A 72,089-nucleotide genomic window follows, 5' to 3' on the forward strand; every position below is an offset into this window, starting at 1 on the left:
TGGCGGCAGAAATACCAAGACAAAATGTCAAGCCGGTGAGGCCGCCCGTCCGCAGACGGCGGGCCTCTCCAGCTTCGGGGACTACTGTCGGGGGGATAACCCCGGGGTATGCTCATCAAGCCTGCTACTTCATTTCCTTCCCAAAGGATATGAACAAATACAGTTTCCTAAGGCCCAAGTCTTCTGGACGGCCAGGCTGCGCCTGCCGGCTGGAGGACGAGGCGGCCAACTCTCTGGCCAGCTAGGAAACCCCTGCCGGCTAGAGGCGAGACGGCAACCTCTTCCTGACCGTCTTGGCCAAGCAAGCCGGCTAGGAACGAGGCGGCCGTGCCCGAGCCGGCTAGCCAAGCAGGCTAGCCGGTCGGGGATCTCAAGTCACATCAGATCATAGATCAGGATGAGACCTTACGATTAAAGGTGGCTACGAGTCAGCAAAGGTACTGGATCGGAGTGTCCGGCAGGTACGAGCGTCGGCGGCCACGCCGCTGACCTACCCCGGCTCTGATCCATCACCTAGCATCGTGTCAGACCGTCACACTCCCACTCCATTACTGCACTCGGCGTGGGGAACAGTGGAGGCGGTCGTACTATCCGCCCATGAAGAATCTCGTTGGACGACGCTCGACGTACAGCGCGTGCTCGGCGTCAACCTTACACGAGAGTTTCATTGGCCAGCCGGTGGGTCCCACTGGCAGACGAGACCATGCAGCCCGCGGACCCCTCAAGCGACAAGACAAGACCCTCGTGGGCCCCTGGTCAGCCGGCGAGGCAGCCAGCCGGGTCCTGCTCTTGTACCTTTTATCCATATTGTAGACCGGCGGGTTCGTCTATAAAACCCCCGGTCACCCTCCATGCAGGGGGTCGATCGAACAACACTTCACATCCACAAACCACATAGAGAGAGGTAGAGACGAGCCAGCAGCTCCCCTCTTCGTCCTCCCAACACAGCTCCAGGAGCAACCTTGTAATCCATCCATACATATCAAACACTCTGACAGGACTAGGGGTCTTATCTCTATGGAGAGCCCTCAACCTGGGTACATCGTGCATTCCATGCATGTACCAACCTCGTTCCCAACGCCCTCCTTTGTCCCTTCGGTTCTCACCGACTTTAGCCTACCCGTGGCATATGTTGTGAGTATTCACCGACAACGGGAGAGATCCACGAAAATACTTTTCCACCGCCGCAAGCTTCTGTCTCCGCAAGATCCCATCTGGGGCACGTTCTGGTGCCCTGCCGGAGGGGGGATTCGGATAGGGAGGGCTTCTTCATCAACACCATTGCCTGTCCGATGATGCGTGAGTTGTTCACCATAGACCTTGAGGTCCATAGCTAGTAGCTAGATGGCTTCTTCTCTCTATTGGATCTTCAATACAAAGTTCTCCATGATCTTCATGGAGATCTATCAGATGTAATCTTCTTTTGCGGTGTGTTTGTCGAGATCCGATGAATTGTGGATTTATGATGAGATTATCTATGAATCTTATTTGAGTTTCTTCTGATCTCTTATATGCATGATTTCATATCGTTGTAATTCTCTTCGAGTTGTGGGTTTTGTTTGGCCAACTTGATCTATGATTCTTGCAATAGGATAAGTGCTTGGTTTTCGGTTCATACCGTGCGGTGACCTCACCCAGTAACAGAAGGGGTAGCGAGGCACGCATCGTGTTGTTGCCATCAAGGGTAAAAAGATGGGGTTTAAATCTATTGCATGAATTTATCCCTCTACATCATGTCATCTTGCTTAAGGCGTTACTCTGTTCGTCATGAACTCAATACACTAGATGCATGCTGGATAGCGGTCGATGTGTGGAGTAATAGTAGTAGATGCAGAAAGTATCGGTCTACTTGTCTCGAACATGATGCCTATATGTATGATCATTGCCTTAGATATCGTCATGAATTTGCGCGGTTCTATCAATTGCTCGACAGTAATTCGTTCACCCACCGTAATATTTGCTATCTTGAGAGAAGCCTCTAGTGGACACTATGGCCTCCGGGTCTACTTCACATCATACTTTCAGCCCTACACTTTTATTTTGTTGAACTTTCCGCCTTCATATCTCACCTTGCAATCAATCGTGAAGGGATTGACAACCCCTTTGTAGCGTTGGGTGCAAGTTTGCTATTTTTGCGCATGTACATCGGTGCTTCGTCTTGATACTCCTACTGGATTGAAACCTTGGTTCTCAAACTGAGGGAAATACTTACTGCTACTGTGCTGCATCACCCTTTCCTCTTCAAGGGAAAAATCCGACGCAAGCTAAAGAGGTAGCAAGAAGAATTTCTAGCGCCGTTGCCGGGGAGGAGGATCAAGTCAAGAATAGTCTCCCGTCAACGTGCCAATTTCTGGCGCCGTTGCCGGGGAGCATCAAGTGAAGCTTATCCAAGTAAATGTCGCAAACTCACCTCTTGCATTTACTTTTTTGCCTCTCGTTTTCCTCTCCCCCACTTCTGAAAAACAAAAAATTACATTTTTTTGCCTTTTTTGTTTGCCTTTCCTTTGCTTGTGTGCTATGTGCCTTCAATATGCTTGCATCTTTGCTTGCTGAAAATCTATTGATATGGATCCTCATCCACTTGCTAATCTCTTTAAGAGATCCACTTATGTTGATCCAATTGCTAGTGAGTTGAGTGCACTTGACATTCTCTATGGAGTTTTGCTTGAGATGCATGAATCTGAAAATCTGATGAAGAAATTTATGAAGTGATTCACGAGGGCTCCTTGAATGTAAAGCATGATTGCAATGGTTTCACTATAAATCCTATTAGTGTCAATCATGCTAAAAATATGCAAAACCCTAAGCTTGGGGATGCTAGTTTTGCTATGTCCACTACTTGTTGCAATGATCATGATTGGGGTAATGATTTTTCTTATGATCTTGAAAATTTGTTTAAGCCTCATGATGATTATGATGTTTGCAATAAGATTGAAAGTGGGATTGGAGAAGTCATGACTTTAGTTGATGATAATCCCACTATTTTTGAAGAGAGTCAACTTTGCATGCCTGTGGATCATGAAAAGAATATCCTTTGTGATAGCTATATTGTTGAATTTGAATATGATCCCACATGTAATTGTTATGAGAGAGGAAATTATTGTGGTAGAAACTTTCAAATCACTAAATCACCTCTCGTTATGTGGAGATTGCTATTGTCTCTTTCTTCTTCCTTGCATATGGTAACTATTGGTTGTCTTGACAATCTGTTTTCCTATAAAATGCCTATGCATAGGAAGTATGTTAGACTTAGATGTGATTTTCACATGTTTCATGATCCTCTCTACATGTCCGATTGCTATCTTTTATGTGAGCATCATCGAATTATCAATGCCTAGCTAAGGGCGTTAAACAATAGCGCTTGTTGGGAGGAAACCCAATGAATTTATCTTTGCTTTTTTGCTTTCTGTTTTGTTGCGTCCACACCATCATAATTCTGTTATGATTGTGTCTTTTTTGTTTCTTTTTGTGTTTGAGCCAAGTAAAACCTTTATGACTAGTTTGGTGATGGTTGTTTGATCCTGCTGGAAAAAGACAGAAACTTTTCGCTCACGAAATTATTTTTCGCTTTTATCGAGAAAGAGCTTTTGAGTTGATTCTTTTTATGCTGGTTTATATGCCAATTTCCCAAACTGTCGTAATTTTTCAAAATGTTTGAGGTACCAGAAGTATACGAAGTATACAGATTGCTACAGACTGGTCTGTTTTTGACATTTTCTATTTTTGTTGTGTTGATTGCTTATTTTGATGAAACTATGGATATTATCGGGGGGGTATTAGCCATGGGAAAGTGAGAATACAGTAATCGAACACCAATATAAATAGAAATCAAGTTTTCTACAATACCTAAAGAGGTGGTAGTTTGTTTTCTTGTGCTAATGATATCACAAGTTTCTGTTTAAGTTTTGTGTTGTGAAGTTTTCAAGTTTTGGGTGATGTTCTCATGGACAAAGGGATAAAGAGTGGAAAGAGCTCAAGCTTGGGGATGCCCAAGGCATCCCGAGACAAATTCAAGGACACCAAAAAGCCTAAGCTTGGGAATGCCCCGGGAAGGCATCCCCTCTTTCGTCTTCAATCCATTGGTAACATTACTTGGAGCTATATTTTTATTCACCACATGATATGTGTTTTGCTTGGAGTGTCGTGTATTATAGGAGTCTTTTATTTTTGTTGTGTCACAATCATCCTTGCTGCACACCTTTTGAGAGAGACATGCACTCATCGTGAATTTGCTAGAATACTCATTGAGCTTCGCTTATATCTTTTGAGTTAGGCAATTTAGCTCATTGTGCTTAACTTATATCTTTTGAGCTAGATAACTTTGCTCATAAGTGCTTGACTTAGATCTTTTAGAGCACGATGGTGTCATATTTTGGAGAAATAAGAACTCTTGATCTTCACTTATATCTTTTTGAGAGTGCTCTCTCTGACTAACTTGGTAGTTGGCTTGTGCTATGAAAGTAGTCCCAAAGGTGATAGGTACCCAAAGAGGATACAATAAAACTTCCATCTTCATGAGCATTGATTATAAAGAGAAGTTTGATTCCTCTCAAATAGTTTTGAGACATGGATTTGGTAATATTAAGAGTTATGTTAGTAGGGTGTTGTGAATCTATAAATACTTGTGTTGAAGTTAGTGATTCCCGTAACATGCACGTATGGTGAACCACTATGTTAGGAAGTCGGAGGATATTTCATTTATTGATTGTCATCCCTTGTGTTGTTGTCGGGATCACGCGATGGTTAACACCTACCAACCCTTCCCCTAGCAGTATGCGTTTAGCAATTTCTTTTGATTACTAATAAAAACTTTCGCAATAAGTATGTGAGTTCTTCATGACTAATGTGAGTCCATGGTATAGATGCACTTCCACCTTCCACCATTGCTAGCCTCTCTAGTGCCGCACAACTTTTCGCCGGTGCACAAACCCACCATATGCCTTCCTCAAAACAGCCACCATACCTACCTACTATAGCATTTTCATAGCCATTCCGAGATATATTGCCATGCAATTCCCACCGTTCCGTCTCATGACTTGTGTCGTCACTCTCATATTGCCATTGCATGATTGTAAGATAGCTAGCAAGATGTTTCAACGTCATACGCCATGCTAGATCATTGCACATCCCGGTACACTGCCGGAGGCATTTCCTATAGAGTCATCATCATTTTGAGCTTTGAGTTGTGAGTAAATAAAAGTGTGATGATCATCATTCTTAGAGCATTGTCCCATGTGAGGAAATAAAAAAAAGAGGCCAAAGTTGCCCACGAAAAAGAATGGAAAGAGGCCAAAGTGACCAAACAAAAAAAAGAGAGAAAAAGAGAGAAGGGACAATGCTACTATCTTTTCCACACTTGTGCTTCATAATAGCACCATGTTCTTCATGATTGAGAGTCTCTTGTTTTGTCACCACCATATGCTAGTGGGAATCTTCATTATATAACTTGGCTTGTATATTCCAATGATGGGCTTCCTCAAAATTGCCCTAGGTCTTCGTGGGCAAGCAAGTTGGATGCACACCCACTAGTTCTCCTTTTGAGCTTTCACATACTTATAGCTCTAAGTGCATCCATTGCATGGTAATCCCTACTCTTTCACATTGATATCTATTGATGGGCATCTCCATAGCCCCTTGATACGCCGAGTCGATGTGACCATCTCCTCCTTTTTGTCTCACAACCTCCACCACACTCTATTCCACCTATAGTGCTATATCCATGGCTCATGCTCATGTATTGTGTGATAGTTGTAAAAGGTTTGAGAAAGTAAGAGATTCACGAAAATACTTTTCCGCCGCCGCAAGCTTCTGTCTCCGCAAGATCCCATCCGGGGCACGTTCTGGTGCCCTGCCGGAGGGGGGATTCAGATACGGAGGGCTTCTTCATCAACACCATTGCCTCTTCGATGATGCGTGAGTAGTTCACCATAGACCTTCGGGTCCATAGCTAGTAGCTAGATGGCTTCTTCTCTCTCTTGGATCTTCAATACAAAGTTCTCCATGATCTTCATGGAGATCTATCAGATGTAATCTTCTTTTGCGGTGTGTTTGTCGAGATCTCATGAATTGTGGATTTATGATCAGATTATCTATGAATCTTATTTGAGTTTCTTCTGATCTCTTATATGAATGATTTCATATCCTTGTAATTCTCTTCGAGTTGTGGGTTTTGTTTGGCCAACTTGATCTATGATTCTTGCAATAGGAGAAGTGCTTGGTTTTGGGTTCATACCGTGTGGTGACCTCACCCAGTGATAGAAGGGGTAGCGAGGCACGCATCATGTTGTTGCCATTAAGGGTAAAAAGATGGGGTTTATATCTATTGCATGAATTTATCCCTCTACATCATGTCATCTTGCTTAAGGTGTTATTCTGTTCGTCATGAAATCAATACACTAGATGCATGCTGGATAGCAGTCGATGTGTGGAGTAATAGTAGTAGATGCAGAAAGTATCGGTCTACCTGTCTCAGACGTGATGCCTATATGTATGATCATTGCCTTAGATATCGTCATGACTTTGCGCGGTTCTATCAATTGATCGACAGTAATTTGTTCACCCACCGTAATATTTGCTATCTTGAGAGAAGCCTCTAGTGATCACTATGGCCCCCGGGTCTACTTCATGTTGGGGAACGTCGCATGGGAAACAAAAATTTTCCTACGCGCACGGAGACCTATCATGGTGATGTCCATCTACGAGAGGGGATGAGTGATCTACGTACCCTTGTAGACCGTACAGCAGAAGCGTTAGTGAACGCGGTTGATGTAGTGGAACGTCCTCACGTCCCTCGATCCACCCCGCGAACAATCCCGCGATCAGTCCCACGATCTAGTACCGAACGGACGGCACCTCCGCGTTCAGCACACGTACAACTCAACGATGATCTCGGGCTTCTTGATCCAGCAAGAGAGACGGAGAGGTAGAAGAGTTCTCCGGCAGCGTGACGGCGCTCCGGAGGTTGGTGATGATCTTGTCTCAGCAGGGCTCCGCCCGAGCTCCGCAGAAACGCGATCTAGAGGAAAAACCGTGGAGGTATGTGGTCGGGCTGCCGTGGAAAAGTCGTCTCAAATCAGCCCTAAAACCTCCGTATATATAGGTGGGAGAGGGGGGCCTTGCCTTGGGGCTCAAGGAGCCCCAAGGGGGTCGGCCGAGCCAAGGGGGAAGGTCTCCCCCCCCAAACCGAGTTGGACTTGGTTTGGTGGGTGGGAGTCCTTCCTTCCCTTCCCACCTCCTTTTTTTTTTCTTTCTCTTTGATTTTTCTTCCAATGCGCATAGGGCCCTTCCGGTAATCAAATGAGGTCATCCTATATATCAATCTTCGTTTCCGGACCATTCCAGAAACCCTCGTGACGTCCGTGATCTCATCCGGGACTCCGAACAACATTCGGTAACCAACCATATAACTCAAATACGCATAAAACAACGTCGAAGCTTAAGTGTGCAGACCCTGCGGGTTCGAGAACTATGTAGACATGACCCGAGAGACTTCTCGGTCAATATCCAATAGCGGGACCTGGGTGCCCATATTGGATCCTACATATTCTACGAAGATCTTATCGTTTGAACCTCAGTGCCAAGGATTCATATAATGCCGTATGTCATTCCCTTTGTCCTTCGGTATGTTACTTGCCTGAGATATGATCGTCAGTATCCACATACCTATTTCAATCTCGTTTACCGGCAAGTCTCTTTACTCGTTCTATAATACAAGATCCCGCAACTTACACTAAGTCACATTGCTTGCAAGGCTTGTGTGTGATGTTGTATTACCGAGTGGGTCCCGAGATACCTCTCCGTCACACGGGGTGACAAATCCCAGTCTTGATCCATACTAACTCAACTAACACCTTCGGAGATACCTGTAGAGCATCTTTATAGTCACCCAGTTACGTTGCGACATTTGATACACACAAAGTATTCCTCCAGTGTCAGTGAGTTATATGATCTCATGGTCATAGGAACAAATACTTGACACGCAGAAAACAGTAGCAACAAAATGACACGATCAACATGCTACGTCTATTAGTTTGGGTCTAGTCCATCACGTGATTCTCCTAATGACGTGATCCAGTCATCAAGCAACAACACCTTGTTCATAATCAGAAGACACTGACTATCTTTGATCAACTGGCTAGCCAACTAGAGGCTTGCTAGGGACAGTGTTTTGTCTATGTATCCACACATGTAAATGAGTCTTCATTCAATAGAATTATAGCATGGATAATAAACGATTATCTTGATACATGAATTATAATAATAACTATATTTATTATTGCCTCTAGGGCATAATTCCAACAGTCTCCCACTTGCACTAGAGTCAATAATCTAGCCCTCACATCATCATGCGAATTACATTGTAATAAATCTAACACCCATACAGTTCTAGTGTTGATCATGCTTTGGCCGTGGAAGAGGTTTAGTCAGCGGGTCTGCTACATTCAGATCCGTGTGCACTTTGCATATATTTACGTCCTCCCCTTCGACGTAGTCGCGGATGAGGTTGAAGCGTCATTTGATGTGTCTGGACTTCTTGTGAAACCGTGGTTCCTTTGCTAAGGCAATGGCACCCGTGTTGTCACAGAACAAGGTTATTGGATTCAGTGTGCTTGGCACCACTCCAAGATCCGTCATGAACTGCTTCATCCAGACACCCTCCTTAGCCGCCTCCGAGGCAGCCATGTACTCCGCTTCACATGTAGAATCTGCTACGACGCTTTGCTTGGAACTGCACCAGCTTACCGCACCCCCATTAAGAATAAATACGTATCCGGTTTGCGACTTAGAGTCGTCCGGATCTGTGTCAAAGCTTGCATCGACGTAACCTTTTACGGCGAGCTCTTCGTCACCTCCATACACGAGAAACATCTCCTTAGTCCTTTTCAGGTACTTCAGGATATTCTTGACCGCTGTCCAGTGATCCACTCCTGGATTACTCTGGAACCTACCTGCCATACTTATGGCCAGGCTAACGTCCGGTCTAGTGCACAGCATTGCATACATGATAGAGCCTATGGCTGAAGCATAGGGGAAGGAGCGCATATGCTCTCTATCCTCATCAGTTGCTGGGCATTGAGTCTTACTCAATCTCGTACCTTGTAAAACTGGCAAGAACCCCTTCTTTGACTGTTCCATTTTGAACCTCTTCAAAATTTTATCAAGGTATGTGCTTTGTGAAAGTCCTATCAGGCGTTTTGATCTATCCCTATAGATCTTAATGCCTAGAATGTAAGCAGCTTCTCCTAGGTCCTTCATAGAGAAACTTTTATTCAAGTAATCCTTTATGCTCTCCAAAAACTCCACGTTGTTTCCAATCAGCAATATGTCATCCACATACAATATTAGAAACGCCACAGAGCTCCCACTCACTTTCTTGTAAATACAAGATTCTCCAACCACTTGTATAAACCCAAATGCTTTGATCACCTCATCAAAGCGTTTGTTTCAACTCCGAGATGCTTGCACCAGTCCATAAATGGATCGCTGGAGCTTGCACACCTTGTTAGCATTCTTAGGATCGACAAAACCTTCGGGTTGTATCATATACAATTCTTTCTTAAGGAAACCGTTAAGGAACACCATTTTGACATCCATCTGCCAGATTTCATAATTGAAAAATGCAGCTATTGCTAACATGATTCTGACGGACTTAAGCATCGCTACGGGTGAGAATGTCTCATCGTAGTCAACTCCTTGAACTTGTGAAAAACCCTTTGCCACAAGTCGAGCTTTATAAACGGTCACATTGCCGTCAGCGTCTGTCTTCCTCTTAAAGATCCACTTGTTTTGAATAGCCTTGCGGCCCTCAGGCAGTACCTCCAAAGTCCACACTTTGTTCTCATACATGGATCCTATCTCGGACTTCATGGCTTCTAGCCATTTGTTGGAATCTGAGCCCACCATTGCTTCTTCATAATTTGTAGGTTCATTGTTGTCCAACAACATGATTGACAAGACGGGATTACCGTACCACTCTGGAGCAGCACATGGTCTCGTCGACCTGCGTGGTTCAACAGAAACTTGAACCGGAGTTTCATGATCATCATCATTAACTTCCTCCTCAACCGGCGTCGCAACGACAGAGGTTTCCCCTTGCCCTGCGCCACCATCCAGAGGGATGAGAGGTTCGACAACCTCGTCAAGTTCTATCTTCCTCCCACTCAATTCTCTTGAGAGAAACTCCTTCTTTAGAAAAGCTCCATTTTTAGCAACAAACACTTTTCCCTCGGATTTGAGATAGAAGGTGTACCCAACTGTCTCTTTTGGGTAACCTATGAAGACGCACTTTTCCGCTTTGGGTTCCAGCTTTTCAGGCTGAAGCTTTTTGACATAAGCTTCACATCCCCAAACTTTAAGAAACGACAACTTTGGCCTTTTGCCATACCACAGTTCGTATGGTGTCGTCTCAACGGATTTTGATGGTGCCCTATTTAAAGTGAATGCAGCTGTTTCTAATGCATAACCCCAAAACGATAATGGCAAATCGGTAAGAGACATCATAGATCGCACAATCTCTAATAAAGTACGATTACGACGTTTGGACACACCATTACGCTATGGTGTTCCAGGCGGTGTCAACTGTGAAACAATTCCACATTGTCTTAAGTGAGCACCAAACTCGAAACTCAGTTATTCACCCCCACGATCAGACCATAGGAACGTGATCTTCTTGTTACGATGATTTTCAACTTCACTCTGAAATTGCTTGAACTTTTCAAATGTTTCAGACTTGTGCTTCATCAAGTAGATATAACCATATCTACTCAAATCGTCAGTGAAGGTGAGAAAATAACGATATCCGCCGCGTGCCTCCACGCTCATCGGACCACACACATCGTTATGTATGATTTCCAACAAGTCACTTGCACGCTCCATTGTTCCGGAGAACGGAGCCATAGTCATCTTGCCCATGAGGCATGGTTCGCACGTGTCAAGTGACTCCAAAAGTCCATCAGCATGGAGTTTCTTCATGCGCGTTACACCAATATGACCTAAGCGGCAGTGCCACAAAAATATGGCGCTATCATTGTTAACTCTAACTCTTTTGGTCTCAATGTTATGTATGTGTGTATCGCTATCAAGATTCAATATGAAGAATCCTCTCACATTGGGTGCATGACCATAAAAGATGTTACTCATAGAAATAGAACAACCATTATTCTCTGACTTAAAAGAGTAACCGTCTCGCAATAAACAAGATCCAGATATAATGTTCATGCTCAACGCAGGCACTAAATAACAATGATTTAAGTTCATAACGAATCCTGATGGTAACTGAAGTGAAACTGTTCCGACGGCGATTGCATCAACCTTGGAACCATTTCCTACGCGCATCGTCACTTCATCTTTCGCCAGCCTTCGTCTATTCCGCAGTTCCTGTTTCGAGTTGCAAATATGAGCAACAGAACCGGTATCGAATACCCAGGCACTACTAGAGAGCCGGTCAAGTACACATCAATAACATGTATATCAAATATACCTGATTTTTCTTTGGCCGCCTTCTTATCTGCCAGATACTTGGGGCAATTTCGCTTCCAGTGACCCATACCCTTGCAATAGTAACACTCCGTTTCAGGCTTAGGTCCAGCTTTGGGTTTCTTCGTCGGATTGGCAACAGGCTTGCCGCTCTTCTTTGAATTACCCTTCTTGCCTTTGCCGTTTCTCTTGAAACTAGTGGTCTTATTCACCATCAACACTTGATCCTCTTTACGGAGTTCAGACTCTACGACTTTCAGCATCGCAAACAACTCGCCGGGAGACTTGTTCATCCCGTGCATGTTGTAGTTCAACACAAAGCCTTTATAGCTTGGCGGCAGTGATTGAAGGATTCTGTCAGTGATAGCCTCTTGCGGGAGTTCAATCCCCAGCTCAGCTAGACGGTTTGAGTACCCAGACATTTTGAGCACATGTTCACTGACACACGAGTTTTCCTCCATCTTGCAAGCATAGAATTTATCGGAGGTCTCATACCTCTCGATCCGGGCGTTCTTCTGAAAGATAAACTTCAACTCCTGAAACATCTCAAATGCTCCATGACGCTCAAAGCGACGTTGAAGTCCCGGTTCTAAGCCATACAAGACTGCACATTGAACTACTGAGTTTTCCTCCTTACGTGCTAACCAAGCGTTCTTAACATCCTGATCAGCCGTAGCGGGTGGTTCATCTCCTAGCGCAGCATTAAGGACATAATCCTTCTTCCCAGCTTGTAAGATTAGCTTAAGATTACGAGCCCAGTCTACAAAGTTGCTTCCATCATCTTTCAACTTAGCTTTCTCTAGGAACGTATTAAAATTCAGGGTGACTGTCGCGTGAGCCATGATCTACAACACAAATATATTCAAAGTGGACTTAGACTATGTTCAAGATAATTAGAGTTTAACTTAATCAAATTATTCGCTAAACTCCCACTCAAAAAGTACATCTCTCTAGTCATTTGAGTGGTTCATGATCCACTTACACTAGCTCAAGTCCGATCATCACGTGAGTTGAGTATAGTTTCAGTGGTAAGCATCCCTATGCTAATCATATCACCTATATGATTCATGATCGACCTTTCAGTCTCATGTGTTCCGAGGCCATGTCGGCACATGCTAGGCTCGTCAAGCTTAACCCGAGTGTTCCGCGTGCGCAACTGTTTTGCACCCGTTGTATGTGAACGTTGAGTCTATCACACCCGATCATCACGTGGTGTCTCGAAAACGACGAACTGTAGCAACGGTGCACAGTCGGGGAGAACACAATTTTGTCTTCAAATTTTAGTGAGAGATCACCTCATAATGCTACCGTCGTTCTAAGCAAAATAAGGTGCATAAAAGGATTAACATCACATGCAATTCATAAGTGACATGATATGGCCATCATCACGTGCTTCTTGATCTCCATCACCAAAGCACCGGCACGATCTTATTGTCACCGGCACCACACCATGATCTCCATCAACGTGTCGCCATCGGGGTTGTCGTGCTACTCATGCTATTACTACTAAAGCTACATCCTAGCAAAATAGTAAACGCATCTGCAAGCACAAACGTTAGTATAAAGACAACCCTATGGCTCGTGCCGGTTGCCGTACCATCGACGTGCAAGTCGATATTATCTATTACAACATGATCATCTCATACATCCAATATATCACATCACATCATTGGCCATATCACATCACAAGCATACCCTACAAAAACAAGTTAGACGTCCTCTAATTTTGTTGTTGCATGTTTTACGTGGTGACCATGGGTATCTAGTAGGATCGCATCTTACTTACGCAAACACCACAACAGAGATATATGAGTTGCTATTTAACCTCATCCAAGGACCTCCTCGGTAAAATCCGATTCAACTAAAGTTGGAGAAACCGACACTTGCCAATCATCTTTGAGCAACGGGGTTACTCGTAGCGATGAAACCAGTCTCTCGTAAGCGTACGAGTAATGTCGGTCCAAGCCGCTTCAATCCAACAATACCGCGAAATCAAGAAAAGACTAAGGAGGGCAGCAAAACGCACATCACCACCCACAAAAACTTTTGTGTTCTACTTGGGAAGACATCTACGCATGAACCTAGCTCATGATGCCACTGTTGGGGAACGTCGCATGGGAAACAAAAATTTTCCTACGCGCACGGAGACCTATCATGGTGATGTCCATCTACGAGAGGGGAAGAGTGATCTACGTACCCTTGTAGACCGTACAGAAGAAGCGTTAGTGAACGCGGTTGATGTAGTGGAACATCCTCACGTCCCTCGATCCGCCCCGCGAACAATCCCGCGATCAGTCCCACGATCTAGTACCGAACGGACGGCACCTCCGCGTTCAGCACACGTACAGCTCTACGATGATCTCGGCCTTCTTGATCCAGCAAGAGAGACGGAGAGGTAGAAGAGTTCTCCGGCAGCGTGAAGGCGCTCCGGAGGATGGTGATGATCTCGTCTCAGCAGGGCTCCGCCCGAGCTCCGCAGAAACGCGATCTAGAGGAAAAACCATGGAGGTATGTGGTCGGGCTGCCGTGGAAAAGTCGTCTCAAATCAGCCCTAAAACCTCCGTATATATAGGTGGGAGAGGGGGGGCCTTGCCTTGGGGCTCAAGGAGCCCCAAGGGGGTCGGCCGAGCCAAGGGGGGAAGGTCTCCCCCCCCAAACCGAGTTGGACTTGGTTTGGTTGGTGGGAGTCCTTCCTTCCCTTCCCACCTCCTTTTTTTTCTTTCTCTTTGATTTTTCTTCCAATGCGCATAGGGCCCTTTTGGGCTGTCCCACCAGCCCACTAAGGGCTGGTGCGCCACACTCAAGGCCTATGGGCTTCCCCGGGGTGGGTTGCCCCCCCCCGGTGAACTCCCGGAACCCATTCGTCATTCCCGGTACATTCCCGGTAACTCCGAAAACCTTCCGGTAATCAAATGAGGTCATCCTATATATCAATCTTCGTTTCCGGACCATTTCGGAAACCCTCGTGACGTCCGTGATCTCATCCGGGACTCCGAACAACATTCGGTAACCAACCATATAACTCAAATACGCATAAAACAACGTCGAACCTTAAGTGTGCAGACCCTGCGGGTTCGAGAACTATGTAGACATGACCCGAGAGACTTCTCGGTCAATATCCAATAGCGGGACCTGGATGTCCATATCGGATCCTACATATTCTACGAAGATCTTGTCGTTTGAACCTCCGTGCCAAGGATTCATATAATCCTGTATGTCATTCCCTTTGTCCTTCGGTATGTTACTTGCCCGAGATTCGATCGTCAGTATCCACATACCTATTTCAATCTCGTTTACCGGCAAGTCTCTTTACTCGTTCTGTAATACAAGATCCCGCAACTTACACTAAGTCACATTGCTTGCAAGGCTTGTGTGTGATGTTGTATTACCGAGTGGGCCCCGAGATACCTCTCCGTCACACGGAGTGACAAATCCCAGTCTTGATCCATACTAACTCAACTAACACCTTCGGAGATACCTATAGAGCATCTTTATAGTCACCCAGTTACGTTGTGACGTTTGATACACACAAAGTATCCCTCCGGTGTCAGTGAGTTATATGATCTCATGGTCATAGGAACAAATACTTGACACGCAGAAAACAGTAGCAACAAAATGACACGATCAACATGCTACGTCTATTAGTTTGGGTCTAGTCCATCACGTGATTCTCCTAATGACGTGATCCAGTTATCAAGCAACAACACCTTGTTCATAATCAGAAGACACTGACTATCTTTGATCAACTGGCTAGCCAACTAGAGGCTTGCTAGGGACAGTGTTTTGTCTATGTATCCACACATGTAAATGAGTCTTCATTCAATACCATTATAGGATGGATAATAAACGATTATCTTGATACAGGAATTATAATAATTATTATATTTATTATTGCCTCTAGGGTATAATTCCAACACTTCACATCATATTTTCAGCCCTACACTTTTATTTTGTTGTACTTTCCGCCTTCAGATCTCACCTTGCAAACAATCGTGAAGGGATTGACAACCCCTTTGTAGCATTGGGTGCAAGTTTCTGTTTTTGCGTAGGTACATCGGTGCTTCGTCTTGATACTCCTACTGGATTGATACCTTGGTTCTCAAACTGAGGGAAATACTTACTGCTACTGTCTGCATCACCCTTTCCTCTTCAAGGGAAAAATCCAACGCAAGCTCAAGAGGTAGCAGTTGGGTCATTTCTGATGCAAAGAGAGAATGCGATACATAATGCATGGTGTCATCCACGGGGATGATATTTTAGTTCACGATGTCGATGTCACCAATCAGTTTCTGAACGAGTCCGGCGAGGGAGATGAGTCTCTCAACACACGAGGTAGAAGCTCCGGTGAGGTAGACGCCCACGCCTCGGGCGAGGGAGGAATCAACGGCTCAAATGAGAAAGAAGCCGACAAGGGAGAAGCCGACCGCTCCGTCGAGGTGCATATATATATTAATAAATTAATCCTCTGTTATATACATATATTAATGCTCTTGCTTTTAGCCCTCCGGATGGAGCAAAACTTCAGTACGAATGAAACGAGGCCCAACCAAGAAGCTGGATGACGGTGAGAGATACAGGATCGAAACAGTCTCAAATGCCGGGCAACCAATTGCTCCCACAGATGTAAAGCAGAAGTTTGTGAAGGCATGCAGATTTGTTGTTAGGGACCACATCCCTATCACCACTCGAGAATGGATTAAGTCAAGGGAGGAAGGATTGAGATGAGGAGGAGCCAAATGAGGAGGAAATGAAGAGGCAAAAAGAGGCCCTAGAGAAAAAAGTCAAGGAGTGGGCTCTTAAGAAGATGGCTGATCTATTCAGGGGCTGAAAAAAAAAGATTGCACCAGGAATTTATCTTGAAAAATAAGACTCCAGATTTCGATCACGGCTATGAGAAGATAAAAGACTACTGGACCGAATTTGTGGCGTACAGGAAATCGGAGGACGCCTTGAAAAAATCTGCAACAAATAAGATGAATGCAGGTAAGAAGAAGTACCACCATATTATGGGGCCTGGTGGCTACGGCGGTAAGATGGCTAAGTGGGAAGCACTTGAGGCATCATTTCTAGAAAAAATATCACTCCAGAGACCTTAAGATGGCTCGAACGGGGAAGAAACTGGTTTAACGGGCATGGGGGCTTGTTGTACGAAGAAGGGAAGACAATATATAACCAAAGACACAAGGATAATCCCCTACCCATCGAGGACATTAGATGTGCAATACAAGATGTTGAAGAGGGACGGTTCATTCCCGATAGAGAGAACGACGAGCTCACACGCGCCCTTGGGAATAAGGAACACAAAGGGCAAGCACGAGGCTTACCAGGCTCCCCGCCGTGGATGCTTGCGTTTTCCGAGGAAAGGAAGAGATTTCCCGAATGAAGCCATCAGAGGAGAAAGGAAAAGGAGGCACGTGATAAAGCGGCTGAGGCAGACCGGCTGCATAATCTAGACGAAGCAGTAAAGCGGCTGCAACATGATCAAATCGACAAACAACAAGGTAGCGGCCAATCTCAGCGGCTCATGATAGAAGCTGCATCGAATCAGAAAAGCAGTGTCGCTTCCACGCAGCTCCAGGATGATGGTGATGATGCACTGACGACGGATCCTCCTCGTCGCTACCCAGTGGATGATATCACAGAGAGCACACCTTGTGAGCTAAAGGTGAAAGTTGCTTACTTAAGGTTGACGGTGGCGGTCGGCATGGCCATATTTTGGACATAATCCAAGTTGGCATTGCTCTCCGGTTCCAGAAGGGTACGCTGTCATCGCGGTGGATGAAGTGATGAAATATTATGAGGAGCTGAAGCTCGACCACCCTACAAGTGAAGTTAGGGATTTGACTCATCTTGGAGAAGTCAAGAAACAAACCGTTGTATGGCCAAAGGAGGACATCTTGCTTCCAAATTGGACGCCAAGGCCACCGACTCCTCATAGCAGCAATCCTTCTTCGCCTCCATTTCACCAGTCTCCAGCGCAAATGTCGTCTTCGCCACCTCACCAGTCTCCAGCGCAGCCGTCTCCACTGCCCCGTCAGCCGTCTCCGTCCACTAAGGATCAGAGCAAAAAGCGGAAACGTACCACCGCTAATAGTGACGGCAGAAAGGGGTATCGATCACCGAAACGTAAGTGTTCGCCCCTCCCAAAAGTACCTCATAAGGATATGGAGAAGAGACATTGGGACTATACTGGAGAGGACAATATTAAGAGGGCAGATGCCCAGCATCAACAGTGGAAGTTTGAGACGGCTAACAAGAAGAAACCGAAAGAGCCAGAGTTCCCGACCACCCCAGAAGATCACGCCGCATGCGTGAAAATGCTGAAAACCGTTGCAGATCCCTCGCCACCGTTGTGAGCAGACTATGAACGCTCTATTCTCAAGTCGGCTCAGGCAAAAAAGCAGCGGTTGAAGAGTAGTACGTCCAACGGGAAATCAGTTGCCCAACTCGGACAACAGAAAAACCAATCGTGCCCCCCGCTCAAAGTGTATTCCGATACAAAGGTGTGCTCGAGCGGAGCTGCGGTCGAGCAGAGGAATGATGAAACAGCTGGTATCGATCCGGAGTTTGTTGCATTATACGGAGAAGCGGCCAAGGCTCAAGGCATGTCTATTGATGAGTACATAAACCATTTGCAGGAATTCGCTGACATAACATACTTGTACCGGTACGGGGCTCCTCTCGTCAAACCTGAGTTAGTCAACGTGCTACCAACAAAAATGCGAAGATTGCATGACTAGTACATGCAAGCATGTGCTGAACAACAAAACTGGATCTACCTTGCATATAAAGACGAGCATTTCAGGACTGGACAAGGCATGCTAATGATTGAATTCGACGAATTATTTTAGTTATACAAACAAGATGCCCTCGAAAAATCTATCATCACTGCCTATTGTTTGTAAGTATTATTAATTTATGTCATTAAGTCTTACTCAACTTGTTCTTGCATGTATAATCTTACTCATCACTATATTAATTTTGCAGAATGAAGATTCTCGAATGCAAAAGAGGACAAATCTATGACATTGGGTTCATTGACCCATATTACATTCATCACCAAAGTCTCGAAACGAAGCCATGCGAGACACAGAAAAACTTGGTACAAGGGTTAAGGTTTTCCGGTACCAAAAGGGAAATACTATTTCCTTACAACTTCAAGTGAGTGTTACTACACACATTCTATTTTCGCTTATTCGATGTTATTATAAGTGTATAATTGACTTGTTATGCGTGCGTAGGTTCCACTTTATTTTGTTAATCATTGTACCCGACGAGGAAAAAGTAATAGTCATGGACCCGAAACGCACACCCCTCCCTGAATGGGCGAACATGCAGAAATGCCTCTAGAGGTAATTTCAATCATTATGGCACTATATCGGCAACTTCTCGTTCATTTCCTGATAGCAAGAAATTAATATAGAACTCCTTTATTCATTTTCTTTTCTTGGAGGGCTTGGAAACGGTTCACCACCAAGGCTTGGGGTGTTTGGAAGTCAGAGCTTACATTTAAACAAATAGATGTAAGTAACTACTAGCTAGATCTGCGCATCTCTTTATTCTAGTTTCAATACCATTATAATTCTTGATTATGTTTTTGATTGAACTCTGTTCTCGTAAAGTGCTTGAGGCAGGAACACGGGAATAATTTATGTGGATACTATGTTTGTGAGTTCATTCGCCACACGACCCATGAGAAAGGCAAAAACCAGGGCATAAAAAAAATTGAAGTACGATAAACAATACTCACAACTTTATTTTATTACCGTGAGTTGTGTTCGGTTTCATTGATATATATTGACCCCTTCTTTAAATTAGATCAAATGGTTGCGGGAAGGTCTTCTACCACAGGAACGTGTACGAGCAATTCAAGAGGAAATTGCCGGATTCTTAGATGCAGAGGTCCTAGATGTGATGGGAGAATATTATTACCCGTCGATGCAATTCAAATGAAATGTTAAAGTGTAAAAGATATGCATATGTGTGCATGTAACTCGTGTCTATATTTTGTAATATGTTCGACAAAGCACGACAAATGAGATGGTGTAATATATTCGTGACGATGATGTGCAATATAGTTGTTTCTTTATTGTTGTGTATGTACCATCCAATTTAGTGCAAAACAAGAATTAAAAAGTGCCAAAAACAAATAAATGGGAAAATAGGGGGCAGCAAAATAGCCCCATCCAATTTAGAGCAAACCCCTAAACCCTTAAAAGTGCTAAAAAAGCAGCGAAGAAATAGCCCCGGTTCGTAATATGAACCGGGGCTAATACCCCTCCCCCCCCCCCCCCCGCTCCTAGCCCCGCCACGTGGAAGGTCATTAGCGCCGGTTCGGGGCCTAACCGGGACTAGCATTTGTCCCGGTTGATTAGTCCCGGTTCGTGAACCGGGACTAATGGCCCAACCGAACCGGGGCTATAGGCCCTTTTTCTACTAGTGTATGCAGTAATGCATTACTCTTTTCCTTGGAAATGATGGTAACGTCATTATATCCTGATGCATGATAAACCCAGTAAAACTAGACTGGTATGTAGTAATGCATTACTCTTTTTCTTGGAAATGATGATTCAATCAAAGGGAGAAGAATCATCAATCGGGGTAGGGTATCCGAAGCAAAGCTACCACAGAAGTATTACTTTGATTTGGAACCAACTTTCCCGGCTGATACATTTTTTTGTTGTCGTTTTCACATGCGAGAACCATTGTTCTTGCGCATTATGGAGGGAGTGGAGGCACACGATGACTACTTCAAGCTCACAAGGGATTGTGGCGCTCAACTCTCTTTCTCTGTCAAGTGGAAGTGGACGGCTGCCATGAGGATGATTGCACTTGGTACTGCGGCTGATACCGTTGGTGAGATGGTCAGGATAGAGGAGAGCACATGCCTGAAAACTACTGTCAAGTTTGGTCGTGTTGTGATGGAGGTGTTTGGAGCAGAGTATGTGAGAGAGCCAAATGCACATGGCACGGAGAAGTTGTTGGCAATTGGAGAGGCCAGAGGGTTTCCATGAATGCTTGGATCAATCAATTGCATGCATTGGCAATGGAAAAACTGTCCCAAAGGTTTGCGAGGAATGTACCAAGGTCACACAAAAGAGGCCAAAATCATATTAGAGGCGGTGGCATCACATGACTTATGGATTTGGCATGCTTTCTTTGGAATGCGAGGCTCTCATAATGACATCAACGTGCTTCAACGATCCCGATGTTCAGGAGGCTTTGCAACAGGGAATCACCTTCATGCAACTACATCGTCAACGACCGAGACTACAACATGTGATACTATCTTGCCGATGGCATATATCCTTAGTGGGCTGCATTTGTGAATACCATATCCGAACCACATGGAAGAAAACAAAAGCACTTCACAACAATGCAGGAATCAGCTAGGAATGATGTGGAGAGGGCTTTTAGAGTGCTGCAAGCGCGTTAGAGAATTGTTCGTGGGGCTGCAATGATCTGGGAACAAGAAACTTTGTGACAGGTGATAAAATATTGTGCTATTTTGCACAATATAATCGTCGATAATGAGGATGATGGTGTAGCCCAAACCAACGATTTTGAAACACCTGAAGAACAAGTTGAAATACTTGAAGATCAAGATGCAATGCAACTTATGAATTTCATGCAAATGCATCAAAATCTTCGAGATCATCACGTGCACACGCACCTACTTAATGATCTGGTGGACCATATATGGACCCACAATGAAAATTAAAGATCAGATGATTCATTGTGCACTTCAAATAAAATTGATGTAAACAATCTTTTATGTTAGTTACCAATTTTTATTTTATGTGTGACATTTATTATCGAATGATTTATGCGCATAATTTTATATGTATTTGAGAGTCTAAATGTAAGGTATGTAGATATACAAAATAAACTATAAAAAGCCTCCGGATACATCCGCGGGCGTATAAAAGACCGAATTTACTCAATCCGGCTAGATACTCTAACAAGTTACTATTGATTTTTCCGGAGGAACAGGGCCTGGCGAAGCTTGTGGACCAGTATTGCTCGTAAATCCTTCCGCTGGATTTTCCACGACGCACGCGTTTCGGACTAATTTTTGTGTACGTATTTTTTGAACGGTAACGCGCTTCGGGTTAATTAATGCGTACTGGCCGGCTGGGTCGAACAGGCCAGTGCATAGGCTAAGAAATAATGAGCACTCCTTCGGGAGCCTCCGAGTGATCACTCTGACGCGCCGTCGTCATTTGACGCATTCTCAGCCGTCGTCACGTGTTGTGTTTTAAATGTTTTCTTCGTATTTTTTTTTTATTTTTTCGTACGTGTTTTCGGCTTTTTAGAGTAAGTTTTTTTTCAGATTTTTTTCGTGTTTCTGTTTTTCGTAGGTTTTTCGTAACTATTGGACGAAAAAAAATCAATCATTGTTTTGTTTTTTAGTCGAAAAACACGTTTTCTGTTTTTTTGCGAGAGGCATGATTTTGCCTTTGCGAGAGGCACGGCCCTGGCTCTCGGAAAGAGAAAAAAAACACGTTTTTAGTTTTTTTACGAGAGTCACGGTTTTGTTTTCGCGAAAAGCATGGTTTTGCATGCACGCCTCTCGAAAAGGGGAAAACGTGTTTTATGTTTTTTTGTAAGAGACACGGTTTTGCTTCCTCGAATGGCACGGTTTTGCCTTCGCGAGAGGCACGCCCGTGCCTCTCCCAAAAAGAAAAAAATAATTTTGTTTTGCGAGAGACACGGTTTTGCTTCCGCGAAAGACACGGTTTTGTCTTTGCGAGAGGCATGCCCGTGCCTTTTCCGAAAGAAAAAAATGTGTTTTCTGCTTTCTTTTTTCCACGAGAGGCACGATTTTGCCTTCGTGAGAGGTACGATCTGTGCATCTAGGAAAGGGAAAATAACGCGTTTTCTATATTTTTTCTATAGCGTGAGACACGGTTTTTTGTCTGGTTTTTTTCGTGAAAAAAAAGTTCGTCAAAACCAACCAATATGGGTTCTAGTTTTGAAGATCTCGATGCGAGAAAGCCAACGGTGAAAACGGTTCAAAATTTAGACTCACGGTTTAGGAGATAAAGTATTTTAAAAATACGAACCTACAAAAAAAAGAAAAACTATCAGTTGCGATAAACGGTATACATGCAGTACATCATTTATTGCAACATGTAAAAGTGATACTAATCATTAAAAAATGTACTCGCTAACTAATAATTTTGATAGACTTATGCTTTGTTTCATCTTGAACATAGAGCAGGGCTGCCTAAGACGTACAGGCCGACATGCATGTGAACAACATCACGAGACACGAGTGCGCACACATTTTTGTAAAACTTTTAGGATTTGATCCTTTTCCTACCACCGGCGTCCTTGGTGGTAGGTGTAATAGCCTACCGTCAAAATCCTTGATGATAGGAAACTTATCCACATCAGCACGATGAACGCTTACCGTCAAATACGTTAGCGGTAGCCTGTACAACCCTATCGTCAAGGTGCTTGATAGTAAGTGTGAACACGTACTGTGTTTGATACTTAGGAAAATTTGACGATAGGGCGTCTAACTCTACCGCTAGGGTCTTTGGTGGTAGACTATTATATCCTATCGTCGTAGACTCTGATGATGGAAAATGGTCGGATCTTGAAATTTGTATAAATTAAAATCAAATCTGAATCAACTTTTAAAGAAATCAAAACATGAAATTTAGCCCATAGGCATGTACTCCCTCCGTTTCTAAATATAAGTCTTTTTAGACATTTCAATAGGAAACTACATACGGATGTATATAGACATATTTTAGTGTGTAGGTTCACTTATTTTGTTTCGTATGTGGTCCCTTGTTGAAATATCTAAAAAGACTTATATTTAGGAACGGATGAAGTATTAGATTCCGGAGCTGTTTTCTGTTAGCCTAAGAAAAGTCTGAGTTCTGTCAGCCTGTATCAGCAGCTCAGTTTATTAAAGAGGTAATAGCACTGGGATCCTAAAACTTGCACACAATGTGATGGTTTGATCCTAAAACTAGCAAAGTGCATATATTTCATCCTAGAACTTGCTCCTCTTGTGCAGTTTTAGTCCACACCCAATCACAGCGCGCCAAGTGGACACAGTGGGGGCAGTGTTGGTGGTTTTGCAAAGTGGCCCTTCCATTTGTCACTTATTAGTGAACACCTGTCGGCTATTTGCATTAGCACCTGAATTAATTAAAGACCCTCCTCTCTGCTTACTTCCCCCGGTGGCCTCACACTCGCTCGAGAACTACGAGCCAGCTCCACAACCCCTGTCGCACAAGACGACCACAAAGATGGGGAAGCTCATGCGCAGGGCCGCACGGCGGATGTCGCTATCGCCGGTGACCCGCAGAGCCGATCTCGGCACTCCTCCGGCGAATGCTGGTGCCGTGGCAAGGGGCTCAAGCGCTGCTGCTGCCGCCGATCATGCCGCGCAGCCGCACGACGTTGCAGTCACCACTGCCGCTGCCGATCATACCGCGTAGCCGCCGCATGACGTCGCCGCCACCACGGCCGCTCCTCCGGCAAAGCCCCCATAGAGCGTCGGCCTCAACAACAAGGACGAGCAGGCACGGCTGATGGGTCTGCTGCTCAACTTCACCGGCCCGACCGCCGTCCCTCCGGCGAGCGACCTCGTCGACATCTTCAGCCGGTTCGGGCCCGTGGTGGAGGCCAGGGCCGAGGGCTTCTCCGTCGCCGTGGTAGTCTTCGAGAACAGCCTGGACGCCGCGGCGGCGTTCGCGGGCACGGCCAAGATCGGCGCCCTCAGCCCCAACCTCGTCAGCTTTCGCCTCGCCTACTCGCTGTCGGCCGCCTCTGCGCAGCAGGCCGAGTCTCCCCAGAGCCCCATGAACGCCGATGACATGGATCACCTGCTTGATGACCTCCTCGCACTCGAAGCCCTTCAGTAGTTTTGAAGGTTTCTTCTTCTTCTCATCACTGACAGGCAATGTGGTCTGCTTCTTGTCTGAATCATATGACATTGCGGCACTTCCTCTTCTTGTGTTACTCAATGCCGATGCTGTTTTTCTTCTTCTTCACATGTTATTTTGGATAGGAGAATTGAGAAGGCAATGGAAGATTTCACATGTTCTTCAAATCAAGCAAGGAATTTTTTGAATCTTATTAGGTGATGGTAACCTGTAGCAGGACAAATAGTCAATTGTGTCGCATCCATGTCCATGTGGAGTGGTGAAGTCGTAGCATCACACATCAGTTACATCTTTTTTGGTCTGTCTTCTACTACAGAGTGTTGTTTCACTTGCTGCATCTCAGTGCGTTACCTGTGGTGCAAAGACATCAAAGTCAATGATGATTTATATCCTATATATCTATGCATTTGGAATTTGGACTGGTGTTGTATTGCCTGCATTACAAGCTGTGGGTCCTTTGAGCTGCAAAATTTGTAGACAAAACTTGTTTCAATGCTGTGTTCAATTTTTGTCTGAAATCATTATATCATTCCATGTGTGTGTATACAGGCCTGCTATCCATATTAGAAACCATGGTAATTGGTGTATCAGCGGTAATCCGTATAAGGGCACAAGCTAATCTGCAGTAAATAATTAAAAAAAACATATAAACCTTTTTTTAATCCTTTTACTACGCCCTCTGATCCAAAATAAGTATCCCAACTTTAATATGAGAAGACAATGCAAGAGTTTACATGTTCAAATCAAGCAAGAAATTTTTGAATCTTAGGTTCGGCAAGTATTCAGTTATGTTGCATCCATGTGGGGTGGTGAGGTAGTAGCATCACTCATCAGTTACATCTTTTTGGGCTGCCTTCTATACAAAATGTTGTTTCACTTACTTCGTGCTGAGTGAGTTATTTGTGGTGCAAAAACATCTTAGTCGATGATGCTTTATATCCTATATATCTATCCATTTGGAATTTGGACTGGTGTTGTATTATCTGCATTATAAGCTGGGTCGCTATGAAATTTGTAGCAGAAATTATTTCCATGTTGTGTTCATTTCTTTGTGTAAAATGATTATATCAGCCCATGTATATAGAGACTTGTTATGCATATTTAGATACCATCGTAATTCAGCGGATTATTGGTTAATTTCATTTCAGTTCCAATTAGTTTTGAACTCCGTCTTGAACCCCGCCTCCTCCTCGTGGCCGCGCATCAGCTTCTCCAGCTCGCCGTCGCCGCCCGCGCCGTGGCAGAACCACGGGTGCTCCATGATGCCGTCCATGTCAATGCGCGTGGCCGGGTTGGGGTCGAGGATGCGGCGCAGCAGGTGGCGCTGCGCCGGCGAGAACCAGTTGGGGCACCGGAACCTGCCGGCGTAGATCTTGCGGTACATGTTGATGAGGCTGGCGTCGTTGAATGGGAGGTAGCCGGCGGCGAGCACGAAGAGCACCACGCCGCAGGACCAGATGTCGACCTTGGTCGGGTGGTGCCCCTGCTTCGAGAGGATCTCCGGCACGACGTAGGCAGGGGTGCCGCAGAGGGTGTGGTGGAGGCTCCCGTCCGCGACGGCGCCGAGCCCGAAGTCGGCGACCTTAAGCTTGCCCTCGCCGTCGAGCAGCAAATTCTCCGGCTTGATGTCGCGGTGGTAGACGCCGCGGGAGTGGCAGTACCGGACGGCGGAGAGGAGCTGGCGGAAGTAATGCCACGCGAGGTCCTCCGTCATGTGGCCGTCGGAGTCAACGAGCGAGAAGAGCTCGCCGTCGAGGACATCGACGAGAGATACGTGCATGCATGCATGCATGCATGCGCCAGAAGATTGAAGCTTAATTAATTCAGGTGCATTTTGAAACTGTGTGCAGCTATATTAATTAGTGATAAACGCAAGGGGCTGTGTGCAAAAGACCGACCCTGTCCCTCTTTGTCCATTTGGCGCGCTGTGATTGGCTGTGGACTAAAACTGCACAAGAGGAGCAAGTTCTAGGATGAAATAGGTGCACTTTGTTAGTTTTAGCATCAAACCATCACATTGTGTGCAAGTTCTAGGATCCCACTGCTATTACCTCTTTATTAAACGCCCGTACTACCAGTGCCCAGTGGTATTATACCATTTGGAGTTGTTTCCGTCAGCCTAAAAAGTCTGAAAAGGAGTGTGTCTGCTAGCGCTTGAGTTCGCTACAAGAAAAACCTGAGCACGTCATTCTATCAGAAAGAGGGCACAGAAAATAGTATAATCAAACCCTAAAGTTTCTTTGTAGACTTCCCCGAGACATTTAGCGGTAATAGCACTGGGGATCCTAGAACTTGCACATAATGTGATGGTTTGATTCTAAAACTAGCAAAATGCATCTATTTCATCCTAGAACTTGCTCCTCTTGTGCAGTTTTAGTCCACAGCCAATCACAACGCGCCAAGTGGACAGAGTGGGGGCAGTGTTGGTGGTTTTGCAAAGTGGCCCTTCCATTTGTCACTTATTAGTGAACACCTGTCGGCCATTTGCATTAGCACCTGAATTAATTAAAGACCCTCCTCTCTGCTTACTTACCCCTGGTGGCCTCACACTCGCTCGAGAACTACGAGTCAGCTCCACAACCCGTGTCGCACAAGACAACCACAAAGATGGGGAAGCTCATGCGCAGGGCCGCACGGTGGATGTCGCTATCGCCGGTGACCCGCAGAGCCGATCTCGGCACTCCTCCACCGAATGCTGGTGCCGTGACAAGGGGCTCAAGCGCTGCTGCTGCCGCCGATCATGCCGCGCAGCCGCACGACGTTGCAGTCACCACTGCCGCTGCCGATCATATCGCGCAACCACTGCATGACATCGCCGCCACCACGGCCGCTCCTTCGGCGAAGCCCCCACAGAGCGTCGGCCTCAACAACAAGGACGAGCAGGCACGGCTGACGGGTCTGCTGCTCAACTTCACCGGCCCGACCGCCGTCCCTCCGGCGAGCGACCCCGTCGACATCTTCAGCCGGTTCGGGCCCGTGGTGGAGGCCAGGGCCGAGGGCTTCTCCGTCGCCGTGGTAGTCTTCGAGAGCAGCCTGGACGCCGCGGCGGCGTTCGCGGGCACGGCCAAGATCGGCACCCCCAGCCCCAACCTCGCCAGCTTCCGCCTCGCCTACTCGCCGTCGGCCGCCTCCGCGCAGCAGGCCGAGTCTCTGCAGATCCCCATGAACGCCGATGACATGGATCACCTGCTCGATCAAGCTGATAGGATGGACCTCCTCGACCTCCTCGCACTCGAAGCCCTTCAGTAGTTTTGGAGGTTTCTTCTTCTGCTCATCACTCATCACTGACATGCAATGTGGTCTGCTTCTTGTTTGAATCATATGACATTGTGGCACTTCCTCTTCTTGTGTTACTGAATGCCGATGCTGTTTTTCTTCTTCTTCACAGGTTATTTTGGATAGGAGAATTGAGAAGGCAATGGAAGAGTTCACATGTTCTTCAAATCAAGCAAGGAATTTTTTGAATCTTATTAGGTGATGGTAACCTGTAGCAGGACAAATAGTCAATTGTTTTGCATCCATGTCCATGTGGAGTGGTGAAGTCGTAGCATCACACATCAGTTACATCTTTTTTGGTCTGTCTTCTACTACAGAGTGTTGTTTCACTTGTTGCATCTCAGTGCGTTACCTGTGGTGCAAAGACATCAAAGTCAATGATGATTTATATCCTATATATCTATGCATTTGGAATTTGGACTGGTGCTGTATTGCCTGCATTACAAGCTGTGGGTCATTTGAGCTGCAAAATTTGTAGACGAAACTTGTTTCAATGCTGTGTTCAATTTTTGTCTGAAATCATTATATCATTCCATGTGTGTGTATACAGGCCTGCTATCTATATTAGAAACCATGGTAATTGGTGTATCAGCGGTAATCCATATACGGGCACAAGCTAATCTGCAGTAAATAATTAAAAAAACATATAGACCTTTTTTTTAATCTTTTTACTACGCCCTTCGATCCAAAATAAGTATCGCAACTTTGATATGAGAAGACAATGCAAGAGTTTACATGTTCAAATCAAGCAAGAAATTTTTGAATCTTAGGTTCGGCAAGTATTCAATTATGTTGCATCCATGTGGGGTGGTGAGGTAGTAGCATCACTCATCAGTTACATCTTTTTGGGCTGTCTTCTATACAAAATGTTGTTTCACTTACTTCGTGCTGAGTGAGTTATTTGTGGTGCAAGAACATCTTAGTCGATGATGCTTTATATCCTATATATCTATCCATTTGGAATTTGGATTGGTGTTGTATTATCTGCATTATAAGCTGGGTCATTCGGGCTATGAAATTTGTAGCAGAAAGTTATTTCCATGTTGTGTTCATTTCTTTGTGTAAAATGATTATATCAGGCCATGTATATAGAGACTTGTTATGCATATTTAGATACCATCGTAATTCAGCGGATTATTGATTAATTTCATTTCAGTTTCAATTAGTTTTGAACTCCGTCTTGAACCACGCCTCCTCCTCGTGGCCGTGCATCAGCTTCTCCAGCTCGCCGTTGCCGCCCGCGCCATGGCAGAACCACGGGTGCTCCATGATGCCGTCCATGTCAATGCGCGTGGCCGGGTTGGGGTCGAGGATGCGGCGCAGCAGGTGGCGCAGCGCCGGCGAGAACCAGTTCGGGCAGCAGAACCTGCCGGCGTAGATCTTGCGGTACATGTTGATGAGGCTGGCGTCGTTGAATGGGAGGTAGCCGGCGGCGAGCACGAAGAGCACCACGCCGCAGGACCAGATGTCGTCCTTGGCCGGGTCGTGCCCCTGCTTCGAGAGGATCTCTGGCGCGACGTAGGCAGGGGTGCCGCAGAGGGTGTGGTGGAGGCTCCCGTCCGCGATGGCGCCGAGCCCGAAGTCGGCGACCTTAAGCTCACCCTCGCCGTCGAGCAGCAAATTCTCCGGCTTGATGTCGCGGTGGTAGACGCCGCGAGAGTGGCAGTACCGGACGGCGGAGACGAGCTGGCGGAAGTAATGCCGCGCGAGGTCCTCCGTCATGCGGCCGTCGGAGTCGACGAGCGAGAAGAGCTCGCCGCCGAGGACATCGATGAGAGATACGTGCATGCATGCATGCGCCAGAAGATTGAAGCTTAATTAATTCAGGTGCATTTTGAAACTGTGTGCAGCTATATTAATAAGTGACAAATGGAAGGGCCACTTTGCAAAACCACCAACACTGCCCCACTCTGTCCACTTGGCGCACTGTGATTGGCTGTGGACTAAAACTGCACAAGAGGAGCAAGTTCTAGGATGAAATAGGTACACTTTGCTAGTTTTAGGATCAAACCATCACATTGTGTGCAAGTTCTAGGATCCCCAGTGCTATTACCTCTTTAGCATACGCGATTGATTCCGAAGAATCGTTGATGTGATGGAGAAGGCATACACAGGTTGCTTCTGCACTAATTGATAACGATAATGCCAAAGAAAGAAGTCTAGTGTAGTACCACTGACAAAAAATTCTTCAGGCAATAGTGTAGCTAGTGCCGCCAACCAATTTATGTTCTTTCGTCTTGTTTCGATTGATGCTCCATCGAAGGTGAAAATTTTGTCCTTCAATTCTAATTAAGATTCACACTTTAATGGATCGTGTGCTGATTTGTGGGTATTTGTTTTTTCACTAGTCCAATGGAGAGTATTTAGGGAGGTGTACCGATCTAATTTAAGGTGATAATGACCTCTTAAGATTTTGTCAACCAAACATTTCTAAGTTTGATCATTTAAAAAGAAGAATTGCTATAATAGGAAACATTACAAAGTATGAAACGGCATGTTTGCACTAAAAATAATGGCCAAAGTACCATCTTAAAAACTACTCCATCCGTTCCAAATTATAAGATGTTCTAACTTTTTATAAATAGAATGTATATAGACGCGTTTTAGTGTCCCCATATTAAAAGCATCTCCAACAGCCGCGCTAAACAAGCGCCGTGTCGCAAATTTACCCATTTTAGCGTGCGCGCAATCGAGAGAGTGTCTCCAGCGGACGCGCAATACCGCGCGCGCGGCATATATAGTTGGGCGCGCGGTCCGAACCGCCATCGCGCACTGCGTATTTGGGGCGTCCGCTTCCGCGCGGCACACACGAGCGCTCGCGCCGCACTCTCTCCCACCGCGGCACCTTCGCCCCGCACGCGCCGGCACCGGTGAACTGACCCGATGGACGCGCGCCGGCTCCCCCCTCACCCCATCGTACAACCACGAACCCTCCACCGCCGCCGCCGCCGCAAACCCTAGCGCTGGGAGCGTTGGTATCGCCTTCGCCTTCGCCAGAGCTCATCCGAGCATCAGCCTCGCGCGCGGCCTCTTCATGCCGCCGCGGATGACCTCGGCGGCTGGCATTGTCGCGCCGGCGCCGGCGCCCGCCGTGATGAAGCCCTCGAACCTCCCAAATGCGGTGCGACCGAAGAAGGGCAAGACATCCGCGAAGAAGAACAAGACGGCGGGCGGCTCCGGCACCTTGAAGGCGTAGAGAAAGAAGCTTGCAGGGCGTGTGAGGGGCGAGGCGGCTACCGAAGCGCCGGCGAGCTCACTTGTTGAGCCGGCGGCCGACGCGCACAGTGTGTTCGACGATATGCGCCAAAGGTAGAAAATTTCCCTAACTTTTTTTTTCTTGTTCTTTTTTGAATGCATACATATAGATACTTATTTGCATTGTTCTATATACTTTGTAGTGTCAACGACGATGCATACATGTCAACTATGGATGTTGGCTCGAACAATTCGCATTGATCTCAAACCAATGACATGCATTTGGAAGACCATGAGTTCGAGGTGGACCAGGATGGTGAGGGCATTGTCGATGCACCGAAAGGAAGAGGAGGCAACTAGACAAACCAAGAAGACGTCGTGCTATGTAAAACTTGGTTGGATGTGTCGAGAGATCCGTCCGTTGGAGGTGATCAAAGTAGAGAGGCTTATTGGCTCCGGATGAAAGAACACTTTGATCTTTGCAACGTGAGTGAAATTGACCGCTCAGCACGATCGCTTCGTCCCGATGGTCGACCATCAACAAGGATTGTCAACAATGGGCAGCCGCACAAAAAGCGGTTGACAAGTTGAACCCAAGTGGCACCAATGATAACGATAGGGTAAGTGTCATTTCATCATTCCTCATGTTCATCATCATGCTTGTTGTTGGTGTTCCTTGTGCTAAATATTGCACAAACTTGTTTTGTTTTCATGTAGTTAAATATTGCACAAAACTTGTTCAAAGGAGAGGAGAAGAAGACCAAGAAGGGGAAGATAAAGAAAGGAAGGCCATTTACCTTGCCTCATTGCTACGAAGTATTGAAGGATGATGAGAAATGGAAGAAGCGTGACAATATTGATGATTTGGACTTGAGCAAAAGACGCAAGCGAACAAATGTTTTGGAAGATGATGAGGGAGGAGGATGCATCAAGTGAAGAAGGCAAGAGAAGCCCCACACCAAACTCGGTTTCATACTCGAAGCCCAAACGACCAGATGGCACCAAGAAAGACACAAAAGAAAAGAAGAAGAGGAAAGGAGATGATGAGCTAAAAAATGCTATGGAAGCAATTGTCAACGCAAGAAAAGAAGCCAACGAGGTGAGAAAAATGGCAAGGAACCAAGATGGCGTGGCCGAGGAGAGGAGGGTGGCAGACGAGGAGAGGAAAGTGGCATTGGAGGAGAGGAAGGTGGCCATGAAGGAGCGATCTAAATTGTTGGAATGGGAGAAACACTTGTTCTTCTTGGACACATCTTTGTTCAATGATGCGCAAAAGGAGTATGTCAATCTTGCCTATGAACAAGTCTTGATCCAAAAAAGAGCCATGATTCACGAAATGGGTGGCGGTGGCCTTAGCGGCATGGGTGGCATTGGTGCCATGGGTGGCTTTGGAGCCACCATGGGCGGCATGGGTTCCATGGGTGGCTTTGGAGCTACCATGGAGACCATGTGAGGCATGGGTGGCTTTGGACCACCTTCGGGCGGCTTGGACGGCACAGATGGCATGGGTGGCATGAGTTTTGCGGCTCTCATTGGCGGCATGGGTGCACCTCTGGGCGCCGGTGTGCCACCTTCCTACGATCTTGGCAACACCTTCCGAGCTTCACGTGATGAGGATGCGGCGCGCAACAATGGAGAGGAGGAGGAAGAATCGTCTTCGTCGGAGTCGGATGAATCAGAGGAAGATGAGGATGAAGACGAGGCTTGATTTTTGTGCCTTTCGTTTGTGTCATGAACTTGTTTTGCATTTTGAACTTCGTTGATTGATGTTGTGGGCATGAATTTGAACTTGTGGGTATGAACTTTTGGACAAGAACTTGGTTGAATGATGTTTCTGATTTAAATTATATGCCATGTGTTTTGTGTTGAATGAATGTGTAAAATTTGTGTCCAAAATAAAGAAATGTGAGGCGTCAGCTGCGCGCGCTGCATTTTAGCGCGCTGCTGGAGCTGCGCGCCCGCGTTGTATTTCAGCGCGGCTGCTGGAGCGAGCGCTGCGCGCCGCGCCAAACCTGACGATGGGCGCGCTGTAAATTAGTTTTTTGGACGCCGGGCGAAGCGCGTCTGTTGGAGATGCTCAAAATATCCAAAATGTCCTATAATTTGGAACAAGGTGATATATCACAAATACAATTTCTCATATATTTGATTGATCCAATGTGATACATTAAATTGCCCCTCTCCTAACATTTTGGGTGACAAATGGATAGTTGCAATATTGATGCGTCCAAGCCCCCTCCCCCCTTTTCTGGCCAATATACTTGTAAGGGCACACATGGAGTATCTAGCTGTATTTGTTTATTTATATTTGAAGTGGAAGAAACTCAAATTCACGGTTAATAGATGACTATATATGGAGGACAATCTATCAAAAGAAAAAAAAACCAATACCATGCCTTTCAGGTCCCTCTTGTCGCCCATTATCGTGAGAGACTACTATTTTCTATGAGAAATTGTATTTGTGATATATCACCTTGTTCTAAATTATAAGACATTTTGAATATATCACAAAATATATTTGATTGAGAGGCATATCATGTCGTTTAACCTGATTTTTCGCAAAGGAAAAAAAATGATTCCTTGATCGATTGATGGTCGTTGCACGTATATATGTAAATACGACCTATGTTATGTCTATATATTATATATACAAAGCTGTAGCTAGACTCTTTAGTTTCTTCATTCTCCAGCCTTAATAATTGTTGTTGCCACTGCTGTTGCTGAGGCTAAGTTGGTACAGTGCATAGTTGAGTCTTTCTACTATCTCCTCTGTGTTGATGGTAAAACCCTTCTCCACCTGAATGATAAAGCTAGTCAATCCATGCAAATTTAAAGCCATAGCCCCAATGGAATGTGGCTGGTCATCTATTGTTCTCATGTATAGTAGATCTGTATATAACATCCACAATTAGAAAATACTATGATGTTTCTGTTTCTGTTGTTGCTCTGAAGAGATTGACGCTTACTATCACATGCCTACATTCGAAGTTTAACTCTATTTTACAATTGTATACAAACATTTCTAAGTTTGATTGTGTAGAAAGAAAGAATTAATATCTCAAACAATAAATCAACAATACTAGATTTATAATGAAAATATCTTAATAGCGCATAGTTTTTATTTTATGTTAGACAACATGTTTGTGCATAAATTGGTGGTCAAATTACCATTTATATGAGACTTAATAAATTCCCATCTAGATGAGAGCTAGCCATATCCATTAGATTTTGGTTCGGAGAAAATACTATTTGAATTTAGGAAACCTAAAAACCACTAACACTAATTCTAAATGAAATAACCTAATTTTTTTAGTGGTAAGGAGATTTTGAGTTGCTACTTAACAGTTACTTTGTCTTACTACCTTATACTACTTTGGAGCTGTGCATGTTATAGAATGGTAAACTTGTATATTTATGTATTTATTCAAAAAAGAAAGAGTGGACAAAGAGGATAGTGAAAATAAAGATGTATACATCCGGTGTAGAAAAAGCATTGTACCTCACCAATGGCGTCGAACCATATGATTTAAGTTCTAGATTCATACAAGTAAAAAAGGGTTAAGAACATCCGATGCCATCAATATCGATCGGTTGAGGATTGAATATTTCTAAGTTGACTGAGCTATAGTTGACTAAAAGTAATTCCAGCAGTACCCCTAAGGGCATCTCCAAGCTCAGCGCTTGCGTAGGTGCTTAAGAACATTTTTTTTTAATTTGTGGTTTGCGCCGCCTTTCCAACGGCCAACGCTAACACACTGACACATGCGCTTAGCTTTGATTCTTTCTATCCTGAAACGTAAAAATCTCCTTATGAGCCCCGCCATAGAATACGCGTTCATGCAAAATAGAATCCTGAGATTAACCTGGAATTGAGCTTGACTATCACGTAATATATCTTGGCGCCTGGCATTAGTGCCTGCATTGAAGATGATGTGTGCGCGTGCGCGCGCGCGCGCCTGTGATAGCTAACCAGTAGTTTTGACTAATCCCACACACAAAAACTAGTTTTGACCACATTGGTAATATGATTGGCATTATCGGAGAATATATGGTACCTAGTAAATGCAATGTAAGCTTTAGCTCCTATTTCTGAAAACAACCACTTAAGGTATCCAAAAAGGTATAAGCCATCGTCGACTCTTCGTCTAAACAATAAAACAGTTTATATAATAGGGTGTTAGCCGGATTTATTGTTTGGATCATAGGAAAATAAAAATGTAGGAATGAAAAAAAACGTAAGATTGAGATGCCATGTACTGAGAATTCCTACTCCCTCCGGTCCTTTTTACTCCACTTAGTAGATTTCGGTCAAGTCAAACTTTACAAAGTTTGACCAAATTTATATTAAAAATATCAATATCTACAATACCAAATGTATACACCATGAAACTACATCTCATAAAGAATCTAACAATATTGATTTGACATGGTGAATGTTGATAATTTTTTCTATAAGTTTGATCAAAGTAGAGATGCTTGGACTTCAGACAAAACTTATATGCAAACTAAAAAGGACCGGAGGGAGTACAAGATTACAAAACACGAGTGTTTCATAAGAGATGCCTTTGGATGGTTCATAGGAAACACATGTATTTTGGATGATAGATGAGAGAAGGTAGAGAGAGATACAGTGCAAGTGAATTGGACTTCTCAAAGGAAAATTAAATGAGGTTTGAGCTCATGTTGAGATTCCTATGGAATGAAGGGCATATGATTGGATTCCATACGAATTTGGTAACCTCAAGCGTATTAACCAAATGGTTTTCATTGGAAAAATTCCTATGGATTAGAATCCTCCAAAATTACTATGTTTTTTCCTTCAATCCAAAGAGAGTGTGACTCTTACCCCGACCCTTGAGAGTATAAATTCTTAACTAGGAGGGGTGGACATGAAACTACATTTTGAAGTGGGGGCAAACTAGAGGAGTGCGTGTGAGGGGGGGGGGGCATTTTTTTTTACAAAAAACAGAGTTTTAACTTTCTTTTAAAAGGGTTAGCATTTTGTTTCTAAAATTACAAAGAAATTGTATTAGCATCTAATATTTTGAGTGGGATCCTAGCCCCTGTCGCCTTAACGACAAGTATCCTACGTGAGACTGAGTCAGCCATTGTAGGCGACACCCTTAGAGCATCTACAAGAAGACGTCCCCCCTCATATCCACCCGAAGTACCGGGGTGAGGTATCCTATCATTCCACATATAAAAAAACACCCAAGTGGGCTCCCCACAAGCAATCCAAATGTGACTGGACACCAGTCCTCATATCCAACCCAAATCCGGGACAGATGTGGGGGTGCCCAGACTCCCACCACGTCAAATTGACTGCTAGGATCCACGTCGATCAATTCTCCCATATCCACCCCTCCTTGCTTCTCAAGGTCACTGCGAGCGGCCGCCGCCACTGGACTTAACAAAAGAGTAGGGCCATCAATGAATCCTTTCAATTCAGACAAATAAATCAAGAATGATTTAAACTAAGAAAAGAGTCGGACAACCATTAATGCTCACTTTGTGAGGGATATGGACCGTCACTATAATCTTCTCGGTTGATAAGCAGAGAAGATTTATAGGGACAGTCTATATCCTTTAGAAAGGGTGCAAAGTTGACCGATGCTTACTCCTTTTGGGCGACACAGCTATGTAAGTCGGTCGCGTCGCTCCTTGACGGCGAGGGGAGACTAAATCCCCAACCCAGCCGCCCAACACGAATGTTACATCTACACCAGAAACCTTAAGTACGAACAATTTAGTTGGTTTTTAACAACCTCGCCGATCCAACACGGACTAAAAATAAAAAATGATCAACGTGCGTGTGTTTGCATGTATTTGGTATTTCGGAAACAGGGTTTATGGTTGCATATGCAAAAACTGAGGCTTGCTGTCCACGGACGCTTCCGCAGACTTAGAAGACCTGGATTAGGTAATTCTGGTTGTAAATGCTCTTAGCTCCTTGTATATGAGAGAAGTAGTATGGTTTTTAGGCGTAGATGCATACGTCTAGAACATTTTTATTAGTTTGAGGCTCCCTAGAGCTAAATTGGATTTCCGTAAGACATGTTTCAACAATGGCACATCCGTTCAATTATTTCACGGTATTAGCCTAGTACTTCAAAGTAGTGATCTAAAACATCTTATATTACTATGCAAAGGTAGTACTCCCTTCATTTTTAAATATAAGTTTTTTTAAAGGTTTCGTTAAAAGACTACATACGGATGTTTATAGACATATTTTAGCCTGTAGATTCATTTATTTTGTTTCGTAAATAGTCCTCTATTAAAATCTTTAAAAAAATTATATTTATTAACGGAGGGAGTACTAACTAGCTAGGTCCAAATTTTCTACAGGTAGAAACCAAGAATGATTCCAAGTTTTGTTGTATCCAGGTAGAATGCATATACGTAGGTAACGTACGCCAGCTGGTATTACTGATGAGAACTTGCCTTTGCCATGGTGGTTATGATCACGGTGGACGACGTGAACGGCATCACACTGTTCTGGACGATGCGGAGGTGGAGCTCCTCGACCTCCGCAAGAACCCTGGCGAACAGGCCCTTTCCATTCATCTCACAGTGGATCCTCACCATCACGTTGTCCTCCGAGAGCTTTGCCTCGATCTCCGGCAGCTGGCTCCTAATTTCCGGCGTCCCGGCCGCCAAGAGGAACCGTGCGGAGCCCTCGCCGTCGTCTGGCGCGACAGGGCGGCACGGCTTCCTGACGAGCACCGCGGTCTCGACGCTCTTGTGGTTTCCCCCGGCAGCCTCCAGCGACCTGACCCTCTCCTGGAGCTCCTTCACGTATCTCGTCGCGTCGGTAAGAATCGTCCCCTTGTCCATCTGATCGATCCAAAACAATAATTTAACAAAATTAATGAAGCCTTTCCTCAAGGAATATTATGGAATGTAGAAAAAGTTGGGGGATTGAGATAGATATTCATAGACCTTCTTGAGGCCGGGGATGACGGCGGAGAGCTCGATGAAGCGCTGGTTGATCTTCTCCCGGCGCTTCCGCTCCGCCATGATGTGGTCTTGCGCGTGCGGCGTGCCCTTTGTGGAGGCCCCCCTCGTCGGCTGTGCCACGCGGGAACGAAGCGGCGCTCCAGCTGCCAGGTTACCCCCGCCACCGCTGCGAACCGGCGGCGGCGGCAACGGCAAGACACCGCCGAAGTTCCAGCTCATGGACAGGGTGTTGGTGATGCCTGTGCTGCTCACGCCGCTGGGTGCGAACGGCCCGCCCGAGGTCGGGGACGCCGGGGACCAACTGCCTTGGTGCACAGCCGCATCGGTGGCTGGGCTTATGATCCCCCCACCGCCGCCGGTGTCGTCGCTGGAGGTCATAGTACTGTTCTGTGCTTCCACCAGCTCCGAGGAATCGCGGAGCGCCTGGAGACACGGGAAGCAGGCGCTCCTCTCGCCGCCGCCGTCGGTTCCTACTTCATCCTGGTGCTGCAGCGTGCTCACGGCCCACTGCATGAACATGAGGGAGTCGTCCATGTCGCCCATGAGATCCGTACGTCGCCACTGACCTAGCTCGTGCAACATCGAGACAGAAGTGATAAGAGTAGTTAAGCACACGTGACACCGCAGAACTAATCAGATGCATAGTACTAGTACCACTACCAGCACACATGCATGCCACTAATTGTTTACCTTGGTGAGCAGTCCAATCTGTGCAGCTAGTTGGTATGGAATCCTGGCCTATAATCTCGGAGTTTATAACGGAGTGTGCGTCCGCTCTGCTAATTAAGCTCCAGTCACTGTAATGTCTCAATGGCCCCTCTAGCCTATAACAAATGGGCCTATCTTAAAGAATTAACAATCATATTTGTTGGATCCTGTCAATATCTTGCCTGGATCCAGTGAAAAGGATATATTCTAGCCCACGGGAAAGGTGCATGCATGCATAGTGGTGGGGCAAAAGCACCAGATTTCATGATGTGTATGTTTGACTCTCCTATTGTCCAAATGAGTGTCATGCCTGCTGAATTAGTGGATCCACATGTATTTTCCAAAAGGAAATACGACCTAATCAACTGGTGGCGTGCATGTCAAAATAGTATAGTGGCACAAATGGTATAGCCACAACCCCGTCCCCCGCGTCGCTCCTCCAGGGGCGACACGGACGGGAGCCCTAGATCCCGCCGCCGGCGCCCCTTCCTCCCTGCCCTCTCCCCTCGCCACCGTCGAATGACATGGCCGGGCGAAGGCTGTCGCCTGGACGACGGTGGCGGGGCTCCCTCTTCTCGCGGTGGCGCATGTGTGACAGATCTGGTGCGGCGGCCATGGTGGTTGTCCTCGGTGCGTTTTCGCGCGAGGGGCCGGCGTGACGTCCCCGGGACGAGCTGGCCGGCGTGCCTCGGGTGGTGGTGGCTGTTGCTGCAGCATCCGTGCTCGGCAGGGCGCGGATCCGGGGCTGCTCCGCCTAGATTTGGCGTGTGGTGGCGCGGCGGGGGCTCTTGGTGGGGTCGGGCTGGCGATGGGGGTGGTGCGGCTCGACCGTTGCTGGCCGGTGCGTGGTTGTGTGCACGCTGGTCGGGGCCAGGTTTGGAGCTGCTGCCCCCGCCTTTCCTGGCCGGAGGCGGCCTGCTTGGTCGGACCGACGGCTTGTTCTGTCATGGTTTGTGGTGTGCTCCGGCCGGCGTGGTGCTAGTTGGAGCTGCTAGTCTCCCTGGTGCAGTGGCCTCTACGTGGTGTAGGTGGTCTTGCCGGTGGTATGTCTGGCGGCGCCACCCTTTCTCAGATCCGGTTTGTTGGTGGATGGTGGTGGTGGTCAGGTTGTGTTGTTCATCGACGGTTGCTCGTCTCCTTGGTGTTGTGTGGCTCGATCGATGATTCCTGGGTCTAACGTCTTTGGTCTGCTTCTGTTGGAGATCGCTCTTTGTTGGCAGTGGTGTTGGAAATATGCCCTAGAGGCAATAATAAATTGGTTATTATTATATTTCCTAGTTCATGATAATTGTCTATTATTCACGCTATAATTGTATTAACCGGAAACAACAGCACATGTGTGAATATATACATCATAATGTGTCCCTAGTGAGCCTCTAGTTGGCTAGCTCGTTGATCAATAGATGATCATGGTTTCCTGACCATGGACATTGGATGTCATTGATAACAGGATCACATCATTGGGGAATGATGTGATGGACAAGACCCAATCCTAAGCATAGCACTAGATCGTGTTGTTCGTCTGCTAAAGCTTTTCTAATGTCAAGTATCATTTCCTTAGACAATGAGATTGTGCAACTGCCGGATACCGTAGGAGTGCTTTGGGTGTATCAAACGTCACAACGTAACTGGGTGATTATAAAGGTGCACTACAGGTATCTCCGAAAGTGTTTGTTGGGTTGTACAAATCGAGACTGGGATTTGTCTCTCCGTGTGACGAAGAGGTATCTCTGGGCCCACTCGGTAATCCATCATCATATTGAGCTCAGTGTGACTAAGGAGTTAGCCACGGGATGATGTGTTACAGAACGAGTAAAAAGACTTGCTAGTAACGATATTGAACAAGGTATAGGGATACCGACGATCGAATCTCGGGCAAGCATCATACCAGTAGACAAAGGGAATTGCATACGGGATTGATCGAATCCCCGACATCGTGGTTCATCCGATGAGATCGTCATGGAACATGCGGGAACCAACATGGATATCCAGACCCCGTTGTTGGTTATTGACCGGAGAGGTGTCTCGGTCATGTTTGCATGCTTCCCGAACCCGTAAGGTCTACACACTTAAGTTTCGATGACGCTAGGATTATAGGGAAATAGTGTACGTGGTTACCGAAGGTTGTTCGGAGTCCCGGATGAGATCCCGGACATCACGGGGAGTTCTGGAATGGTCCGTAGGTAAAGATTTATATATAGAAGTGGGGATTTGGTCACCGGAAGTGTTTCGGGCGACACCGGTAATGTACCGGGACCACCGGAAGGGTTTCGGGGGTCCATCGGGAAGGGCCGTCAGCCTCAAAGTGCTACATGGGCCAAAAGTGGATGGGAACCACACCCTAATTGGGCTGGTGCGCCACCACTAAGGGCCCAAGGCGCACAAGGGGTGGCGAGGGGGGCAAACCCTAGGCATGGGGAGGCCACCTTGGGCCTCAAGGCCCGCCCTGTTGGGTAATGTAGCATAAATTAAAAAAATTCCTATGCATATTCAGATCTTCCTATGAAGAGATCAGCAACGAGAGAGGGGTGAGTGCATCTTCATACCTTTGAAGATCGCTAAGCGGAAGCGTTGCTAGAATGCGGTTGATGGAGTCGTACGATTCAGATTGCGGTGTGATTCCGATCTAGTGCCGAACCACGGCACCTCCGCGTTCAACACACGTGCAGCCCAGTGACGTCTCCCGCACCTTGATCCAGCAAGGAGGAGGGAGAGGTTGGGGAAGATCTCCGGCAGCACGACGGCGTGGTGTCGATGGAGAGACGAGGTCTCCCGGCAGGGCTTCGCCAAGCACCATGGGAGGAGGAGGAAGGAGGGGAGCACGGCTGCGCCGAGGGGAAGAGAAAACGGTGTGCAAAACAGGCCCCAAACCCCTCTCTATTTATAGGAGGAGGGGAGGGGGGTGCCACCCCTAGGGTTCCCACCCTAGGTGGTGCGGTAGCCCCCCCAGATGGGAGGTGCGGCGGCCAGGGCAGGGGGAGGGGGTGGCGCACCCCTAGGTGGGCCTTAGGCCCACCAGCGCCAAGGGTTTCCCCCCCTCTCCACCTCCTGCACCTTGGGCCCCTTTGTGGGTGGCGCATCAGCCCACTTTGGGCTGGTTTCCCACCACCTTTTGGCCCATGCTACCTCTTGGGGCTGGTGGCCCCTCCCGGTGGACCCCCGGGACCATTTCCGGTGGTCCCGGTACGCTACTGGTGACGCCCGAAACATTTCCGGTGTCCAAAACCATCCATCCTATATATCAATCTTTACCTCCGGACCATTCCGGAGCTCCTCGTGACGTCCGGGATCTCATCCGGGACTCCGAACAACTTTTGGTAACCTCGTATAACATTTCCCTATAACCCTAGCGTCATCGAACCTTAAGTGTGCAGACCCTATGGGTTCGGGAAACATGCAGACATGATCGAGACGCTCTCCGGCCAATAACCATCAGCGGGATCTGGATACCCATGGTGGCTCCCACACGTTCCATGATGATCTCATCGGATGAACCACGATGTCAAGGATTCAATCAATCCCGTATACAATCCCCTTTGTCTGTCGGTATAGAACTTGTCCGAGATTCGATCGTCGGTATACCTATACCTTGTCCAATCTCGTTACCGGTAAGTCTCTTTACTTGTTCCGTAGTACGTCATCCTATGACTAACTCCTTAGTCACATTGAGCTCATGATGATGTTCTACCGAGTGGGACCAGAGATACCTCTCCGTCACACGGAGTGACAAATCCCGATCTCGATTCGTGCCAACCCAACATACACTTTCAAAGGTACCCGTAGTGCACCTTTATAGTCACCCAGTTACGTTGTGACATTTGATACACCCAAAGCAATCCTACGGTATCCGGGAGTTGCACAATCTCATGGTCGAAGGAAAAGACACTTGACATTAGAAAAGCTTTAGCATGTGAACAATACGATCTAGTGCTATGCTTAGGATTGAGTCTTGTCCATCACATCATTCTCCCAATGATGTGATCCCTTTATCAATGACATCTAATGCCCATGATCAGGAAACCATGACCATCGATTGATCAACGAGCTAGCCAACTAGAGGCTTGCTAGGACACATTGTGATCTATTTATTCACACATGTATTAGTGTTTCCTATTAATACAATTATAACATGAACAATAGACGATTATCATGAACAAGAAAATATGATAATAACCATTTTATTATTGCCTCTAGGGCATATTTCCAACAGTCTCCCACTTGCACTAGAGTCAATAATCTAGTTACATTGTGATGTATCGAACACCCATAGCATTATGCTGTTGATCATGTTTTGCTCGAGGAAGAGGTTTAGTCAACGGGTCTACAACATTCAGATCTGTGTGTACTTTACAAATATCTATTACTCCACTCTGGACATGGTCCTGGATGGAGTTGTAGCGGCGTTTGATGTGCTTGGTCTTCCGGTGAAACCTGGGCTCCTTGGCTATGGCAATGGCCCCAATGTTATCACAGAAGAGTGTCATTGGACCCGACGCGCTTGGAACCACTCCAAGGTCTGTGATGAGCTCCTTCATCCAAATTCCTTCATGAGCCGCTTTTGAAGCAGCTATTTACTCTGCTTCACATGTAGATGCTGCCACGACTTCTTGCTTGCTGCTGCACCAGCTCACTGCCCCACCATTCAAAACATACACGTATCCGGTCTGTGACTTAGAGTCATCCAGATCTGTGTCGAAGCTAGCATCGACGTAACCCTTTACGACGAGCTCTTCATCACCTCCATAAATGAGAAACATCTCCTTAGTCCTCTTCAGGTACTTAAGGATATTCTTGACCGCTGTCCAGTGTTCCATTCCGGGATCACTTTGGTACCTCCCTACCAAACTTATGGCAAGGCTTATATCAGGTCTGGTACACAGCATGGCATACATTAGAGAGCCTACGACTGAAGCGTAGGGGACAGTACTCATCTTCTCTCTATCTGCTATCGTGGTCGGTGACTGAGTCTTACTCAATCTCATACCTTGCAAAACTGGCAAGAACCCTTTCTTTGAGTTTTCCATATTGAACTTCTTCAATATCTTGTCAAGGTATGTACTTTGCGAAAGACCTATGAGGCGTCTCGAACTATCTCTATAGATCTTGATGCCTAATATGTATGCAGCTTCTCCAAGGTCCTTCATTGAAAAACTCTTGTTCAAATAGGCCTTTATCCTCTCCAACATCTCTATATTATTCCCCATCAATAATATGTCATCCACATACAGTACGAGGAAAGCTACAGAGTTCCCACTCACTTTCTTGTACAGACAGGTTTCTCCGTAAACCTGTATGAACCCAAACGCTTTAATCACCTCATTGAAGCGAATGTTCCAACTCGGAGATGCTTGCACCAGCCCATAGATGGAGCGCTGGAGCTTGCACACTTTGTTAGGACCCTTATTAGGGTCGACAAAACCTTCTAGTTGCATCATATACAACTCTTCCTTAAGATTCCCGTTAAGGAACGCAGTTTTGACGTCCATTTGCCAAATTTCATAATCATAAAAGGCGGCAATTGCTAACATGATTCGGACTGATTTCAGCTTTGCTACGGGAGAGAAAGTTTCTTCGTAGTCAACTCCTTGAATTTGTCGAAAACCCTTTGCGACAAGTCGAGCTTTATAAACGGTCACATTACCGTTTGCATCAATCTTCTTCTTGAAGATCCATTTATTTTCTATGTCTCGACGGTCATCGGTCAAGTCCACCAAAGTCCATACTTTTTCTCATACATGGATCCTATTTCGGATTTCATAGCCTCAAGACATTTGTTGGAATCCGGGCCCGCCATTGCTTCTTCATAGTTCGAAGGTTCACCGTTGTGTAACAACATGATTTACATCACAGGGTTGCCGTACCACTCTGGTGCGGAGCGTGCCCTTGTGGACCTTCACGGTTCAGTAGTAACTTGATCCGAAGCTTCATGATCATTATCATTAACTTCCACTTCAGCTGGTGTAGGCGCCACAAGAACAATTTCCCGCGCTGCGCTACTTTCCGGTTCAAGAGGGGGTGTAATTACCTCATCAAGTTCTACTTTCCTCCCACTTACTTCTTTCGAGAGAAACTCTTTCTCTAGAAAGGATCCGTTCTTGGCAACAAAGGTTTTACCTTCGGATCTATGATAGAAGGTATACCCAATAGTTTCCTTAGGGTATCCTATGAATGCGCATTTCTCTGCTTTGGGTTCAAGCTTCTCTGGTTGAAGTTTCTTCACATAAGCATCGCAGTCCCAAACTTTAAGAAATGACGACTTAGGTTTCTTGCCAAACCATAGTTCATACGGTGTCGTCTCAACGGATTTAGACGGTGCCCTATTTAAAGTGAATGCTACAATTTCTAATGCGTATCCCCAAAATGATAGCGGTAAGTCGGTAAGAGACATCATAGATCGTACCATATCTAATAAAGTGCCATTACGATGTTCAGACACTCCGTTGTGTTGCGGTGTGCCAGGCGGCGTCAGTTGTGAAACGATTCCACACTTCCTTAGGTGTGTGCCAAACTCGTGACTCAAATATTCTCCTCCACGATCAGATCGTAGACACTTAATTTTTCTGTCACGTTGATTCTCAACCTCACTCTGAAATTCTTTGAACTTTTCAAACTTCTCAGATTTGTGCTTCATCAAGTAGATATATCCATACCTACTCGAATCATCGGTGAGAGTGAGAACATAACGGTAGCCACCACGAGCTTCAACATTCATTGGACCACACACATCAGTATGTATTATTTCCAATAATTCAGTCGCTCTCTCCATTATTCCTGAGAATGGAGTCTTAGTCATCTTGCCCATGAGGCACGGTTCGCATGTGTCAAATGATTCAAAGTCAAGAGACTCTAACAGTCCATCAGTATGGAGCTTCTTCATGCGCTTAACACCGATATGACCAAGGCGGCAGTGCCACAAGTATGTGGGACTATCATTATCAACTTTACATCTTTTGGTACTCACACTATGAATATGTCTAACATCACGATCGAGATTCATCAAGAATAAACCATTCACCAGCGGAGCATGACCATAAAACATATCACTCATATAAATAGAACAACCATTATTCTCTGACTTAAATGAGTAGCCGTCTCGCATTAAGCAAGATCCTGATACAATATTCATGCTCAAAGCTGGTACTAAATAACAATTATTAAGGTTTAAAACTAATCCCAACGGTAGATGTAGAGGTAGTGTGCCGACGGCGATCACATCGACCTTGGAGCCATTCCCGACGCGCATCGTCACCTCGTCCTTGGCCAGTCTCTGCTTATTCCTGTTGGAAATATACCCTAGAGGCAATTATAAAATGGTTATTATGATATTTCCTTGTTCAAGATAATCGTCTGTTGTTCATGCTATAATTGTATTAACAGGAAACAGTAATACATGTGTGAATAAATAGATCACAACGTGTCCCTAGCAAGCCTCTAGTTGGCTAGCTCGTTGATCAATAGATGATCATGGACATTAGATGTCAGTAATAACGGGATCACATCATTGGGAGAATGATGTGATGGACAAGACCCAATCCTAAGCATAGCACTAGATCGTGTTGTTCGTATGCTAAAGCTTTTCTTATGTCAAGTGTCTTTTCCTTTGACCGTGAGATTGTGCAACTCCCGGATACCGTAGGAGTGCTTTGGTTGTATCAAATGTCACAACGTAACTGGGTGACTATAAAGATGCACTACGGGTGTCTTCGAAACTGTGTGTTGGGTTGGTACGAATCAAGATCGGGATTTGTCACTCCGTGTGAGGGAGAGGTATCTATGGGCCCACTCGGTAGAACATCATCATAATGAGCTCAGTGTGACTAAGTAGTTAGTCGTGGCATGATGTGCTACGAAACGAGTAAAGAGACTTACCAGTAACGAGATTGAACAAGGTGTATGTATACCGACGATCGAATCTTGGGCAAGTTCTATACCGACAGACAAAGGGAATTGTATACGGGATTGATTGAATCCTTGACATCATGGTTCATCCGATGAGATCATCGTCGAACATGTGGGATGTAGCATCGGTATCCATATCCCGCTGATGGTTATTGGCCAGAGAGTGTCTCGGTCATGTCTACATGATGCCCGAACCCGTAGGGTCTACACACTTAAGGTTCGATGACGCTAGGGTTATAGGGAATTGTTACAAGAGGTTACCGAAGGTTGTTCGTAGTCCCGGATGAGATCCCGGACGTCACGAGGAGCTCCGGAATGGTCCGGAGGTAAAGATTGATATATATAGGTTGGATGGGTTTGGATGCTGGAAATGTTTCGGGCATCACCGGTAGCGTACCGGGACCACCGGAAAGGGTTCCGGAGGTCCACCGGGAGGGGCCACCAGCCCCAAAAGGTGACATGGGTCAAAAGGTGGAAGGGAATCAGCTCGGAGTGGGCTGGTGCGCTTCCCACTAAGGGCCCAAGGCGCCTAGAGAGGGAAAAGGGGGGGGGGGACCCTAAGTCAGGTGGGCCTAAGGCCCACCAGGGGTGCGCCACCCCTCTCTCCCCCTCCTCGCCGCCACCCCTCTCCCATCTAGGGCTGCCGCCCCCCTTTGGGGTGGGAAACCCTAAAGGGGGCGCCACCCTCCCTTCCCCCTATATATAGCGGGGGTTTTTGGCCTTTGAGAACACGGTTTTTCCATCTCTCTCGGTGCAGCCCTACTCCTCTTCTTCCTCCTCTCCCACGGTGTTTGGCGAAGCCCTGCCGGGAGACCTCGTCTCTCCATCGACACCACGCCGTCGTGCTGCTGGAGATCTTCCCCAACCTCTCCCTCCTCCTTGCTGGATCAAGGTGCAAGAGACGTCACCAGGCAGCACGTGTGTTGAACGCGGAGGTGCCGTGATTCGGCACTAGATCGGAACCACACCGCGATCTGAATCGCCGTGAGTACGACTCCATCAACCGCGTTCTAGAAACGCTTCCGCTTAGCGATCTTCAAAGGTATGAAGATGCACTCTCCCCTCTATCGTTACTGGTATCTCCATAGGAAGATCTGAATATGGCGTAGGAAAATTTTGAATTTATGCTACGTTCTCCAACAGTGGCATCCGAGCCAGGTTTTCTATGCGTAGATTCCATGCACGTGTAGAACACAAAAGGTTGTGGGCTCTGATTTGTCAATTGCTTGCCGCTACTAGTCTTATTCTTTTCTGGCGGTATTGTGGGATGAAGCGGCCCGGACCGACCTTACACGTACTCTTACGTGAGACAGGTGCCACCGGCCGACATGCACACCGTGCATAAAGGTGGCTAGCGGGTGTATGTCTCTCCCACTCTAGTCGGATTGCATTTGATGAAAAGGGTCCTTATGAAGGGTAAATAGCTTCGGCATATCATCGTTGTGGCTGTCACGTAGGTAAGAAAGCGTTCTTGCTAGAAACCCAAATCAGCCACGTAAAACTTGCAACAACAATTAGAGGACGTCCAACTTGTTTTTGCAAGGTTTGACATGTGATGTGATATGGCCAAAGTTGTGATGTTACATGTGTGATGTATGAGATGATCAAGTTATTGTAATAGGATTCACGACTTTCATGACGTTGAGTATGACAATCGGTAGGAGCCATAGGAGCTGTCTTAATTTATTGTATGAGATGCAACGCTATGTGTTTACTACTTTTACTTCATTGCTAATGGTTAGCTATAGTAGTAGTAGTAGTTGGCGTGACGACTTCACGGAGACACGATGATGGAGATCATGATGATGGCATGCGATGCCCGAAGATGGAGATCGAAAGAGAAAAGATGATAATGGCCATATCATGTCACTATATGATTGCATGTGATGACTAGAGGGATGTCGATTTAAGTGGGAGTTCATCAGATGAACTTAATTATCATGAACATAGTCAAATAGGTCTTTGCAAATTATGTAACTTGCGCTATAGGGCTACGGTATTTGATATGTTCCTAGAGAAATCTTAGTTGAAAGATAGAAGTAGCAATTGTGCGGACTGGGTCCATTAACTGAGGATTGTCCTCATTGCTACGCAGAAGGCTTTTGTCTTTAATGCACCGCTCAGTGTGCTGAACACCAAGCATGGTCTGTAGATGTTGCGAACATCCGACATACATGTTTTTGATAACTACATGATAGTTCAGTGCGTGTTGCTTGAACAACTTAGAATTAAGGCATTAAAGACGTTTCAAACGTCGCGGGACATACGTGATGTTCCAAGAGATGGAATTGGGATTTCATGCTTGTGCCCTTCTTGAGAGGTATGAGACCTCCGACAAGATTCTTTGTCTGCAAAAGTAAAGGAGAAGAGCTCAATCATTGAGCATGTGCTCAGATTGTCTGAGTACTACAATCGCTTGAATCGAGTGGGAGTTGATCTTCCAGATGAGACAGTGATAGCTCTCCAAAGTCATTGACACCAAGCTACTAGAGCTTGGTAATGAACTATAACATGTCAAGGATGGATTTGATGATCCTTGAGCTATTCGCGATGTTTGACACCGCCTAAGTAGAAATCAAAAGGAGCATCAATTATTGATGGTTTGTGAAACCGCTAGTTTCAAGAAGGGAAAGGGCGTGAAGAGATACTTCATTGAACGGCAAACCAATTGCTTCTCTAGTAAAGAGACCCAAGGTTGAACCCAAACCCAAGACTAAGTGCTTCTGTAATAAGGGGAACAGTCACTAAAGAGGAACTACCCTAGACACTTGGTAGATGAGAAGGCTGGCAAAGTCGACAAAAGTATATTGGATATACATGATATTGATGTGTACTTTACTAGTACTCCTAGTAGCACCATGGTATAAGATACCAGTTCGGTTGCTAAGTGTTAGTAACTCGAAATAAAAGCTACGGAATAAACAGAGACTAGCTAAAGGCGAGGTGACGATGTGTGTTGGAAGTGTTTACAAGGTTGATATGATCACACATCGCACGCTCCCTCTACCATCGAGATTAGTGTTAAACCTAAATAATTGTTATTTGATGTTTGCATTGAGCATAGACATGATTGGATTATGTTAATGGCAAATACGATTATTCATCTAAAGAGAATAATGGTTATTCTGTTTACTTGAATGATACCTTAAATGGTCTTGCACCTAGAATGAATGGTTTATTGAATCTCGATCGTAGTGATACACATGTTCATAACATTGTTGCCAAAAGATACAAAGTAGTAATGATAGTATCACTTGCTTCTGGCACTGCTGCTTGAGTAATATTGGTATAAACGCATGAAGAAACTCCATGCGAATGGATCGCTTGACTCACTTGATTTTTGAATCACTTGAGACATGCAAATCATACCACATGGGCAAGATGACTGAAGACCTCTTTTTCCAGTGAGATGGAACTAGAATGTAACTTGCTGGAAGTAATACATTTTGATGTGTGCAGTCCGATGAGTACCGAGGCACGCAGTGAATATCATTATGTTCATACTTCACAAACGATTTGAGTAGATACTAGTGTATTTACTTGATGAAACACATGCCTGAATTATTGAAGAAGGTTCAAGTAATTTAAGAGTGAAGTTGAAGATCATCGTGACAAGAGGATAATATGTCTACGATATGATTGATACTTCTCAAACGTATCTATAATTTTTGATGGTTTCACGCTGTTATCTTGTCTTTTTTGGTTGTTTTGTGTACCTTTTATATCTTTTTTGGGACTAACTTATTGATTCAGTGCCAAGTGCCAGTTCCTGTTTTTTCCGTGTTTTTGACTCTTTTCAGATCTGATTTTGGAACGGAGTTCAAACGGAATAAAAACCCCGAAATGATTTTTTCCTGAACGGAAGAAGATCATGGAGCCTTTGGGCCAAGCCAGGTGGGCTCGAGGGAGCCCACAAGCTCCCACCACGCCACCAGGGGGGAGGCAGCGGTGGGCATGCTTGTGGCCTCCCTGGCCTCCCCCTGCCCTAGGTCTTTGGCCTATAAATTCCCAAATATTCCGCAAAAAATCAGGGGAGCCTCGAAAATACTTTTCCGCCGCCGCAAGCTTCCGTTCCCGAGAGATCTCATCTGGAGACCCTTCCCGGCGCCCTGCCGGAGGGGACTTTGGAGTCGGAGGGCTTCTTCATCATCATCATCGCCCCTCCAATGACTCGTGAGTAGTTCACTTCAGACCTACGGGTCCGTAGTTAGTAGCTAGATGGCTCCTTCTCTCTCTTGGATCTTCAATACAAAGTTCTCCATGATCTTCATGGAGATCTATCCGATGTAATCTTCTTTGGCGGTGTGTTTGTCGAGATCCGATGAATTGTGGATTTGTGATCAAATTATCTATGATATATATTTGAGTCTTTGCTGATTTCTTATATGCATGATTTGATATCCTTGTAAGTCTCTCCGAGTCTTGGGTTTTGTTTGGCCAACTAGATCTATGATTCTTGCAATGGGAGAAGTGCTTGGTTTTGGGTTCTACCATGTGGTGACCTTTCCTAGTGACAGTAGGGGCAGCAAGGCACACATCAAGTAGTTGCCATCAAGGGTAAAAAGATGGGGTTTTTATCATTGGTTTGAGATTATCCCTCTACATCATGTCATCTTGCTTAAGGCGTTACTCTGTTCTTATGGACTTAATACACTAGATGCATGCTGGATAGCGGTCGACGTGTGGAGTAATAGTAGTAGATGCAGAAAGTATCGGTCTACTTGTTTCAGACGTGATGCCTATAGATATAATCATTGCATAGATATCATCACGACTTTGCGCGGTTCTATCAATTACTCGACAGTAATTTGTTCATCCACCGTCTACTTGCTTTCATGAGAGAAGCCAGTAGTAAATACTACGACCCCCCTCGGGTCTATTCACATCCATCGTTTACACCTCCACTTTTACTTTTCTTTGTTACTTTGTTGCTTTCAGTTCTCACTTGGCAAACAATCTATAAGGGATTGACAACACCTTCATAGCGTTGGGTGCAAGCTTTTGTGTTTGTGCAGGATCTTGAGATACTCTTCCGCCGGATTGATACCTTGGTTCTCAAACTGAGGGAAATACTTACCGTCGCTGTGCTACATCACCCTTTCCGCTTCGAGGGAACACCAACGCAAGGCTCCAAGGCCACGGGAGAAATCCTTTGCATTCTTGCTTAGAAAGTCCCTTAAGGCGTAGTCGCAGCTGAAGGATTCCTGGTGCCGTCAACACAACTATTTCTGGCGCCGTTGCAAGGGATACACAACAGACATCAGAAGTATTTCTGGCGCCGTTGCCGGGGAGGAGAAATCAAGATCTATCCAAGTAGGTCTCACAAACTCTTCTCTTGCATTTAATTTTGTTGCCAGTTGCCTCTCGTTTTCCTCTCCCCACTTCACATTTGCCGTTTTCATTCGCCTTTCGCCTTCGCCATTTTCTTTTGCCTTTTTGCTGTCTTCTTTTGCCCGTTTCACTCTCTCTTCCTGCTCGTTTGTGTGTGACATAGTCCATCAATGGTTAGATCCACCACTCCAAACGACACCCCTGAAAATGGAGTTCTCAATTTCAGGCAGAATGAGGAAGAAAATTTGAAGGACGCTTGGTACATGATTTGCAATGCTCAAAGTAGATCCACTCGTAAGCAATCCACTACCGTCCTCCTTCGCAGTTTCTATGTTGGAATTTCTCCTTGGAATAGGTATATCCTTGATACCATTGTAGGCGGGAACTTCCTGGGGAGCCATACTGTTGACTCCTATAGAGCTATCATTAATTTGGTAGGCTCGCCCCCACTCATGGTTAATGGAACTATCTTGACCTTGGAACACGTTATGCAAAGGCTCGATGCTATTGAAAACAAAATTGCCACAATTGAACTTATTGAGGGTTTGGATAGAAAGATCCAAAATCAAATTACTCAGTACGGATCCAAAGTAGGAAACTTTTTGAAAAATTTAAAGGAGAATGAATTTATAGTTAATTATTTTTCTAGAATTGGCAAATTAGAAGATGTCATAACCAACTTGGGTTCCGCTTTTGCCGCTGTGCAAAATACTCCAAATCTTACTCTCAAAAAGACCGTCAAGCCTGTTTTTGTTCCTAGAGCTAGTGGTGAGTCATCTAATAAATATGAAAATCGTAAGATGATAAATGATCAAGCTACCTATGGTTTGAGCACCAAAGATGACTATACGTGATTCCATCACTTTCGCCGAGCTAAGGGCGTTAAACAAAAGCGCTTGTTGGGAGGCAACCCAACGAATCTATCCTTTTTCTTTCTGTTTTGTGTTTTCCACACTTTCATAATTCTGTTATGATTGTGTTTTTTGTGTTTCTTTTTTGCGTTTGTGCCAAGAAAAACCGTTATGATTAGTCTTGGGGATGATCGTTTGGTCATGCTGGAAAAGACAGAAACTTTCTGCTCACGAAAAGAATTTTCATTTTATTTTCAGTAAGAGCTTTTGAGTTGATTCTTTTTGCTGCTGACTTCTATGCAAATTCTTCAGACTGTCGTAAGTTTTCAGAATTTTTGAAGTACCAGAGGTATACGAAATATACAGATTGCTACAGACTGGTCTGCTGTTAACAGATTCTGTTTTTGTTGTGTTGGTTGCTTATTTTGATGAAACTATGGATATTTTCGGGGGGTATTAGCCATGGAATATTGAAATTACAGTAACCCAACATCAGCACAAGTAGAATTTAAGTTTGCTACAGTACCTAAGGAAGTGGTGGTTTGCTTTCTTGTACTAATGTTATCACGAGTTTCTGTTTAAGTTTCGTGTTGTGAAGTTTTCAAGTTTTGGGTGAAGTTCTTATGGAGAAAGAGATAAAGAGTGGCAAGATCTCAAGCTTGGGGATGCCCAACGCACCCCAAGAGATTCAAGGATGCCGTAAAAGCCTAAGCTTGGGGATGCGCCGAGAAGGCATCCCCTCTCTCGTCTTCAATCCATCGGTAACGTTACTTGGGGCTATATTTTTATTCACCACATGTTATGTGTTTTTGCTTGGAGTGTCTTGTATCGTAGGAGTCTTTTATTTTTGTTGTGTCACAATCATCCTTGCTGCACACCTAGAGAGAGAGACATGCACACACCGTGATTTTGTCGAGCTTCACTTATATCTTTTGGTAGACAATTCAGCTCACATGTGCTTCACTTATATCTTTTGAGCTAGATACTTTTGCTCTATGTGCTTCACTTATATCTTTTAGAGCGCAGCGGTGCGTGGCTTGGTAGTTGATCTATGCTTTGAAAGTAGTCTCAAAAGGCATAGTTATCCAAAGGGATACGAAAACTTCCACCTTCATGTGCATTGAATAGCTAGAGAAGTTTGATTCATCTCAATTAGTTTTGAGTTGTGGTTATGGTAATATTGAAGTCATGCTAGTAAGGTGTTGTGGATCTATAAATACTTGTGTTGAAGTTAGTGATTCTCGTAGCATGCACGTATGGTGAACCTTTATGTGATGAAATCTGAGCATGATTAGTATAATTATTGTCATCCTTTGTGTGGCGGTTGAGATCGCGCGATGGTTTATACCTACCAACCCTTCCCCTAGGAGTATGCGTTGAATGTTTTGTTTCGATTACTAATAAAACTTTTGCAACAAGTATATGAGTTCTTCATGACTAATGTTGAGTCCATGGTTTAGATGCACTTTCACCTTCCACCATCACTATCTTCTGAGTGCCCTGCAACTTTCGCCGGTGCACAAAACCCACCATTAGCCTCCCTCAAAACAGCCACCATACCTACCTACTATGGCTTTTTCAAAGTCATTCCGAGATATATTGCCATGCAACTACCACCATGACATGTGCCACCACGCTACTTTGCCTTTGCACGATCGTAAGATAGCTAGCATAATGTTTGCATTGATGTCTATGCCATGCTAGATCATTGCCACGGTACACTACCGAAGGCATTCCATATAGAGTCATTGTTACTCTAAGTTTTGAGTTGAAAGTGTGATGATCATCATTAATGGAGCATTGTCCCATGTGAGTAAATAAAAGAGGCCAAAGAAGCCCACAAAAAAGAGGCCAAAGAGCCCACCAAACAAAAAAAATGAGAGAAAAAGAGAGAAGGGACAATGCTACCACTTCTTCCACACTTGTGCATATTAAGCACCATGATCTTCATGATTGAGAGTCTCTCGTTTTGTCACCACCATATAGCTAGTGGGAAATTTTCATTATATAACTTGGTTTGTATATTCCAATGATAGGCTTCCTCAAAATTGCCTTAGGTCTTCGTGAGCAAGCAAGTTGGATGCACACCCACTAGCTTTCTTTAAGAGCTTTCACATACTCGTAGCTCTAGTGCATCATTTGTATGGAAATCCCTACTCATTCACATTGATATCTATTGATGAGCATCTCCACAGCTCATTGATATGCCTAGTTAATGTGACTATCTTCTCTCTTTTTTTCTTGCAACCTCCACTACATACCACACCATCTATAGTGCTATAACCATGGCTCACGCTCATGTATTGCGTGAGAGTTGAAAAGGTTTGAGAAAGTAAAGGTGTGAAACAATTACTTGGCCAATACCGGGGTTGTGCATGATTTAAATTCGTTGTGCAATGATGATAGAGCATAGCCAGACTATATGCTTTTGTAGGGATAACCTTCTTTTGGCCTTGTTATTTTGAAAGTTCATGATTACTTTGCTAGTTTGCTTGAATTATTATTATTTCCCCGCCAATAGAAAACTATTGTTTTGAATCTAATGGATCTGAACATTCACGTCACATAAGAGGAATTAGAAAGGACACCTATGCTAGGTAGCATGAAAGCATCAAAAATTCATTCTTATCACCCCCCTACTCGAGGACGAGTAGGAGTTAAGCTTGGGGATGCTTGATACGTGTCAAACGTATCTATAATTTTTGATGGTTTCACGCTTTATCTTGTCTTCTTTGGTTGTTTTATGTACCTTTTATATCTTTTCTGGGACTAACCTATTGATTCAGTGCCAAGTGCCAGTTCCTGTTTTTTCCGTGTTTTTGACTCTTTTCAGATCTAATTTTGGAACGGAGTCCAAACGGAATAAAAACCCCGAAATATTTTTTTCCCGAACGGAAGAAGACCAGGGGGCCTTTGGGCCAAGCCAGGTGGGCTCGAGGGAGCCCACAAGCTCCCACCACGCCACCAAGGGGGAGGCGGCGATGGGCAAGCTTGTGGCCTCCCTGGCCGCCCTCTGACCTAGGTCTTTGGCCTATAAATTCCCAAATATTCCGCAAAAAATCAGGGGAGCCTCAAAAATACTTTTCCGCTACCGCAAGCTTCGGTTTCCGCGAGATCTCATCTGGAGACCCTTCCCGGCGCCCTGCCGGAGGGATCTTTGGAGTTGGAGGGCTTCTTCATCATCATCATCGCCCCTCCAATGACTCGTGAGTAGTACACTTCAGACCTACAGGTCCGTAGTTAGTAGCTAGATGGCTTCTTCTCTCTCTTGGATCTTCAATACAAAGTTCTCCATGATCTTCATGGAGATCTATCCGATGTAATCTTCTTTGGCGGTGTGTTTGTCGAGATCCGATGAATTGTGGATTTGTGATCAGATTATCTATGATATATATTTGAGTCTTTGCTGATTTCTTATATGCATGATTTGATATCCTTGTAAGTCTCTCCGAGTCTTGGGTTTTGTTTGGCCAACTAGATCTATGATTCTTGCAATGGGAGAAGTGCTTGGTTTAGGGTTCATACCGTGTGGTGACCTTTCCCAGTGACAGTAGGGGCAGCAAGGCACGCATCGTGTTGTTGCCATCAAGGGTAACAAGATGAGCTTTGTTGTAGATATGAGATGGTCCATCTACATCATGTAATCTTTCTTAAGGCGTTACTCTGTTCTCATGAACTTAATACACTAGATGCATTGTGGATAGCGGTCGACGTGTGGAGTAATAGTAGTAGATGCAGAAAGTATTGGTCTACTTGTTTCAAACGTGATGCCTATAGATATAATCATTGCATAGATATCGTCACGACTTTGCGCGGTTCTATCTATTACTCGACAGTAATTTTTTCACCCACCGTCTACTTGCTTTCATGAGAGAAGCCACTAGTAAACACTACGGCCCCCGGGTCTATTCACATCCATCGTTTACACCTCCGCTTTTACTTTGCTTTGTTACTTTGTTGCTTTCAGTTCTCACTTGGCAAACAATCTATAAGGGATTGACAACCCCTTCATAGTGTTGGGTGCAAGCTTTTGTGTTTGTGCAGGATCTTGAGATACTCTTCCGCCGGATTGATACCTTGGTACTCAAACTGAGGGAAATACTTACCGTCGCTGTACTACATCACCCTTTCCGCTTCGAGGGAACACCAACGCAAGGCTCCAAGGCCACGGGGGAAATACTTTGCATACTTTCCTAGGAAGTCCCTTAAGGCGTAGCCATAGCTGAAGTATTCCTGGTGCCGTCGACACAACTATTTCTGGCGCCGTTGCAAGGGATACACAACAAACATCAATGATCGTGGAGATAATCATATATATCTGAGTTACGAGTTTGGTAAACGTTTAAGACAAGGTGAGAATTGTTTCACGTGAAAAATGTTTCATAAATCATGCCACCTGGAACACCATAGTCTGATGGTGTGTCCGTATGTCATAATCGTGCAGTATTAGACAAAGTGCATAATATGATATTTCTTATCAAATTACCACTATCGTTTATGAGTTAGGCATTAGAGACAACCGCATTCACTTTAAATAGGGCACCACGTAATTCCGTTGAGATGACACCGCATGAACTATGGTTTAGAGAAACCTAAGCTGTCATTTCTTAAAAGTTTGGGGCTGTGATGCTTATGTGAAAGAGTTTTCAGCCTGATAAGCTCGAACCCAAAGCGGATAATTGCATCTTCATAGGACATCCAAAACAGTTGGGTATACCTCCTGTCTCAGATCCAGAAGCAAATGTGTTTGTTTCTTGAAACATCTCCTTTCTCGAAAAAAAGTTTCTCTCGAAAGAATTGAGTGGGAGTTTTGGTGGAAACTTGATGAGGTTATGTCAACCATCACTTCAACCAGTGTGTGTGTAGCAGGGCGTAGGAAGTTGTTCCTGTGGCGCCTACACCAATTGAAGTGGAAGCTAATGATAGTGATCATGACACTTCAGATCAAGTTACTAGAAACCTCGTAGGTCGACAAGGTCACATACTGCTGCTACAGAGTGGTGCAATAACCCTGTCTTGAAAGTCATGTTGTTGGACAACAATGAACCTACGAGCTATGGAGAAGCGATGGTGGGCCCGGATTCCGACAAATGGCCGGAGGCCATGAAATCCGAGAGAGGATTCATGTATGAAAACAAAGTATAGACTTTGGAAGAACCACTTGATGGTCATAAGACTATTAACTGTGAATGGATCTTTAAAAGGAAGACAGACGATGATGGTGAAAAGTCAACATTAAGAAAGCTCGACTTGTCGCAAAGGTGTTTTCGACAAAGTTCAAGGAGTTGACTACGATGATACTTTCTCACTCGTAGCGATGCTGAAAGTCTGTTGAAATTATGTTAGCAGTTGCTGCATCATTTATGAAATATTGTAGATAGGATGTCAAAATATTGTTTCCTCGAAGGTTTCCTTGAGGAAAGGCTGTATGTGATACAACCAGAAGATTTTGTCGATCCTAAAGGGTGCTAACAAGTATGCAAAGCTCCAGCGATCCTTCTATGGACTGGAGCAAGCATCTCGGAGTTGGAATATACACTTTGATGAGATGATGAAAGTTTTTGGTTCCATACAAAGTTTGTGAGAAACTTGTATTTCCAAAAGAAGTGAGTTGGAGGACTATAGAATTTCTGATGAATATATGTGGTTGACATACTGTTGATCCGAAATAATGTAGAATTTCTGCAAAGCATAAAAGGTTGTTTATAAGGAGTTTTCAAAGGAAAACCTAGATGTAGCTACTTGAGAGTTGAGCATCAAGATCTATAAAGATAGATCAAAGTGCTTAATGGAACTTTCAACGAAATGCATGCCTTGACAAGTTTTTGAAGGAGTTCAAAATAGATCAGCAAAGAAGGAGTTCTTGCTATGTTGTAAGGTGTAAATTTGAGTAGGACTCAAAGACCGACCACGGCAGAAGAAAGAGAAAGGACGAATATCGTCCCCTATGCATCAGTCGTAGGCTCTATAAGTATGCTATGTTGTGTACCGCACCTAAAGCGTGCCTTGCCATGAGTCAGTCATGGGGTACAAGAGTGATGCAGGAATGGATCACTGGACAACAGTCGAAGTTATCCTTAGTAACTAATGAACTAAGGAATTTTTCTCCATTATGGAGGTGATTAAGGAGTTCGTCGTAAAGGAGTTACGTCGATGCAAGCTTTGTCACTAATCCGGAGGACTATGAGTAGTAAACCGGATTCGTATAGTGGAGCAATCGTTTGGAATGGTTCCAGATAGGGCGTAGTAGCATCTATAGGATGACGTAGATATTTGTACAGCACACACAGATCTGAAAGGTTCAGACCCGTTGACTAATAAACCTCTCTCGCAAGCAAGACAAGATCGAACCCCAGAACTGTATGGGTGTTGGATTCATTGCAATCACATAGTGATGTGAACTAGATTATTGACTCTAGTGCAAGTGGGAGACTGTTGGAAATATGCCCTAGAGGCAATAATAAAATGGTTATTATCATATTTCCTTGTTCATGATAATCGTCTATTGTTCATGCTATAATTGTATTAATAGGAAACAGTAATGCATGTGTGAATAAATAGATCACAATGTGTCCCTAACAAGCCTCTAGTTGGCTAGCTCGTTGATCAATAGAAGATCATGGTTTCCTGATCATGGACATTAGATGTCATTGATAACGGGATAACATCATTGGGAGAATGATGTGATGGACAAGACCCAATCCCAAGCATAGCACTAGATCGTGTTGTTCGTATGCTAAAGCTTTTCTTATTTCAAGTGTCTTACTTCGACCGTGAGATTGTGCAACTCCCGAATACCGTAGGAGTGCTTTGGGTGTATCAAACGTCAGAACGTAACTGGGTGACTATAAAGGTGCACTACGGGTATCTTCGAAAGTGTCTGTTGGGTTGGTACGAATCAAGATCGGCATTTGTCACTCCGTATGACGGAGAGGTATCTCACGGCCCACTCGGTAGAACGTCATCATAATAAGCTCAGTGTGACTAAGTAGTTAGTCACGGCATGACGTGCTACATAACGAGTAAAGAGACTTACCGGTAACGAGATTGAAAAAGGTATAGGTATACCGACGATCGAATCTTGGGAATGTTCTACACCGACAGACAAAGGGAATTGTATACGGGATTGATTGAATCCTTGACATCGTGGTTCATCCGATAAGATCATCGTGGAACATGTGGGAGCCACCATGGGTATCCTGATCCCGCTGATTGTTATTGGCCAGAGAGTGTCTCGGTCATGTCTACATGATTCCCAAACCCGTAGGGTCTACACACTTAAGGTTCGATGACGCTAGGGTTATAGGGAATTGTTATAAGAGGTTACTGAAGGTTGTTCCGAGTCCCAGATGTCACGAGGAGCTCCGGAATGGTCCGGAGGTAAAGATTGATATATAGGTTGGATGGGTTTGGACGCCGGAAATGTTTTGGGCATCACCGGTAGCGTACCGGGACCACCGGGACCATCAGAAAGGGTTCCGGAGGTCCACCGGGAGGGGCCACCAGCCCCAAAAGGTGACATGGGCCAAAAGGTGGAAGGGAACCAGCCCAGAATGGGCAGGTGCGCCTCCCACCAGGGTTCCAAGGCGCCTAGAGAGGGAAAACGGGGGGGGGGGGAACCCTAAGTCAGGTGGGCCTAAGGCCCACCAGGGATTTGCCACCCATCTCTCCCCCTCCTTGCCGCCAACCCTCTCCCATCTAGGGCTGCCGCCCCCCTTTGGGGCGGGAAACCCTAAAGGGGGAGCCACCCTCCCTTCCCCCTATATATAGCGGGGTTTTTTGGCCTTTGAGAACACGGTTTTGCCATCTCTCTCGGTGCAGCCCTGCTCCTCTTCCTCCTCCTTTCCCACGGTGCTTGGCGAAGCCCTGCGAGGAGACCTCGTCTCTCCATCGACACCACGCCGTCGTGCTACCGGAGATCTTCCCCAACCTCTCCCTCCTCCTTGCTAGATCAGGGTGTGGGAGACGTCACCGGGCTGCACGTGTGTTGAACGCGGAGGTGCCGTGATTCGACACTAGATCTGAATCATACCGCGATCTGAATCGCCGCGAGTACGAATCCATCAACCGCGTTCTAGCAACGCTTCCGCTTAGCGATCTTCAAAGGTATGAAGATGCACTCTCCCCTCTCTCATTGCTGGTCTCTCCATAGGAAGATCTGAATATGGCGTAGGAAATTTTTTAATTTATGCTACGTTCTCCAACAATTCCGCAGTTCCTGCTTTGAGTTGCAAATGTGAGCAACAACACCGGTATCAAATACCCAGGAGCTACTACGAGCGCTGGTAAGGTACACATCAATAACATGTATATCACATATACCTTTAACGTTGCCGGCCTTCTTGTCCGCTAAGTACTTGGGGCAGTTCCGCTTCCAGTGACCTTTTCCCTTGCAATAGAAGCACTCAGTCTCAGGCTTGGGTCCATTCTTTTTCTTCTTCCTGACATCTGGCTTACCGGGCGCGGCAACGGCTTTGCCGTCTTTCTTGAAGTTCTTCTTACCCTTGCCCTTCTTGAAACTGGTGGTCTTGTTGACCATCAACACTTGATGCTCTTTCTTGATTTCTACTTCTGCAGACTTGAGCATCATGTACAACTCGGGAATGGTCTTCTCCATCCCTTGCATGTTGTAGTTCAGCACAAAACCTTTGTAGCTTGGTGGAAGAGACTGGAGGATTCTGTCAATTATAGCATCATTCGGAAGTTCGACTCCAAGTGAAGTCAGACGGCCGTGTAACCCAGACATTTTGAGTATGTGCTCACTGACATAACTGTTCTCCTCCATCTTACAGCTAAAGAACTTGTCGGAGACTTCATATCTCTCGACACGGGCATGAGCTTGAAAAACTAGTTTCAGCTCTTGGAACATCTGATATGCACCGTGTTGCTCAAAACACCTTTGGAGCCCCGTTTCCAAACTGTATAACATGCCACACCTAAGCAGAGAGTAGTCATCACTCCGCGTTTGCCAGACGTCCAGAATGTCCTGGGCTGCCGTGGGAGCGGGAGGGTCACCTAGCGGCGCATCTAGGACATATGCCTTTTTAGCTGCTTCAAGGATGAGCTTCAAGTTGCAGACCCAGTCCGCATAGTTTCTACCATCATCTTTCAGCTTGTTTTTCTCTAGGAATGCGTTGAAATTGAGGTTGACGTTAGCCATCTACAATATTTATAAAGACAACTTTTAGACTAAGTTCATGACAATTAAGTTCATTTGATCAAATTAATTATGAACTCCCACTTAAATTGACATCCCTCTAGTCATCTAAGTGAGACATGATCCATGTTGACTAACCCGTGTCCGATCATCACGTGAGACGGACTAGTCATCATGGTGAGCAACTTCATCCTGATCGTATTCAACCATACGACTCATGTTCGACCTTTCGGTCTCTTGTATTCGAGGTCATGTTTGTACATGCTAAGTGATACGTCTCCATCATATCTACTTTTCCAAGCTCTTTTGCCCTTGTTTTGGACTCTAATTTGCATGATTTGAATGGAACTAACCTGGACTGACGCTGTTTTCAGCAGAATTGCCTTGGTGTTATTTTTGTGCAGAAATCAAAGTTCTCCAAATGTCCTGAAAATTTAAGGGGAGCAGTTTTGGAAAATATCAAAAATATCTGCGCCAAGTTGCACCTCAAGGGGTGGGCCAGTGGGCCACAAGCCCTTGCTCCGCCACCACCCCCCTAGTGGCGTGGTGCAGGCTTGTGGGGCCCACACGGCTCTGCCACCCCCAATCTCAGGGCTATAAGATCCCTTTCGTCCCAGAAAAAATAAAAAAGAGAAGTTTTCATCGCGTTTTCGATACAGAGGCGCCGCCACTTGTTCTTCATCTGGAGGGCAGATCTGGAGTCCGTCTTGGGCTCCGGAGAGGGGAAATCATCGCTATCGTCATCATCAACCTTCTTCCCTCTCCAATTCCATGAAGCTCTTCGTCGTTCGTGAGTAATCTATTCGTTGGCTCGCTGGGCGGTGATGAGTAGGATGAGATCTATCATGTAATCGAGTTAGTTTTGATGGGGATTGATCCCTAGTATCCACTATGTTCTGAGATTGATGTTGCTACTACTTTGCCATGCTTAATGCTTGTCACTAGGGCCCGAGTGCCATGATTTCAGATCTGAAATTATTATGTTGTCACCAATATATGTGTGTTTTAGATCCGATCTTGCAAGTTGTAGTTATCTACTATGTGTTATTCTCCGGCAACCCCGGAGTGACAATAACCGGAACCACTCCCGATGATGACCATAGTTTGAGGAGTTCATGTGTTCACCAAGTGCTAATGCGTTGGTCCGATTCTTTATTAAAAGGAGAACCTTAATATCCCGTAGTTTCCTTTTGGACCCCCCTGCCACGGGAGGGATGGACAATAGATGTCGTGCAAGTTCTTTCCCCTAAGCACGTATGACGACACACGGAATACATGCCTACATCATATTGACAAAGGGGAGCTAGCCACATATCTCTCCATGTTATAGCTGTTGCATGATGAATATCATCCAAACAAATCACCGACCCATTGCCTACGAGTTTGTCCTACTGCTACTATTACTTGTCTTGCTCTGCTGTTGCTGCTGCTACTGTTGCTATTGTTGTTACTTGTTTTGCTCTGCTGTTGCTACTACTGTTGCTATTACTGTCGCTTGCTACTGTTGCTACTTGCTACTGCTGTCACTACTCCTGTTCCTTGCCAGTGCTATTGCTCGTTACATTGCTGCTACCTGCTACACTGCTGGTTCACCGGACGTTGACGGGAACTGACAACTTCCGTCAAGCGGCAACGGAGGCGCCATTGATACAATCGTTAGGAATAGTCTGCCGTCAACAGATCGTTTTTGACACCGTTGTTATCATATTAATTTGCTGTTACTACTGTGCTTGCAGATACTAATCTTTCAGGTGTGGTTGAATCTGACAAATTCAGCTGCTAATACTTGAGAGTATACTCTCACCTCCTGACTGGCTTATCAACAAATTGGGTCGAATGCTCTACCTCGAAAACTGCTGCGAACCCACGCGCTGGTGGGCCATCAACAACATTCTTCTAGTTTCATTGCCGGCGAGTGCTAGCAGCATTTTTCTGGTGCCGTTGCAGGAGAAGGTTTGTTGTCATCAGCATTCGTCTAGCTAACGCCAGAGATTGCAATCAACATTTTTCTGGCGCCGTTGCCGGGGAGGTATTGCTATATTCTCTGAGTCACTTGGGATTTATATCTGCTGATCACTATGAAGAATCTGAAGGATCAAAAGACCAAAGTCTTGCCTTCAACTACGAGGGGAGGTAAGGAATTGCCATCTAGCTCTGCACTTGATTCATCTTCAGTTATGAGTAAGTTTGCGACATCACTTCCTGTTAGAGATGCTATGCCTGATACTATGCTTGATACTGCTAGAGATGCTATGCTTGATACTGCTTTGCCCGATGATGCTAGAGATGCTATTTTGCCTCATGATGCTATGCTTGATACTGCTAGAGATACTCCTTTGCATGATGTTCCACTAGGAGTGTTCCTTGATGCTCATATTGCTAGAGTTACTGCCAATGCTCGTGATGCTTCTGAAACTACCGATACTATTGAGATAGAACCTGCTTTTGCTCCTGCTAGATCTAGCTCTCCTAGATATGAATTGCCTGATATACCTGAGGGTTACGTTATGGAGGGAGATATAGCTGAGGATTTTCTTGCGTGTAAGGATGCCTATGACGCTGAGAAATTACTTCTCAAGTGGAAGGAAAAATCTCGGGAAGCTAGGATGAAAAATGACCCGAAGTTTGCCACTTCGCCTATCTTTGTCACTGATAAGGATTATGAATTCTCTGTCGACCCTGAGATAATCTCTCTAGTCGAATCTGATCCTTTGCATGGTTATGAGTCTGAGACGGTCATAGCCCATCTTGCCAAACTATCCGAAATAGCCAACCTTTTCACTAATGAGGAGAAGATCCGCCACTACTATATCCTTAAGCTGTTTCCTTTCTCTCTAAAGGATGACGCTAAAGTCTCGTTCACCTCTCTTGCTCCTGGATGTGTGCGTAGTCCCCAGGAGATGGTCTATTACTTCTGTGAGAAATATTTCCCTCCCATAAGAAGCAAGCTGCCTTGCAGGAAATATACAACTTTGCTCAACTCCAAGAAGAGAGTCTTCCACAAGCTTGGGGGAGGCTCGTCCAGCTACATAATGCTTTGCCTGATCACCCTCTTAAGAAGAACGAGATACTTGATATCCTCTATAACGGACTTACCGATGCCTCTAGACACCACCTAGATAGTTGTGCCGGTTGTGTTTTTAGGGAACGAACTGTAGAACAAGCTGAGACCCTACTGAATAACCTCTTGATCAACGATAATGCTTGGACTATTCCCGAACCACCTCCTAAGCCAACTCCTAAGAAAAGATGTATTCTATTCCTCAGTCCCGAAGATATGCAAGAAGCCAAGAAATCTATGCAAGAGAAAGGCATTAGATCTGAAGATGTCAAAAATGTACCACCTATCGAAGAGATCCATGGTCTCGATAACCCGAGACAGGTAGTAGAAGTGAATTCTCTGCGTAGGTTTGATTAGAGTGATATTCCTTTTGATAAACCTGCTAGCTTATGCTTTGATGAATTTGACAACTTTGTTGTCAAACAAGAGAGTTTCAATGATTATGTTAGCAGACATTTGGAACAAAGTACTCGTATGCTTAGCCATTTAAGTGCTTGTGTAGAAAGAATGTCAATGATCTAAAGCTTCTGAGTAAACATGCCTCTATGATTACTACTCAGGTAGAACAAGTACTTAAAGCTCAGAATGACTTGCTTAATGAATTAAATGACAACTCTGTCAGAGTCATTACTAGAGGAGGCAAAATGACTCAGGAACCTTTGTATCCTGAAGGTCATCCTAAGAGAATTGATCAAGATTCTCAAGGAATCAATGCTGATACACCTAGTCATCCTAAGGAGAAGAAGTAGGATGATAGAAACTTGCACGTCAGTTCACCAAATACTGTCACACCTGAAGAACCTAATGATATTTCTGCATCTATTGCAGAAACACAATCAGGTGATGAACATGAACCTGGTGACAATATGGACAGTGATGTTCATAATAATGCTCAACCTAGCAATGATGAGGATGTGGAGATTGAACCTATGGTTAATCCTGATAATCCACAACCTAAGAGATACGACAAGAATGACTTCACTGCTAGGAAGCATGGTAAAGAAAGAGAGCCATGGGTTCAGAGACCTATGCCCTTTCCTCCTAAGACATCCAAGAAAAAGGATGATGAGGATTTTGAGCGCTTCATTGAGATGATAATGTTGGAATTATGCCCTAGAGGAAATAATAAATATAGTTATTGTTATAATTCCTGTATCAAGATAATCGTTTATTATCCATGCTATAATTGTATTGAATGAAGACTCATTTACATGTGTGGATACATAGACAAAACACCGTCCCTAGCAAGCCTCTAGTTGGCTAGCCAGTTGATCAAAGATAGTCAGTGTCTTCTGATTATGAACAAAGTGTTGTTGCTTGATAACTGGATCACGTCATTAGGAGAATCACGTGATGGACTAGACCCAAACTAATAGACGTAGCATGTTGATCGTGTCATTTTGTTGCTACTGTTTTCTGCGTGTCAAGTATTTATTCCTATGACCATGAGATCATATAAATCACTGACACCGGAGGAATGCTTTGTGTGTATCAAACGTCGCAACGTAACTGGGTGACTATAAAGATGCTCTACAGGTATCTCCGAAGGTGTTAGTTGAGTTAGTATGGATCAAGACTGGGATTTGTCACTCCGTGTGACGGAGAGGTATCTCGGGGCCCACTCGGTAATACAACATCACACACAAGCCTTGCAAGCAATGTAACTTAGTGTAAGTTGCGGGATCTTGTATTACGGAACGAGTAAAGAGACTTGCCGGTAAACGAGATTGAAATAGGTATACGGATACTGACGATCGAATCTCGGGCAAGTAACATACCGAAGGACAAAGGGAATGACATACGGGATTATATGAATCCTTGGCACCGAGGTTCAAACGATAAGATCTTCGTAGAATATGTAGGATCCAATATGGGCATCCAGGTCCCGCTATTGGATATTGACCGAGGAGTCTCTCGGGTCATGTCTACATAGTTCTCGAACCCGCAGGGTGTGCACACTTAAGGTTCGACGTTGTTTTATGCGTATTTGAGTTATATGGTTGGTTACCGTATGTTGTTCGGAGTCCCGGATGAGATCACGGACGTCACGAGGGTTTCCGGAATGGTCCAGAAACGAAGATTGATATATAGGATGACCTCATTTGATTACCGGAAGGTTTTCGGAGTTACCGGGATGTACCGGGAATGACGAATGGGTTCCGGGAGTTCACCGGGGGGGGGGGGGGGGGCAACCACCCCGGGGAAGCCCATAGGCCATAAGGGTGGCGCACCAGCCCTTAGTGGGCTGGTGGGACAGCCCAAAAGGGCCCTATGCGCCATACAAAGAAAAATCAAAGAGAAAGAAAAAAAAGGGGAGGTGGGAAGGAAGGGAAGGACTCCCACCCACCAAACCAAGTCCAACTCGGTTTGGGGGGGGGGAGCCTTCCCCCCTTGGACTCGGCCGACCCCCTTGGGGCTCCTTGAGCCCCAAGGCAAGGTCCCCTCCCTCCCACCTATATATACAGAGGTATTGGGGCTGATTTGAGACGACTTTTCCACGGCAGCCCGACCACATACCTCCACGGTTTTTCCTCTAGATCGCGTTTCTGCGGAGCTCGGGCGGAGCCCTGCTGAGACAAGGTCATCACCAACCTCCGGAGCACCGTCACGCTGCCGGAGAACTCTTCTACCTCTCCGTCTCTCTTGCTGGATCAAGAAGGCCGAGATCATCGTCGAGCTGTACGTGTGCTGAACGCGGAGGTGCCGTCCGTTCGGTACTAGATCGTGGGACTGATCGCGGGATTGTTCGCGGGGCGGATCGAGGGACGTGAGGACGTTCCACTACATCAACCGCCTTCACTAACGCTTCTGCCATACGATCTACAAGGGTACGTAGATCACTCATCCCCTCTCGTAGATGGACATCACCATGATAGGTCTTCGTGCGCGTAGGAAAATTTTGTTTCCCATGCGACGTTCCCCAACAGTGGCATCATGAGCTAGGTTCATGCGTAGATGTCTTCTCGAGTAGAACACAAAAGTTTTTGTGGGCGGTGATGTGCGTTTTGCTGCCCTCCTTAGTCTTTTCTTGATTCCGCGGTATTGTTGGATTGAAGCGGCTTGGACCGACATTACTCGTACGCTTACGAGAGACTGGTTTCATCGTTACGAGTAACCCCGTTGCTCAAAGATGACTGGCAAGTGTCGGTTTCTCCAACTTTAGTTGAATCGGATTTGACCGAGGAGGTCCTTGGATGAGGTTAAATAGCAACTCATATATCTCCGTTGTGGTGTTTGGGTAAGTAAGATGCGATCCTACTAGATACCCTTGGTCACCACGTAGAACATGCAACAACAAAATTAGAGGACGTCTAACTTGTTTTTGCAGGGTATGCTTGTGATGTGATATGGCCAACGAAGTGATGTGATATATTGGATGTATGAGATGATCATGTTGTAATAGAAAATATTGACTTGCACGTCGATGGTACGGCAACCGGCAGGAGCCATAGGGTTGTCTTTATACTAACGTTTGTGCTTGCAGATGCGTTTACTATTTTCCTAGGATGTAGCTTTAGTAGTAATAGCATGAGTAGCACGACAACCCCGATGGCAACACGTTGATGGAGATCATGGCGTGGCGCCGGTGACAAGAAGATCGTGCCGGTGCTTTGGTGATGGAGATCAAGAAGCACGTGATGATGGCCATATCATGTCACTTATGAATTGCATGTGATGTTAATCCTTTTATGCACCTTATTTTGCTTAGAACGACGGTAGCATTATGATGTGATCTCTCACTAAAATTTCAAGACGAAATTGTGTTCTCCCCGACTGTGCACCGTTGCTACAGTTCGTCGTTTCGAGACACCACGTGATGATCGTGTGTGATAGACTCAACGTTCACATACAATGGGTGCAAAACAGTTGCGCACGCGGAACACTCGGGGTAAGCTTGACGAGCCTAGCATGTGCAGACATGGCCTCGGAACACATGAGACCGAAAGGTCGATCATGAATCATATAGATGATATGATTAAGCATAGGGATGCTTGCCACTGAAACTATACTCAACTCACGTGATGATCGGACTTGAGCTAGTGTAAGTGGATCATGAACCACTCAAATGACTAGAGAGATGTACTTTTTGAGTGGGAGTTTAGCAAATAATTTGATTAAGTTAAAGTCTAATTATCTTGAACATAGTCTAAAGTCCACTTTGAATATATTTGTGTTGTAGATCATGGCTCACGCGACAGTCATCCTGAATTTTAATACGTTCCTAGAGAAAGCTAAGTTGAAAGATGATGGAAGCAACTTTGTAGACTGGGATCGTAATCTTAAGCTAATCTTACAAGCTGGGAAGAAGGATTATGTCCTTAATGCTGCGCTAGGAGATGAACCACCCGCTACGGCTGATCAGGATGTTAAGAACACTTGGTTAGCATGTAAGGACTACTACTCAATAGTTCAATGTGCAGTCTTGTATGGCGTAGAACCGGGACTTCAACGTCGCTTTGAGCGTCGTGGAGCATTTGAGATGTTCCAGGAGTTGAAGTTTATCTTTCAGAAGAACGCCCAGATCGAGAGGTATGAGACCTCCGATAAATTCTATGCTTGCAAGATGGAGGAAAACTCATATGTCAGTGAACATGTGCTCAAAATGTCTGGGTACTCAAACCGTCTAGCTGAGCTGGGGATTGAACTCCTGCAAGAAGCTATCACTGACAGAATCCTTCAATCACTGCCGCCAAGCTATAAAGGCTTTGTGTTGAACTACAACATGAAAGGGATGAACAAGTCTCCCGGCGAGTTGTTTGCGATGCTGAAAGTCGCAGAGTCTGAACTCCGTAAAGAGCATCAAGTGTTGATGGTGAATAAGACCACTAGTTTCAAGAGAAACGACAAAGGCAAGAAGGGCAATTTGAAGAAGAGCGGCAAGCCTGTTGCCAATCCGACGAAGAAACCCAAAGCTGGACCTAAGCCTGAAACAGAGAGTTACTATTGCAAGGGTATGGGTCACTGGAAGCGCAATTGCCCCAAGTATCTGGCAGATAAGAAGGCGGCCAAAGATAAATCAGGTATATTTGATATACATGTTATTGATGTGTACTTAACCGGCTCTCGTAGTAATGCCTGGGTATTCGATACCGGTTCTGTTGCTCATATTTGCAACTCGAAACAGGAACTGCGGAATAGACGAAGGCTGGCAAAAGATGAAGTGACGATGCGCGTAGGAAATGGTTCCAAGGTTGATGCAATCGCCGTCGGCACAGTGTCACTTCAGTTACCATCAGGATTAGTGATGAACTTAAATCATTGTTCTTTAGTGTCTGCGTTGAGCATGAACATTATATCTGGATCTTGTTTATTGCGAGACGGTTACTCTTTTAAGTCAGAGAATAATGGTTGTTCTATTTCTATGAGTAACATCTTTTATGGTCATGCACCTAATGTGAGAGGATTGTTCATATTGAATCTTGATAGCGATATGCATATACATAACATTGAGACCAAAAGAGTTAGAGTTAACAATGATAGCGCCATATATTTGTGGCACTGCCGCTTAGGTCATATTGGTGTAAAGCGCATGAAGAAACTCCATGCTGATGGACTTTTGGAGTCACTTGACTTTGATTCACTTGACACGTGCGAACCATGCCTCATGGGCAAGATGACTAAGACTCTGTTCTCCGGAACAATGGAGCCTGCAAGTGACTTGTTGGAAATCATACATACCGATGTGTGTGGTCCGATGAGCGTGGAGGCACGCGACGGATATCGTTATTTTCTCACCTTCACTGACGATTTGAGTAGATATGGTTATGTCTACTTGATGAAGCACAAGTCTGAAACATTTGAAAAGTTCAAGCAATTTCAGAGTGAAGTGGAAAATCATCGTAACAAGAAGATCAAGTTCCTACGGTCTGATCGTGGGGGTGAATATCTGAGTTTCGAGTTTGGTACTCACTTAAGACAATGTGGAATTGTTTCACAGTTAACACCGCCTGGAACACCACAACGTAATGGTGTGTCCGAATGTCGTAATCGTACTCTATTAGAGATGGTGCGATCTATGATGTCTCTTACTGATTTGCCGTTATCGTTTTGGGGTTATGCATTAGAAGCAGCTGCATTCACTTTAAATAGGGCACCATCATAATCCGTTGAGACGACACCATACGAACTGTGGTATGGCAAAAGGCCAAAGTTGTCGTTTCTTAAAGTTTGGGGATGTGATGCTTATGTCAAAAAGCTTCAGCCTGAAAAGCTGGAACCCAAAGCGGAAAAGTGCGTCTTCATAGGTTACCCAAAAGAGACAGTTGGGTATACCTTCTGTCTCAAATCCGAGGGCAAATGTTTGTTGCTAAAAACGGAGCTTTTCTCGAGAAGGAGTTTCTCTCGAGAGAATTGAGTGGGAGGAAGATAGAACTTGACGAGGTTGTCGAACCTCTCATCCCTCTGGATGGTGGCGCAGGGCAAGGGGAAACCTCTGTCGTTGCAACGCCGACTGAGGAGGAAGTTAATGATGATGATCATGAAACTCCAGTTCAAGTTTCTGTCGAACCACGCAGGTCGACGAGACCACGTGCTGCTCCAGAGTGGTACGGTAATCCCGTCTTATCAATCATGTTGTTAGACAACAATGAACCTACGAATTATGAAGAAGCAATGGTGGGCCCAGATTCCAACAAATGGCTAGAAGCCATGAAATCCGAGATAGGATCCATGTATGAGAACAAAGTGTGGACTTTGGAGGTACTACCTGAGGGCCGCAAGGCTATTCAGAACAAATGGATCTTTAAGAGGAAGACGGACGCTGACGGCAATGTGACCGTTTATAAAGCTCGACTTGTGGCAAAGGGTTTTTCACAAGTTCAAGGAGTTGACTACGATGAGACATTCTCACCCGTAGCGATGCTTAAGTCCGTCAGAATCATGTTAGCAATAGCTGCATTTTTCGATTATGAGATCTGGCAGATGGATGTCAAAACGGCGTTCCTTAACGGTTTCCTTAAGGAAGAGTTGTATATGATACAACCCGAAGGTTTTGTCGATCCTAAGAATGCTAACAAGGTGTGCAAGCTCCAGCGATCCATTTATGGACTGGTGCAAGCATCTCGGAGTTGGAACAAACGCTTTGATGAGGTGATCAAAGCATTTGGGTTTATACAAGTGGTTGGAGAATCTTGTATATACAAGAAAGTGAGTGGGAGCTCTGTGGCGTTTCTAATATTATATGTGGATGACATATTGCTGATTGGAAACAACGTGGAGTTTTTAGAGAGCATAAAGGATTACTTGAATAAGAGTTTCCCTATGAAGGACCT

At 45.2% G+C, this 72,089-nt stretch overlaps 3 protein-coding genes across 4 annotated transcripts; all 3 read right to left on the reverse strand.

The window, feature by feature from the left end:
- Positions 1 to 25,527: 25,527 nt before the first annotated feature.
- On the reverse strand, positions 25,528 to 26,163 carry LOC123450796 (CBL-interacting protein kinase 29-like). Its single transcript, XM_045127882.1, has one exon. The coding sequence runs from the start codon at positions 26,161 to 26,163 to the stop codon at positions 25,528 to 25,530; it is 636 nt and encodes a 211-aa protein (XP_044983817.1).
- A 2,654-nt stretch (positions 26,164 to 28,817) lies between these two features.
- LOC123450797 (CBL-interacting protein kinase 29-like) lies at positions 28,818 to 31,016 on the reverse strand. The gene is made up of 3 exons (XM_045127883.1): positions 30,698 to 31,016; positions 30,468 to 30,616; positions 28,818 to 29,372 (listed from the first exon to the last, which is right to left on the reverse strand). Exons 1-3 carry the CDS (start codon positions 31,014 to 31,016, stop codon positions 28,818 to 28,820), a joined length of 1,023 nt encoding a protein of 340 aa, XP_044983818.1.
- Positions 31,017 to 33,398: 2,382 nt separating this feature from the next.
- On the reverse strand, positions 33,399 to 38,569 carry LOC123447198 (transcription factor NAI1-like). Of its 2 annotated transcripts, XM_045123779.1 has the most exons (3): positions 37,794 to 38,569; positions 37,296 to 37,688; positions 33,399 to 33,651 (listed from the first exon to the last, which is right to left on the reverse strand). In XM_045123779.1, exons 1-3 carry the CDS (start codon positions 38,391 to 38,393, stop codon positions 33,547 to 33,549), a joined length of 1,098 nt encoding a protein of 365 aa, XP_044979714.1. In that variant the 5' UTR covers positions 38,394 to 38,569; the 3' UTR covers positions 33,399 to 33,546. The 2 variants fall into 2 exon arrangements, with proteins under 2 accessions (XP_044979714.1, XP_044979715.1); XM_045123780.1 differs by lacking the exon at positions 33,399 to 33,651 and having other exon boundaries at positions 37,166 to 37,688.
- Between the last annotated feature and the right edge of the window lie 33,520 nt (positions 38,570 to 72,089).

Source organism: Hordeum vulgare, chromosome 4H (assembly GCF_904849725.1).
Source record: "Hordeum vulgare subsp. vulgare chromosome 4H, MorexV3_pseudomolecules_assembly, whole genome shotgun sequence".
Lineage (NCBI taxonomy): Eukaryota > Viridiplantae > Streptophyta > Magnoliopsida > Poales > Poaceae > Hordeum > Hordeum vulgare.

Bases quoted from the DNA above. Each gene is read 5' to 3' on its own strand.
- LOC123447198 (XM_045123779.1), bottom strand. From the start codon at position 38,393: ATGTTGCACGAGCTAGGTCAGTGGCGACGTACGGATCTCATGGGCGAC. The intron at 37,689-37,793 runs GTCTATGAATAT...TGGATCGATCAG, and splicing joins TCATCCCCGGCCTCAAGAAG to ATGGACAAGGGGACGATTCT. The intron at 33,652-37,295 runs GCAAGTTCTCAT...TTTATCATTCAG, and splicing joins TCATAACCACCATGGCAAAG to GTGGAGAAGGGTTTTACCAT.
- LOC123450797 (XM_045127883.1), bottom strand. From the start codon at position 31,016: ATGCATTCAAAAAAGAACAAGAAAAAAAAAGTTAGGGAAATTTTCTAC. The intron at 30,617-30,697 runs GCATGAAGAGGC...TCCCAGCGCTAG, and splicing joins CGCCGAGGTCATCCGCGGCG to GGTTTGCGGCGGCGGCGGCG. The intron at 29,373-30,467 runs GTGTGCCGCGCG...CGCATGACGGAG, and splicing joins AGTGCGGCGCGAGCGCTCGT to GACCTCGCGCGGCATTACTT.
- LOC123450796 (XM_045127882.1), bottom strand. From the start codon at position 26,163: ATGCACGTATCTCTCGTCGATGTCCTCGACGGCGAGCTCTTCTCGCTC.